We start from the raw sequence: 72,089 nt of genomic DNA on the forward strand, positions 1-72,089 counted from the left end.
GTTGTCGTCAGTGTTAATTGTAAATACACATAGAGGTCAGAATTGTAAATACACGTAGGGTTCGCATCAAGCGTTTGACCTTACTCTCAAAATTAGCAGAAGAACTGCAAGGATAGGCGACAGTAACTTTTTTTTTTAATATAGATTTGTCCTCAATAATTTTTGGCCAACTTAAATGGAATTCACATCAACTCATACATTCAAAGTGGGATCTGCACTGAATCCAGTGAAATTACTAGGTGTAATGTTACCTCAGAAATTATAATGGCTGCATTGTGAAAAGTCCAACACAAACTCGAAACGATGCACTGCTGAAATCACCATCAAAGGCTATCGTCAACCAGTACGTGGATGGAGAATGGCCTTGCACGTGGCTCGTCTCATATTATATCAGTCTCGTTATCAGCCTATGGTGTGTACGAAAGGTCTAAGCCCCGTCTGTACTGAGGGTGTACTGATCGAGGCAGTGTTAACATGATTGTGTTACACCTGTTATCAGTTCAGCAGTTTAAGCACGTGACTGGTTTCATACTACCTACTATTATTTTTCTTGTCATTGTGTTACACCTGTTATCAGTTCAGCAGTTTAAGCACGTGACTGGTTTATTATCTTATTATTATTTTTCGTGTCGGCCACGTTATCATATCTCAAATTATTAACACACACACACACACACACACACACACACACACACACACACACACACACACACACACAACACGCACGCACACGCACACACACACACACACACACACACACACACACACCGTGCACACAAACTGTCTGACTCATACACTGCCGTTGAGACACGTGTGTGTGTGTGTGTGTGTGTGTGTGTGTGTGTGTGTGTGTGTGTGTGTGTGTGTGTGTGTGTGTGTGTGTGTGTGTGTGTGTGTGTGTCACATGTGTGTGTGTGTGACGGTGCCTGTGTGTGTGCGTGTGTGTGTGTGCGTAGGGTAGTGGTGGTGGGGGACGTGCGTGTATGTGTGCCGTGTGCATGCTCCCGTTCAGATCTAAACTAGACTACAGATTTAAAGTATTGATACAACTGGAATTGACTAAGTTGCCAACAGCTGCAGACATGTAGGCCTGCTTGTTATGCGAGTCATCAGCACAGATACATCTTGTTGGCGGTGGTTGTGTTTTGGTACGAGGGTCACTCGATCAGCATCTGAATGCAGCTGTGTGGGATTCTTAAACATAAAATGACTATTCCAGCTTATTAGTATATCCTTCCTCAGCTTTCCTGCATTTTCCCATTCTTTTAAACTATGTGTTAACGAATGGGTATAGCAGGCCAAAATGATGCCTCGAAGAAAGCTCGAATCGTGACATTTTCAGCGCCATAGGTACACGTGGATTTGGAACTGCATTCCCAGTCAGCTGTTGTTTGTCCAAAGAGAACAGGAACTTGACCAACCACAAATGGACAAATCGGGGGAATAAGGGGGATATGTGTGACCAGCTGTGCACTATATTACGCCAGGAAGTCAAAAGTTGCTGCCGCAGTGACTGCAGCAGGAGACATTGCGTTCTGTGCGGGGACCGCCATACCTCAAATACTCAGTTATGTGGTCAGTGCATGTTTGGCATTCTAGTTTGAGGTCATTGTATTTCTGTCCTGAAGTGACCCATATGATTATACGGCCAGATAGTTTTGAAAAGAAACACACCACCATTTGTTTGCTTGCACGTCCGGATCTTTAATATTTAACACTATAAGGTAGAATTTCACCTAGTTGGGACACCCTTACTGCTGACATGCTTTGTTTCGGAATCACACAGAAATTCACATGTTTCGTCTCTAGTTGCAGAGTCCAAATCGCGATTTGATCTTTCTCCGTCAGTTAAAGTTTTGAACGATGCCACATGTGTGCTCAGTCAAATACTACTGAAACCTTTATGCCTTCTTTTGTTCACCAGTGACTCTGAGGGCGCCCGTTAAACTGACTCAATGTTCCCAACTGACGGCCAAGGTGATCAAGGAAAATGACACTGATATTTCCCGATGAAAAGTTCGTTGTGTTCTGGGTTTTATTATAGATAATTGTTGGATTCTCCTCAGTCAGTCAAGTACTGATCTTACATGGGTCAGTAAATTCGGCTCTGGAATAACCGGACACTGGACGACCACAACGGTCATCGTCTTCGAGCATCGTTGATCTACCTAAATGAAATTCTTTGAACCAGTTTAAAGCTGTCGGTTCTATATGGTTTCAGTTTCAGCTGCTTCTCAGTCAAGGAGGCGTCACAGCTACACCACACCTCAGTGCTAGGCAGATCAGTGCCTGACCAGCAGCATTACCCAACTCGTTTAGTCAGACCTTAAGTGAATGCTTATATATATTTGTGTGTGTGTGTGTGTGAGAGAGAGAGAGAGAGAGAGAGAGAGAGAGAGAGAGAGATGACACTCAGATGATAACGTGGCCGACACATTTTTGTTTCTTCTTGTGTAGTGACTAAACGGATCTGTGGCTTCTGTCACCGAATTTTGCCGGACAACACTCTCGTTGCCATGGGTTCTTTTTCAGTGCGCCAAGTGCGTGCTGCACACGGGTCCTCGGTTTACAGGACCCCGGCATCCGACTGACCCGGCAGACGCTCAGTGTGATTTTCCAGTCACTGAAACTTGGGAGAACTAAGGGGCGGAGAGCAGGATTCGAACCCACACCCTCACGGACCCTGTATTGGCCGCTGAGCGTCTTAACTATTCTGCCACCTTCCTCCGAATGTAGCTTGGTCAACATAGCAATGTGAACTGAAAGACTTAATTTTTTTTCAGTATCAAGTTGATTGCTTTCCCCGCCTTTCACTTTCACTGCGTTGACGGCCACAATCATCAATTTGATTTTTACGCCGTTTTTGTTGGGTTGCGATGAAAGAAAAACAAACTACAGAAAGCGACAGACCTATTAGTGAGGATGAAAACCTAGTCCTACTCTAAGTGGGTTCTCCGGCAGGCGACTATCACTTCACTTTTCGCCCTTCCGAGCTAGCCGGTCCCTTGCTGATCTAAGACAGCAGGGCCCCCCCAATTTTTTTTTTTTTTAACCCAAAAGTATTGGGGTAAGAGAGGGGGTGGGGAAGAGGAGGGGGGGTAGGGGACCTATTATCTAATTAACTACTGACTGGGGGGCACCCTAGACTTAAAGGTGTCCAAGGTGTCTGCTGCTATAGCTGTTTCAGGCAGGTTGTTCAAGTCACGTATCGTTCTGACAGAAGTTATAATGGATCATAGCACAAAAATCACCCCTGAAGGGATCACATTTCCTACAGGAGGGTCATTGCCGTTACTCTACATATTGCCTTCTGTTGTTGGACAGGTTTTCAGAGTTTGAATGTCAGTGCTTAGTGATTCTGTTTTTCCAGTATTTTTCTCCGGCTGTTCAGAAGCGCACGTAACAAGCGTTCCTCATAGTGGCGAACTATTTTTCTATGCACCTACATGAACTTTGATTTTAAATAATAACGTAAAGAAAACAAGCAACAGCACCATTTTTTTTTCTTCTATTGGTTCACCCTGTCAAATCAACTGTCAACCAAACCGAGTGTTTTGCTGGAATCATAGTTTTCGACATTTGTGCATTTCTTGCTTATGACCGCAAACAAGATCGCTGACCCTTTGGGAAAGGGAGACCGCAGATAACATATCGATGATTAAATTTTTGGGGGTGAAAATTTAACGAGAAAAAAAAACTTTAATCAAACAGAGTATCATACAAAAGTATTATTTCAGTTACATAAAGTTATAATACACTAAATTGCATCGCACTATTTTGTTAACGTTGTAAGCGATTCCAAGAAGGTGAAAGAAGAGATCGTTCTTTCGTCTGTTTTTCGTGGGTCCTTGTAACTGGACCTTCAGGTTAGTTATTGCGGATATTTCCGTTTTCATAAATAATGTTATATCGTAGTTATATGTCTACATGCTGTCGAGGATCATTAAAAAAAATATGTAATGCTGACTAGAGTTTAAACTCAAGTTTTCGTGTGTATTCATTGATTATAAATAGACATTGTTCAGTGTTTGGCCCTCTGCCTTAGGGGGACGTCTGTTGAATCACTTTTTCTCAGAGTTTCTGGTTGGTTTGGCCTTGTTTCGGTGACTTTTGTCTCTAGATTTATCTACTGGAACTGTCTTTAAATTTTGACTACTCGGGTGATAGGGATTACGTGCATACTATGACTACCTTTGTTTTTACCATATTTTCTTTCTATCCTGGACAATGTGAGTGATGGCAATGCCACATGTTCGTCTCTTCGGCAGTTCCAGATCACATTGTTTATTTTTCCTGTTGAAACCTGTCATACTAAAACTAAGGTTATTATATGCATTATAGTATATTCATATTTGCCATTATGACATATTTTTCTTAATAAAATAATTTCTTAAGTATTAAAATATATTTCAAGTGTGTGTGCACATTTAAGCCAGCAGCATTTTTCTCTGTATAGTGTTTCTTCTTCGTCTTCTTCAGTAATGTAACATCAGTCTTACAATGAAAAAATTTGAGCAGATAAGCCAATAACTTTTGTAGAAGATTAAGAGGTGGGAGGAAAAAAGGGAGAAAGAAAATGTGTTTGTGTGCTTGTACCATAAATTGAATAATTTGCATTGAACCTCCCGCAAAACAGTTTGGTCAATGTCTTTTCTAATTTATTAGTTCAAAATCATTGAAATTCACATCTTAACTATCAAGAAATAATAACAAATTGATATAATGATAAAAGAAAATGTGAATTCAGTATAGGGCCTAATATCTGAATGGGACGCGAGGTGCCTATCAAAAGCAAATTTATAGAAAAACACACAAGTATACACACAGATTGTTTTGTGGCTCAAGACTCCATAACAGAAAATCTGCTAAAGACATGCAGACATACAGTGAGTGATACACACAGTGAGTCTCACACACACACACACACACACACACACACACACACACACACACACACACACACACACACACACACACACACACACACACACACACAATATCAAGATATTTCAGTTTTTGTAAGAGTAGTTTCTAATATCTTGTATGATGTTTGTTGCTTTCTTTCTATGTTCTAGCATTCTCAATTGTGACACAAACAGATTGGTTTTGAAAGAAGGCTACCACACCATTTGGCATCCCAAATGTTGGCTTACCATACCAGAGCCGTTTGTAATCTTCAAATTATATTTCTTTGTGAATGAATGAAAATGTCTGAATTATGCAAAGGACTTTTATTAATAAATCCAGTTTTCAGTTATTTCTTTGATTAGTGAATATGTGGACCAATTTACATGCCTTATTTGTTATAAACCATGTGATATTATTACTGCAAAGATTTTGGCAACTTGTGTAGACATTCTGTTGGAGTCTGGCTCTAGTGCTTATCGTTTTGGTAGTTTCTCTTTTGTGATCAATGTTGCCTTTGTTATTAATGATTTGGTATATATACTTATATGTTACAGAGTATTTTTTGTTGGCTGTTTATTGTGAGGATGGACTGATTATGAGTGTTACTGTTAGTCATGAGTGTGTTCTAAAGTTTGTTGTAGCTGGTGTTCAGTTGGCTGGAACTACGGTTTCCATTAGCCTCCAAGACAGACTTACATTATTATGATTTAGAACTATCAGAAGGGATGGATAGGGAGGCTGATTTTACTTCACTTGAGTCACAAAATTTAGAGTAGATTTTGGAAGGGAAAACAAAAAATCTTTTTATAATTCTGTATTGTGTAAGTAGTGTTTTGACTTGTTAAATGGCCATTTTACATTAAAACATTATCTTTTAGCTTACTTGTATTTTTTTGTGCTTTTATTGCATTGTCTTTTCCTTATGTGTTTGTGTGTATGTGTGTGTGCATGTATACTCATTATATTTAGGCTTATCTTGTAAGCTGATTACAAAAAATACTCTTAAAAACAATGTCATACTTCTTACCAGCCATCATGGCAAAGTAATTAGCATCATGGATTGATGACTGCGGGGATGAAGGTTAAACCCCGTCAGAATGTTATTGAGGATTTTTTTGTTCTTTTGCTGACTGTGCTATTGGCGTAAGTGGGAAGACTTAGACCACACAACCTAGAGTCATCCACTTCATGGTTGTGTCTTTGGGAGTACTACTCGAATTCCTTCACCAGCACTGCAAGTGCCTGTATCTCTTGGTTGTGGATGATGCTGGGATACGATATATTAACATTAATCATTGAATGGAATTGTGAAGCAGGTCACAGACCATCTCAGTGGACCAGCAGCATGATAATCCTCATCCTCCCATCCATTGATCCAAATATCAGTGGAGACAGATTGTCCCAGATTTCTGTGACCCTTCATTCCTTGCTCTCATGGTGTCATCAGTTCTGACTTACCCACCACAAGCCTTTGGACTTACCCACCACAAGTCTTCAGAGTCAGCATATTTATGGAGGACTGTTTGAAGGATGATGATGGCAGTCTCCACTTCAGTGGAGCAATTGGTATCATCAGAGGGGGATTCAGTGGAAATGAACATTACTGAATTGAGTTGGTTTACAGTCTCCTGGTGATAGTTCCCTGTGGGTTGCTGGCTCTGAGACCTGTATCTATGGGTGAGCTGGGTTGAGGTGCGTTGAATAATGACACTGAAATGGCACTGAAACAGCACTGGCAGCGCACACACACACACACACACACACACACACACACACACACATTCACACACTGAAACAGCACTGGCAACACACACACACACACACACACACACACACACACACACACACACACACAAATAAATTGATTTTTTTCCCTTTGAATATGTATCAATAAATATCTGACTTTCTTTGCTTGACAGAACCATGATAACTCTCTCAAAGAAGTTGAAGCAGCAGGCAAGTGCCGGCCCTAAAAAGGAAGCTGAACCTGAGTCTCGCAGAATCTCCATCAGAGACAAACTGCTAGTCAAAGGTGAGGACAGACAGATGATGGACTGATAGACAGACAGACAGGGATATAAATGGATAGATGAGAAAAGAAAGGAGTATATTTTGTAAAGTGTTATAGTATCATTTCTCATATAAAAAGAATTAAAGTATGTGTTCAAATTGATTTTTTCAGATATCTCTCTCTCTCTCTCTGTGTCTCTGTACACACACACACACACACACACACACACACACACACACACACACACACACACACACACACACACACACACACACACAGAGAGAGAGAGAGAGAGCACACACACACGCACACACACACGCACACACACACACACACTATTCATATATATATATAAATTTGCAGAAATGAACGTAACACTGTGTTGTTAATATTGCTGAACTGCAGCTTGAAGATTGTCACAAACTGGTTGTTGAAATGTTTATTGTTTGCAAGATGCTATTCATTGTTAGTATTTGAGTGTTAACATGATAAAAAGACATTTTTGGGAAGCTCATTGTTACGAAATTAAAGTTTTTCAAGTATTGATATCTGGTGAGTGCAGAAACCTGTTTTGTGATTATTGTGCTTAATTTCTTTTTGTTTTTGCTTTGATTTTCACATCATAACTCGTTGTTTCTGCTTTCTGATTTTCAGAGGTGCAAGAAATGGAAGAAAACATGCCTCGCACTTCCAAAGTTCAGTTTGATGACCCTAGCGTATTACACCATTTCACACTGTACATTTGCCCAGATGAAGGTTTTTGGAACGGAGGCCGGTTCAAGTTTGATATATGTGTTCCTGAAGACTACAATATTGTGGTGAGTATTTTGTTCTTTCATTAAATTTTTATGCTAGCCTGCCCTGTCATCAGTGACATTTCTCTGGTGCTGCTCTTGTTTTGTTAATCCTGATATCCCCAAACACAGCTCTGCCATAGTCAGTTGTTCAAAGGGAGCATCAGTGTGAGGTCACCACAAAAAAACACATCAGAGGAGACCTTGCACTGCTATTGGGCGTCTCTTTGGTGTTCAGTAACACCTGTTTAGATTCAACATACACAGGACACTACCTGCTAAGCCCCCTTGGTGGTAAATATTCATTTGCTGTTTTTCAGTCGGTTGCAATGTTCTTGTTATCCATCCGCTGTAGAAACCTTTTGGGGGGTTTGTTTTTGTTTGCAATTTTTTATTGGTTACAATAAAGAAGCATACAGAATCACAATGAAAAGAAATTTCAATAATTCAAATTTCAAATGAACATCTGGAAGTCCATATTTCTCAGAATTGTTCTGTTAAAAAGCCACACCAGAACTTTAAACAGTAAACTGTACATCATTTGAATATATATATATATATCGGTAACACACTTGATAAAAAACATAAAATGAAAGGATGAATAGACTGCAGATATTTTCTAAATATAGAGGCATGCCACATTTGGGTACACAAGTAGAGAATTAGCTTTTCTGTGTGTTTTAAATATTTGAGATAGAAAGAAAGTGCAGCAGTGAGAGATGTAGGAGATGTTTTGACAGAAGTTACTTTATGTACTATTTTATAATTGCACATAGGGTGATATTCTTACACATATGATATGATACTCAAACAAAACATATCTATTCACATGACCATAGGACTTTTCTTTTTTTACTTGTCTATCAGCCTCTGCCTCTTTCCGGCTATCCTTTTCTCTTTTTTTTTATCAGTCTTAAACACACACACACACACACACACACACACACACACACACACACACACACACACACACTACACATAGAAATACAACATGGGTGCACATGTATCCTCAACACTCTTGCTGTATTTGCACATGCACACAGACACCATTTTGACCTCACATAATGCGCGCACACACACACACACTCATACATACACACGCACACACATGAGCTTACACACATACTTTCTCTTTGTTTCACTCTCACAGTACACATGCACCTTCAAAAATGTATGCAGGTACCCACACACATACAAATACAGTGTCTTGAATTTTTGTTGCAGCCTCCCAAAGTAGTATGTCAGACAAAGATCTGGCACCCCAACATCACAGAGAGTGGAGAGATTTGCTTGAGTCTGTTGCGACAAAACTCCTACGATGGTCTTGGCTGGGCACCCACTCGCAGGTTGAAAGATGTCGTCTGGGGACTGAATTCTTTATTTTCTGTAAGTGTATAATGATGTGGGTAGTTTGCCTTGCAATTTTTAAAAAATTTTATTATTATTTTTGGTTGTTGTTGTTAACATGAGATGATTGTTAGAAATGTTACTGTGGTTTTGATTTTTGTTGTTGTTGCTGTTGTTAACATGAGATGAATTTTACTGTGGCTTGCATCAGTCATTTTCCAGCTAATGCTGTTCTCTTAGCACGTGGTAATCAAACCTCAACCAGTTGAGAAAGTACTAAATGAAATCTGGATTTTGTTCTTCAACAACAAGAGTGACAAAAACAGAGAAGAAAAAAAGAAAGATGAGTGAATTACCTCGTAAATAATATCATGTACTGATGTAGAAAACCAGAGTTAGCAATAACAAATGTTTGCAATTAATGTGGATTCCAAATCATGTGTGTATGAATGCCGATTATGCCGTGGATTAATTTAATTTCACTTACTGCTGCTGTTTATCATTGCAGGATCTCTTGAATTTTGATGATCCTCTCAATGTTGAAGCTGCTGAGCACTTTGCAAGAGACAAGGTATAGTTTGTTTAACAAACACATTTAAATATGGTGACATATAAATAGTATTTATTGTGGGCATGCCTCTTTTTAGACTTGTGTGTCAACAAAGTGAATGTATGCAATCCTCTTGATTCAGCTGTTTATATGGGTGAGTGGTTGTGTAAGTGTGTAAGGGTGTGTTTGTGTGTTTGAACATTGACATTTTCTGGGCAGTAACAAATGGTTGAAAAATCAGACTTGGCAGGATGTTACTTTTCTTAGCCATTACATTTAGGAAGAAGTGTTTTTGTTTTCTTTTGTATTTAGATGAAAGTCATAAATCCTTGATGAACTAAATACTACAATCTTCTTTTCTTTTTCTTTTTTTTAATCTTTGAAAATTATCATTTTCTCAGAACCACTTATGATTTGTATATACTCACTGTACTGGTAAAAATAGTTAAGAGATCTTTCTTGTAGGTCAGTAGTATGAGATGAGATTAGAGAGGTGATATTCACTGCCAAATATACTGGAAATCATTTTCAGCAAACAAATGGATAATGGAATGAGAGAAAGATAATGTGATGTGGGTATGCATGTACACGCGTATGTGAATGTACATGCATGTCTGTGTGTGGAAACCTAAAACCTGACTTGATTTCCATTTTTCTGTTGTGTTTCTTGTTACAGGAGTCTTTCAAGATCAAAGTGAGGGACTACATTCTGGCCTATGCCAAGAGATAATTTTATTTTGTTATAGTCTTTATAGTGATGAGAGAGTGAATGAATGCGCGTGTGTGTGAGAGAGAGAACATGCATGCACCTATTTGTGCAAATCTATGTATTTCATATGTGCTGTCAACCTGTTAAATATTTCATTGTGTGCTCAAGTGCTATGAAACTATTTCCTGTTTAAAAAAAAAAAAGAAGTGAGTTTGTAATGGTGTTTTTTTTGGGGGGGTTGGTTGGGGTGGGGGGATGTTTTTTTTTATTTTTATTTTTTTATCCCATATTGTATTGGCATTACATGTTAGTTTTTCATCGCTGTTTTTTTGGTTGGGTAAGTTGTCAGTTTGCATGCCATAGACAAAGTAATTCCCATAGTGATTGATCATAAATCACACACTGTTTGAGGGGTTCTGTCACAGTGTTTTGATCCTGACTTGAGGCATTAACCACAATGAATGAACAGTAAGGATACTTCATCCAGAGGGCCATTTGCTATCATTTATGCTGTGAGTTGCAAGCACATTTCTAAGTTGCTGTGAATGACATTTTAGGCATCAGCAGTGGTCACACATTGCACAGCTCTGATTTTTTTTTGTTGCCTGACAATTGTGTCCTTGCTTGTCTAGGTTGCGCACATGGCACACATCATTTTGCTAACCATGTCCTTGTTGTTAGTGAAAGGTACAGCAATCCAGTTTTCAGACCTGCTGCTGACCAGTATTCCTGTGTTCACTGTCAGAATCTTGACTTGCTTATCCACTTGAAAACATAGCATCATATGTCCTGTCTGAACTGCATGAAAACCTACCCTGTCAGTTATGGCAAAGACTTCTCCTGAAAGATGTTTTACAGACAACTTTTACTCTGTGTGTGTGTGCGTGTGCGTGCGTGTGGTTAGTAGTTTTTCAGTTTTGTTTTTTAATTGCCTGTTTTGTCCATCATTTGAAATTGTTTTTAAAACCCTTGTGTTTATGTTAAATATAATGTTGTTTTGTTTGTTTCTGCTTAATTTGCTTTATTGTATAGTTTTCTTTTTGTTTTTTGATTTATATTTGAACTCTTATTGTGCATTTTTTTGAAAATTTATACAGTCTGTTTTTAGTTTAATTCAGTCTTAAAGTTATTTTAAAAGTGTTTATACTTAAGTGCCCATATTGGATACAGTAAAGCATTGAATAGGTTTAAATCTTTTTATTTTGCTTATTTTTTTAAAATAAGCCATGTGCTTGAAACACGCAGGAGGCTGAATTTAGCGAACGTTTTGGCAAAAAGATGATTGTGGAAAGGCTTTATTGCATAAGATTTGGGGGAGAGGGGTGGATGGGTAGTGGATGAGTGGTGTGCAAATGAAATTGGAGCTTTGGCCTTAAAATTGGATGATTACCTATCAGACTCACACCATTCTAAGTTACTACTTCCTGTGATCAGAAAACAGTTGTAACTAAGCTTTTTTCTTTTTTTTTTCTTTTTTTTATATGTTAACATAGCAAGTTTGTGTAATCATCCTTGTTGTGCTTGTTTGTCTGTCCATCTCTGTGTGTGCACGTACATACGCATGATAAACATTAACACTGGTATTGCATTATCTCAGGAATTATTACTTATAAGGATACCAAAATTGGCTTTACTATATGAACAGATGAGGTCATTCCAGACATCCCATTAGAATTGATACACACAACAGCACGCGCCACAATCTCCAATAAATGTTTCCATTAAAACTTTACTGTTTAATAATTAGAATTTTTGTATAAAACATGAACACCTGAAAGGTGCAGAATGAGAAAACAGCATTGAATGCATGAAAAAGGCTCATGCTCTTATGCACCCTTCTCTTTTCTATCTTCCTTATCACAAAACTTAACCAGAAAAATAAAGAAGTTTTTCATTAAGTGCAAAATTATGTTTTCGGGATAATTCTATCCAAATTTATCTGATACTAAACCTGCATTGTCTAGAAGTTAATGATGATAAAAAATAACAGATTGATTTGTCATCAATTTGGCAAATAACTGGTATCTAGTATCTAGTATGCATGATGTTATTCAGAATGGTGCAGTTGTTGTTGTTGTTTTTTTGTTTTGTTTTTGTAGTTGTTGTGGTTGTTGTTTTTTCAAGCATATTTTTATTTGTTGAAACACAAAAGTTGTCATGTTTGTTGGATCATTGGAAACTTGTTTTTGCGTAAGAACTTAATTATCAACTGCAGCAGTTTTCAGCAAAAGACATGTATATATGCAATGCCCTATTTTCTACCTGTGAAAACAGGAATGTAACATTTTTCTGTTGAAGTGAGTGGCAGAAAAGAAATCAGACCTGTGATTTCTTTTGCCTCACAGTTACGTCAGATTTAGATTTTAAATAGATCTGTGGCCTTCACAATCCTGCTTTAATCAGAGCTGAGAATGTATTGAATTGTGAGCATCAAAGATCATTAAATTTTGAAAGTAACAGCAGTGGTCATGATGGTCAAGTAAGAAGTGGGTCTAACAGCCGGATTGAAGCTTTGTCTGAAAAGCTGCCAAAGTTGGGAACAGTTAAGAATGAGGTGAACACCAATGTGGAAAATGGACCTCCTCATGCAATTTTTTTTATGAGTTTTCCAAAGAATATCAACATTTCATGTCGGTGTTTAAACAGAACCATAATAGAAATTTGAAAAATATAGTAATTTTTTTTTATTTTTTTATTTTAAGCTGTTTGTAAAATGTAGACCTAATTTGGACTTTATAGCTTTACATTTTGCTGTTCATTCATTCTAAACAGAAATGGGAGCATTGTGGATATTGTTTTCTTTCATTCTTTTTGCACATGAGCCATGAGAGCTTAATCCCTTTGGGTAAAATTTTCAAATAGGTAAAGACATTAAAAATTATATTTCAGTCTCTCCAGCAGAATTGTCACCCATACTTTTTTTTTCTCTCTGCAATGCATATATATGTTTTGTGTGTGCACATAGGCATGCATGCACATCTGCATTCACATTTTTTTTTTATCAATGAAGAATACAGATGATCAATATATATATATATATATATATATATATATATATATATATATATATATATATATATATTAGCATCAGCAAGATACAGATGCATGCTCGTACTCTTAAACACTGTGAATCACAGACTTGTGCCCACATACACGTCATGAGTTTTTTCATGCATTCTCACCCACATGCTTGTACATTCTTATTTCCAAACCAACACAAAATAGCCAGGATCCTTTACTTTTAAATGTTTTGCAGTTAGGTATACCCTCACTGTATATTTAATTGGCTGTTTTAAAATAGAGTCAAATATGAGTAAAGAGTACTTAGAAGGCATGATATTGGACATTTTTAAGTGCTGAATTATGAAAAAGACCTGAAATGAAGAAATACACTTAACACAGGAAAGTACCTTACATTCATGTACAGGGCTGCACACACACATACCTAATGTTTATGGTTTGCATTTACACATGTGCACATGACTGCAACCTGGTCCTATTTATTAATCTCTTCCTCATTTACCATTTGAAATTAGAGTTTGAAAGATAAAGCAGAATATTCAAACCGACCCACATCCAGTGTGAACCATTGTTATTGCCTTACAACTGAAACAAAACCACTTCTCTGTTGAATGGTTGTATGTTTTAAGGTGTATGTAATTTGATGTCATTACTTGGTGATTCATTGAACAGGATGTCAGTTTTGTTGAACCACATTTACATGTGTATGACTAATTATGTTTGAGTGTGTTTTTAAGAAATAGTGTATGAATGGTGAAACAAGTAAATAATTTATATCAGTTACCACTAAAAGGATGCTGAATTGAAAGAAAGTAGTTTGCAGATTGTCGGCTCCATACCAGTTTTAAGCCAGCTCAAATAGATTAAACATTTGATGGTTTCAGAAAAACGAAACACCCAAGGCATAATGTTAACAGTTAAAATGAGATTGTGATCGATGTATAGTATTAGTTGTTTGAATAATATTTTATTAGTTGTTTGAATAATATTTTTTCCATTTTATGTTAAGTGGGAGAGAGAAAATGTTTAAAGAGAGAGTTTGGGGAAGAAAGTAGTGATCACCAGCATTTATACATATTTCTCCACAGATATGGAGTCGTATTTTGAAAGACAGTCTCTGTGTATTCTGATGAGGAATGGATGACATTCACACATTTATAAAATGATACTGAAGTGTCTCACATTTTTCTCTTGTGACCTGTTTTAAACATGATTTTTGTTATACACCCCCCAAAAGTTCAGTCACAGAGCCCACTTGTGCCTTCTCTAGTTTGCATTATTTAGCCAGGATATTTGTAAAATTCTGTTAAAGGTGACTGGAAACCACACGCACACACGCAGATATAAGAAAAGCAAATTTTGTTTCAGAATTGATATTTTTATCCTGTGGGCTCATCTTTTAAACTGTGGATTGTGAAAAAGTGTTATTATTGTTACCCACAAGTTACTTTAAGTATTTCATAACTTTTCATAAAATCTTTTGTCCTGTGATTCTGTTTGCCTGTCCATTTACAAGGTTCCAAAAGTTACTAAAGTTTATTTTCCAAAGATTTGTTTAATGGTCATGAACTGTTAACTTTCGGCAAATAGGTGAATCTCTTTGACATCATTGGCATCCTCAGTAAACATAAGATAGTAACCTTTGTGCCAGTAGTCCCATCAATGGAAAGATGCATGCTGATTCTAGTGTTTCTTGAGTCTGTATTGGTCAGATTAGGTGTTGGGTTTTATTCTGAAAACTTTAGTGTTCAAATTGTGTGTGAGTGTGGGTATAAAATATGTGCATGTGTGTAAGTTTGTGTGTGTGTTGTGTGTGAGTGTGTATATTTGCCAATGTGTCAACATGGGTGTGTATGGAAGTGTGTGTGTGTGTGTGCACATGTGTGTTGTTTATGTGTGTCCTTGCTTGCTTTAATTGTGTGTATAAATTGTCACTCAATCCAAAACAAGATTGATTTGCTGACATACTTATTTTCAATAAATGCACATAAGAGAAGCTGTTTTGAGTGAGTGTTCTTCTGTATGGATACTGTGATAAGAATGAATACTGTGATGATTGATGTGTTCTCTACAGGTATGCATGTGTGTGGACAAATGTATATTTTTATCTCAAAGTATCTGTGGTATTTCATGAAAAATATAGCAGAAAGAACTGTTCAAATTGCAAAATTTTATTACACGAAATGAGACTGGTGTACATTTCAGGCGAAACTGCCCTTTTCAAGTGATCAGAGTATATTTAGGCAAAATTAAATTATGGACAGAATAATTACTTGTTTTTGAACTTTTCAGACATCCTGGTGTGCTTCTGATCTGTCCAGTCATAAAGGTAACAAAGTAACTGATGCAATGGTGTTAAAAGGTTTGGAATGAAAAATATAACAGGTTTAATGGGTATTAATATTGTTTTAAAGCTAACTACATTGGGATTTTGAAAACTGCATTAACAGTTCAACATAAAAAGCACAATGTCTTTTTAGAAAAAGTCCAAATTTCTTGATATTTAGAAAATATGTCATGGGTATTCAAACACTATTAATAGATCTATTTTAAGAAACATGCAGCTAGTGGATTCTTGATGGAAACCACACTGCTGCTGTCACAGTGTGTATCACTTTCAGTCATGACAGTTCAGTTGATATGTATATGTTATAGTTGTAGCTGAAGTTGTGGGAATTGGCTTTCATATCCTTGGCCTTGCAGCCCATCTGATGCCCCTTCAAATATATTGAGTTTTTACATTGGTTTGCACAGGACTGCCATTTACTGATCATCAAAATCAATAATAATGGATACTTGTATCGAAAACTATCAAGAAATCTGCTCTAGGTGCTTTGCAAAACACTTGTTTGCATAACACATTACATCAATGTTACGTACACACCAAAATGTGAAAAACAAACTACACATACACAGGCACAAACACACACACACACACAATGCATACATTTTAACATACATATTACATAGCAGCTGCCCTCCACACACACACACACAATTAACTCACTCAGTACGGCCAGTCCTCTCTTCTCCTCTACACAGACCCCTCGGATGTCCAGTGGGTGCCTCAATGACCCAACCTTTAGCTTCCATCGTCAGAACTGTGGTATTCTTTGTCAACATTCACCTCTTCAGTATAAGACCATTCCGCTAGCAATATTTTGATGATGGTAACTGGGATGAAACGCTGTTAACGTCGTCTCTTTCGCCGTTCGTATGGAGAGAGTTAAAGAACTGTTCCTGCAGTTTGGATTTGGTAACTGGGATGAAACGCTGTTAACGTCGTCTCTTTCGCCGTTCGTATGGAGAGAGTTAAAGAACTGTTCCTGCAGTTTGGATTTGGTAACTGGGATGAAACGCTGTTAACGTCGTCTCTTTCGCCGTTGGTATGGAGAGAGTTAAAGAACTGTTCCTGCAGTTTGGATCTTTGTCCAAGGGAATTTAAAATGTGTTTGTATTCAGTGCTCCTCTTCTTGTTTTCTTTCCTCAGTATCTCATTTAGTACATATTTCAAATGAACAGGAAGTTGATACCATAACTGCATAATACTTCTCTAATATGTTTGGCAAAAAACACATTTTAAACAGCAAAAGAAAATAACTTGTACAAAGCTGTTGAAAATATTCTTACATGGATTGCTTCCCTTACACTACAAGTGACAATGAGCTCATATCCATTACCTCTTTTGAGTCATAGAGAAATAAAGAAACATGACTATGACAGGAGAGGAAGAATGAAAATATTCATTTGGAAACAACAATAACAACAACAATAACAACAACAAATTGAAGGGAAAATAACAAATATGGGGACAAAATAACAAAGGTCAAAGGTTATCATCAGTCTGATATGCAATACAATAAGGATAGTAAATGCAATAGTCAAATGCACAGATCACAACCTAAAATTGCAAAAATTATGAATGAAGTGTTTGGCTCTGTATGTAACTGACTGGTTGAGCCTGAAGTAGGAACTGAGGGGTTGGTTGGAGAGGAGCAATAACAATGGCAAGGTATAACAACATATGGCGCACAGTAATTTCTTATTTTAGCACCCAGTTGAAAGTAATGCAGGGGGAAATGTGTGTGTGTGTGTGTGTGTGTGTGTGTGTGTGTGTGTGTGTGTGATCATGCATATACCGGTACTCATGGATAATTACAGGATGAAGTATTATGATTAACACACATCATTGCTGTGACTCCTGTTCAACAGCTAGGGAAAAAGCACAGGTTAAGTGAAAAAGAATCCAGACTGAGCCTGACTCCTTGCGAAACACATTAAATCCTTTAATAAACTTACACATTTTAGCAACCTTTTCTTCGTACTAATAGATATGATATTAATGTTGCATATTTGTGGAAGTTGGGTCATGTTCTGTAATTCTTAGGTAAATACTGACTGCAGAGATTCTGAATTGCAGGGCATTCCATGACAAACTGGTATTCGTCTCCCACTCGAATTGTGTATCAGTAGCTCAAGGAGGCGTCACTGTGTTCAGACAAATCCATATACGCTTCACCAATGACATCTGCCAAGCACAGATGCCTGACCAGCAGCGGCGTAACCCAACGCACTTAGTCAGGCCTTGGGGGGTGGGGGGGGGGGAAGAAAAGAATAAAGGATTAAACAAATGAAGAAGAAGTTAATGTGCACAGAGCTCTCCTGACACGTGTACACTTTATCTGGCACACTCGCATGCGCACTGACATACACACACACACTGACACACGCGCCGCGGCGCGTGCGCATGCACACACACACACACACACACACACACACAGAGGCTGCCACTGATTGGCCGCAAGAGGGGTGGGAAAAGATCTCTGATGCCAGGAACGTGTGGTCTTGCGTGTTGCTCAGTATTTGGACTGAAAAGCCCAGAGAGACTCTGTTCCGTTTTGATGAAATTTGCGCAACGTTGGCTTGGAAATGATGCCAATATTCGTTTGATTTGCAAAGCTTCGTGCTGTACCTCTCATGCTAGATTTACGGCCGCTCCTTCTCTCTAGCTTCCTTTCTTTAGTGTCTCAAAGGTGACAGAATCCTCCAACCGGCTATGAGTTCAAGCAGGGGAGTTAAGCTGTTTTATTGGGGCTGACTGGATCGAGTCTTTGAGTTATATCCCTTGTATTTTACTGTCGAACCTCATAAGACGAGATTAATATGTTTTATATTCCGTTCCACGGCAGAGGTTCCATGGATTCCGTGATCTGCTTTCTGTAATTAAAGTTTTTGTTTACGCCAGATCTCGAACCGAAGAATCACTTTTCCTTATTCTTTTTTTTTCCTTCTAAAAAAACACACAAAAAGAAAACAAACTTAATTACTGTGTTGTTTTCTTTTAAAATGCTGTATTTGTCTTTTTATGACATATTTTTTGTTGTTTGGTTCAGTCTGTGCAAAAAAAGTAATTTGATCACAAATTCACTAGATGTAGAAAAGAAACTTGTACAATGAAAAACAACTGGAAAAACACACACACACACACACACACACACACACACACACGCAGACATTCAAAACTAAAAACGGGCTTCACCACTGACATTGTTTTTATGCTCGTTCTTTTATGTTCTTATTTTAGTTTTTTCACTTTGTGTGTGTATGTGTGTGTGAGTGTGTGTGTGTGTCCGCGCATGTGTGTGTGTGTGTGTGTGTGTGTGCACGCGCGCGTGTTTGTGTGTTCATGTATGTTATGTTGGTTTTCAAGTTATTTTGCTTGGTGTTTAGTAATGCGCTGCAAGCAAAAGGTTTTTTGTTCTTAATGTCATTCTTGCAGCTGCTGCTGCTTTCACCAACATCATTATTTAGCCTTCCTTAGTTATATTTTTTCATCATCGAGTGGTTAAGAGTGTTGGACTTTAGATCTGAGGGTCCCTGGTTTGAATCTCAGTAACAGCACCTGGTGGGTAAAGGGTGGAGATTTTTCCACTCTCCCGGGTCAACATACGTGCAGACCTGCTTGTGCCTGAACCCCTTTCATGTGTATACGCATGCAGAAGATCAAACATGCATGTTAAAGATCCTGTAATCCATGTCAGTGTTTGGTGGGTTATGGAAACAAAAACATACCCTGCATGCACATCCCCGAAAACGGAGTATGGCTGCCTACATGGCAAAGTAAATAAACAAAACGGACATACATGTAAAATGTTACATGTCTGTCTGAGTGTGCATGTGTGCATGACTGAACCCTGATTGAATGAAACGGGAAACGAATGATGAGCGCCTAACGGCAGCTGTCAATTAGCTCTACCCAGGTAGACAGCCTGATTCACAAATGACCCTGTGTTTGTAAGGCACTTAGAGCTTGGTCACCGATCGAGGACAGGTGCTATATATAAGTATCCATATCATTTATCATTCATAACTTGTATGTTTAAAATATATTGTTGATAAGTAATATACCACTTTTTAGCATTGATGATATTTTTTGGTTGTTGTTCAGTTAAACCAGTTACCAACATCAAGTTTATAAGGAAGGATTCACTACCTATGCACAATCAAATCCTTACTTCTCAGTGGTTTCAAACTCCAAATTTCAGAATATGTTCATTTGCATAAGAAATGACCAGGGCTGGTAAAAAAAATTTCCCTTAGTGTAGTGTTTGCTACTGCTCCATTGTGTGACCTGTCTCCTTGTACCTATGTCCTGTTTCCACATATTTATCTGTAAATTTTGAGATTTCAACTTTCAAAAGTTGCCTTAACTCTCTTCATACGAACGGCGAAAGAGGACGACGTTAACAGCGTTTCACCCCAATTACCATCATCAAAATATTGCAAGCGGAAGGCTCTTATACTGAAGTGGTGAATGTTGACAAAGAATACTACAATTCTGACGACGGAAGCTAAAGGTTGGGTCATTCAGACACCCACTGGACATCCGAGGGGTCTGTGTGGAGGAGAAGAGAGGACTGGCCGCACTGAGTGAGTTAACCCACACACTAACCTCAACTTTTCATTCTTACTTCACATGTTGTTTCATGGTCTTTTTTTTCTCCCCAGAATGGAGGACCATGACTTGTGTTCCTTGGGTTGGCTATGGTTGAGGGTCTAGAATTTTGGGACTGGGCACTTCTTCTTCTTCTTCTGTTGTGTAGCCACAATCAACACGTTGATTATTTTGCCACATTTTTGGGGGGGTTTCCGCAGACTGGTTGCTTGACAAAAAAAAAAATAAAATAAAAAAAATTAAAAAATTTTTTTTTTTACTCCATTCACATTCACACTCTCCCTCCTGCCCACTAACTGGATCAGAGGGGCGAGAAGTGACAGGCAGGAATACTATTGATGGCCCCTGGCACCCCCCCGCCACAGCGCCCTCCTTCCAGCACTCCCCCTACCCACTACTTGCCTAAACATTCACTCTCACATTCATACCCGACAATTGCTGTAATTTATCCTGTGGTTTTGCCTACTCTTGGAGTTTCGCAGCAGCGAGACTGTCAAGAGTGGCGACCTTGAGGTGAGAGGTGACTCTGCTTTTGAAGCTGCTGGGGGAGTCTGCCTCAACAGTGTTTGCTGGGAGTTCATTCCACTCACGAATGGCACGTGGGAAGAGCATCTCCATCGAGAAGTGGCAAGGGTGCAATTCCCCAGGGACTTCAGCCTGCACATGTACACACTGGAGCAGTGCAAGGAGCACTTTCGGTTTGCACCTGAAGACCTCATTAGGCTGCGCAATTTACTGAGAATGCCAGAGAGGATGGTGACAGACCATCACATTAGCACCCCAGGAACTGAGAATGTGCTTTTGTCTCTATGTGTGTGTGTGTGTGCGTGTGTGTGTGTGTGTGTGTGTATGTGTGTGTGTGTGTGCGCGCGCGCGCGCGCGTGTGTGTGTGTGTGTCTGTCTGTCTGTCTCTCTGTGTATGTGTGTGTACTGAACCCACACGTCATTATCCTTTTCCTGCTAGTCTGTCTGAAATTGTATTGTTATTATGGAAAGGAAGCGAAATGAAATCGAATTAATTGGTAGAGACTCTTGATTTCAATAAACACTCAACTTTATTGTGTGGAAAATTCACTTGACGCTGTTCCGTGATTTCTGAGACAGGCGGAAATCCGTGTATTTTTCCTCGTGTCCGGGAACTTACTTCTGGTTTCGGTTTTCTCTGGGAATTCCCAGAAGCTTAAGTGGCTTTCCCGCTAACTGCTGACTTGCATTTTCTGTGGAATGCGGCAATCTGTGTGCGTGTGTGAACACTTTAGACACTGACACGATATCTTATTTGTTTATTCTCTCTCTCTCTCTCATTGAACTACTATATTTATATACATTTTTGTCATGAATGCCATTAAGTATTATGATTATGTTCCTCAGAGCGGGCGTGATGATGTCAGCAGTGTTCGGCCCGCAGGCGTTGTAGTATCTGGGGCTGTCCCATAGACATGTATTATACATAATATTATCTCAGTGTGCTGTCCTTGCACAGATAATTATAACCCAGTGATGACGTTGTACATAATTATATAAAGTTGTCTGTTGGTTTCAAAAATGATGAAGATGTGTCCCACTCTCTCAAAAATTGATGTAGGCCTAAAAGAAGGAGCTGTGATTTGTTTCTTAATCCTTTTTCATTTAATTGTTGTTCATTGCCCAACCATCTCACGAGGTCATAAGAGGGTTGAAAACATGTAACAGATAAATAAAGAAAGAAAGAAAGAAAGAAGGAAAGAAAGAAATAAACATAAAAACCCCTTAAAACTTAAAACCGTTGAATGGCTTTGAACTTGTTTTTATTCTTCTGTATACACGAATATGAAAAACCAGGGCACACCAGGATTTTTGCAAGTTTTGTTTTTTGTTGTTTTTCAGCTCAGTGTCTGACATCCCCACTGAGCTAGTGACGAAAAATGCTTTTTAAATTGAAGGACTCGGACCCGGATCAACAAACGGATCATATTCATATTTGTTAGTTAACACTCGTTGTCTGTCAGGGAAATTTATGGTCTTCCTTTTCCTGCACTGTGTGTGTGTGTGTGTGTGTGTGTAGGAGGGGAGTTAGAAGCGCAAAGGACACACGAGTGTGACCTGTCGTCTACTATCCGTATGTCTCGTTTGCCGCGCTGAGAGCTCTCGCGGAAACACTCCAATGAAAGAAACATGTCAGCTGAGTTGAATTATTACGTCTTCGCACAGGAAGAAACTGTGTTAAGCCTCCTGCTGTTCAACAAAGAACATGTCCGAGGGAAAAGAAACGACAAAAACTGGAAGCTTTAATCCATGGGGTTGCTGAGCACTTTTCGGGGGTGGATGATTAAAATGCGAGTAAAGACTTTTGTATCGACAGCGATGGGTGATAAACAAATAACCCACAGATAAAAGATTACTTCCACAGCACACAGCATCACATTCTGCATGATGTCGTGTCTGCAGTTTTCATTATTCAGAAGAAAAAAAAGAAGGAAAAACAAAACAAAAAAAACAACCCGAGCCTCATGCCTCTTCTTATCAACCCCCCCATCAGAATGTCCTGTTCGCATAATTGACCCATTTATCATGTCTGCTCCCCTTCCACACCTGTGGTAAGGTCAAAGTGTCGTGCATCAAGTTCTCAGTGTACGAGTTCATTGACACTGGTTTGAGGAATGCATGGTTTCCACTTCGCAAGGGGTGCTCACTCACTCTGATCCGATGACTATCACACTATCAGCAGTTGTTGCGGTCAGTCAACTAAAGGGAGGTTATCTGGTGGTGTTCTCAAAGCGTTCAACCAGAACCACCGTCACAGTGCACACAAATAAGGACTTCACTTAGCAGCATTGCAGGCCCGTCTCCTCTGCCGGGTTACCTAGCCTCTGGCACCCTGACAGTGCACCACTCTGTGGACTGCTGCACAGTGAGAGTGATCACATCCTGGCTGTGGTTGATCATTGCAGAGCTGCCACCAGTGGCGTGGGAATGCCACAGCCATCATTAAGCTGGGGAAACACAACTGACTTCATCATCACTGGAATAAAATGTACTTTCCTTACCATTGTGTGTTGTGTGTGGGTGGGTGGGTGGGTGTATACACATTTGTGTGCGCGAGTGTGTGTGTGTGCTTGAGTATGTGTCTATGTTTTAAATAAAATAATAAAACTGCAAGACCTGGTTCAAGTGGATGCTGTCTGTAGCAATAAAACCTAAAGACATGAATCACGCACAGTTATGATGCCAGACTACTATCAGGTCTGTCCAACGCCCTTATGACCTAGTGAACAACCAAATAAATCATTATTGACGCATTTTGCATAAATTAACAAACACTTAAGCATATACACAGTACCCCAATTTCCTTAACCCATTCAATCTGCTTCTCTGCATTTTTGATGCAGTAAAAGTTAGAAAATACACGAACATGTTTTTACTTCATATTGACTTGTTAAAACAAAGCCAAAATTACTGCAGAAGTTAGTTCCCTTTGCTTGCAATTTATGCATAATACAAGGAAGCCGCTTTAATTAAACAAATTTGACGTGTTAGCAATGCTTGGGCACTGGGTTGAATGAGAATGACTTGATCACTCTCTCCTTGTTTTGTGTCGAGTGTGGATAGATATAGAGGACTCCATCTCAACTCCTGATTCTGTTCAATCACCTGGACACACACATGTACACACACTGCTGATGGATTGTTCTCTGCATTGGTTTACAAAATAAAGAGTGCGGGAAAAGTGAGTTTAAAACCGACACCTCGGTGGCAGATCTGACCATGGCTGACATCCAAATTCTGATTAGAGTCAAGTTACCTGTGGTCTTCTCAAAGAAAAATAAAGTATGTAATGTCCACAAAGTATGTTCATTCTATCCCTTTCCCTTTATCCTTTGCATTTACACTGACTTGTCAGAACTGAAGTATGTCATGTTTCATGCTAGTCTCTATTTCCAGAAGCAACTAACAACTTGGAAACACTTCAAATGACCTTAAGAATTGTAAAAGTAACTGATTATTTCATTTGTACCATCCTTTGAAAACCATCATCTATGCTGAACACACCACACAAACAGTGGGATCTGTCGAAAAAATACCTTTATTCATTTCTGAGGCCACTACAAAACCTAGCAGCAAATAGAAGTACAACAGATGGGAAAGACAACCTGTAGTCCGAGTGGCTGGTATGACAATACAACCAAACTTTGTTTCTATTCAGCATCCAACCACACATGTTTTGATATTGTCACTATAAAATACTTTAGTCTATTTACAGTAGTCATCAGCAATGTCTAAGAAATACAGAAATTCTATTGTTAAAAAACAAAACAAAAATGTGTACTGACAGAGAACACACACATTCACTACACTATGAATTGAATAATGAGTAATGCCTTTGCAGATTATCATTAAACAACAGATGTAACAAATTGATTTCTTAAAAAAAAAAGGAAAAAAAGAAAAAAAGAAGACGAAGAAGAAGAAGAAAAGTAAGAAGTTAAAACATGGAAAAGAATGTCTCAACTGGAGATGTACGGCTGCCTGCAGCTGTTAAACTTTACCCTGCCCAGGCTCTGGCTGGAACCGATTCAAACCGCTCCACCCAGGAACACAGAGACCACAAATCACAGGGCCAACACTACACAACAGGGAACGTACCAAGAAAATGCAAAGAAAACTAGTTCATCATCATGACTCATAAAATGAACTCCATACTGACCAAATTCACAAAGAATTCAAGGGTCACTGTCACATGCAACCACAGTCCAATACTTCATGGAAGTGGAGATAAGGGAGGGTGGAGGGGAGGGGGATGGGGAAGGAAAGAAATAAAGTCTGTTGCCCACACTATAGCCCTTCGATGTGCAAGACGACAGATGATATTCGTGACCCAAATTGAATACCATGCTTCTCGTCTTGTCTGAACAAATCCATGCTTCACATTTTGTCTGAATATAACATATAAATGCACCAATGCTTATTCTTTTCCTTATGTGATTGCAGATAAAGCACATTCACCTCTTCATCCTTTATATGCCATTTGTTTGTTTATTTATGCCTTCTTTGTCTGTTTGCCTTCATTACCTAAAACAAATTATCTTCTGCTGAAAATAGAAGCTGACTTGGCAAACCTAATGGTCAATTACAGTAAGTCAATTTGAAATTAATAATTTGAAATGTTGGGAAAACAAGTTTTATTCAAGTAAAAACATGTCATGGTTGAACAGAAATGTTTTATATCCCAGTTCCAAAATAAATCAGATTTTAAGCTAAATAGAAACAGCCTCCTACAAGCTTTGAGACTGCATTTTATTCATAATTGAGAAATGTTTGGAAGCATTTTCATTTCCTCTTTTTACTAGCTCAACTGATCAACCAATTTTCTGTTCTAAAGTTTGATTAAAATAGTTCCCTTGGCATAAATATAGTAAGTTCACTATCATTTGTACCAGTTCCAATTTCAAACAGAAGTCACTGACTTAATTTCAACCTTTTACAGCAGACACAATGAAATGAAAAATAATTTACTGAACAGAACATATTATGACTGATATCAGTTTCCTGTCAACAAACATACCATTTTCAACATTCATCCAAACAACCAACAAACTTACCAGTGAGAAAATGTATCACTAAGTTGGAACAAAATGCCTCTCTGGAAAGCTCTGAGAAGTCACAGCACACAAAGTATAAAAAAAAAAAAGCAACAAAAAAAAAAAGCAAAAAAAAAGCAATGGATGGACATAAAAGGAAAAAAAAAATGTGTATATTATCAGCACAACCATAGAAATGCTAGTCACATATCTTGTGTCATATAAAAAAGCAAACAAAGGCTCACAGGACAGTGCAAACAATGATGACAACCACAAAAAGTCATATTTTAAAGATTGATTTAAGCCAATGATACTGCTGATGTTTGTTTTTTTGTTTTGTTTTTTGCTTTTTTATTTTAAATAATAATCCACATTTTTATAATCTGTTCACTTACATTGCTCTTTATTTCTCTTTGTTCGGCAAATAAATGCCACGTGACAAACATTTACCCAGGGGTAAGTCAAATGAAGAGAATATTGTAAATCTATTCATGCCTTTCAGACCTTTGACCCTGAACCCAGAGAGAGCAGAACTGACCAACATGTACATCTGACAAGACTGCTGAGAAACCAAAAGGGTAAAATAACAAATGGGACATGCACCTGGTTATTCACCACTTCATTCATTTTAGAGTTCTTTGTGATAACCCAGCAGTTATAAATTGCATTTGAATTAAAATCAAAGCACTTCTTTCATAAATTCATCCAGATACCATATTCAAATAAACAGGACTGGGCAGCATTAAAGAACACATAACAGTACACTGCATGGAATAAATTCATGGGTGGTAAAACTGAACAATATCATTTTAAATGCAGTATGAAATATGAGATTATTTTCATGTTGTTTTATTTTGTGTGGACAATAATTGTATGGTTTTGAAACAGAATTTGTCACTAAAACATTTTAATGTCCTAAATATGGCTAGTTTTTAGCTTCGCATCTTCACCATTCTGAGATTTATATTTCAAAGATCTTAACCAGTAGAGGGCCTATAAGACGTCAGCTGATGTCCTACAAAAAGTACTGCCATAGTGCCTATAAGACGTCCACTGACGTCCTGCATATGTTCCGATTTTTCCTTCATTGGAGTTTGGTTCAATTCACAGACTCTGAACAGTTAGTTTGATGCGTCTGGATTATAAAACTTTTTAAATGAACTTGGATCAGACAGAAGACTTCTTTCTACTCAATAATAATTTACCAACTGACCACGTGATACACACATGGAAAAGGGGGTTGCATCATGTGCAAACAAATGCACTGAAAACTGTCCAGTAAAGCAAATCGTCAGTCAGCAGATTTACACAATTCTGAAAGCTCTGCTTGTGATTATGGACAGCTTTTGCGATGGAGAAGGATCTCTCTTGTCTGATGATTGGTTTGAAAATGAAGGTGATTGACAACAACAGTTATGAAACTGACTGCCCATTTTATGGTAATTCAGTCCATCCATCCAATCAGACAGCGTTTTTGAACAACTGGCTATGATTGACAGAATACATGCAGCCAGTGTTGGAAGAAGGGGAAGGAGAGGGAGAGGGGTGATGTAAGACGATAGGTCGAATGCCAGCCAGAGGTCATCAAGGGGGCGTGGCTTTTGGGAAGAGTGTACTCACATTTCAAAGCAGACAGAAGGCAATCGACAACGGCCAATGCCCCACGATTTTCACGAAACGCAGTGCTGAACCTGCACTGGCCGTGAAACACGTGCTTTTTGTTTTTCACGCCTTTTTTTTTTTTTAACTGAATCAGAGGGATGACATGTCTGAAGAGGTGGCTAGCCGGATGCACAGCAGACACTTTAATCTGTCCACGTGCAACTTGAAAGGAGTGAACGCCATCAAAGAACTTCACCCTCTCACTCCCGAACGCTCTTTGCTGTCAAAAAGCTTGCCAGCTCAGTTTCTGGGACTGTGATTGACCTTTAACGTTGACTTTACTCACTTTTGTCATTATTGGGACAGTAATTTACTTACATGTCTGCAAGAGCTGTGATTTGTTTTCATAAACTTTTTGCCTGTTTTAATTTCTTCTACAGGTATAATCTGACAATAGGCTTGCTATTTCTAGCTGTATTTTGTTTCTTTTCTTTATGGATGTCATTATGTAGAGGTGGAAATATACTTTTTTGTTGCACAAAAATTATTATATTGACTTTACATTCCTGAACAATTTTTTTGTGATTTATTACACCGAATTCTCAAAATTCCCTGGCAAGGGGAGAGCCCCCACCCCCACCCCCCACAACCCCCTTCCCAAGGCCCTTTTTAAAAAAAAAATTTTTATAACAAAATTCTCTGGCACTGAACTGGTTAATAATCTAATAAATGTTTTGTATTTCAGCTTATTCATACTGTGCTTTTAACTTCTACCGTATTTATTTATCAGTCAGAAACAAGTGGACATCTGTGCGGAACAATTACACTAATTCATGTATTCATCCCTTGATAAATCAACCAGAATCATATCAACCTAGTACAATGTTAATAATAATTTCAAAATAATATTTAAAAAAATTAAAGAAAAAAAACCAAAAAAAAACCAAACCCAACAAATATTAAAACTGACTTGTCACACCATTGACATTATGAATGGTGCAATTTCTCTATACATGCCAATAATATTGGTGTTCCCAGCAAATGCTGACTTTTCCTGCAAGACCCACTGTGTAACATGTGTTACTCTTTCTGACAAAAGAATAAAACAGCCGTGAGCTGACTTATGAGCTGACAATGGCTGGACTTTTCCTAGATCAGCTGGGAATATATCAGTCCCCATCTCTCCCATGAAAGCTATTCCTAACAAGAAGAATTCTAGATTCTTGAAGATTCTAGAACCAATACCAGAAAGAAATAAAGGGAAAAAAGCAAACTGAACCAAAAAAAAAAAAGGGCTTTCTGCTCTTGTGTCAAAGAAATAAATTATGTCTATTATTGCTTTTTGAATATATACATACATCAGCTATTATTCATATGGACATGTTGTCTACAGTTAACACTACCTGCCCATAAATATGGACTGGTTACACATTACAATAACAATTTTCTTCATTTGTAAGACAAACATGTATTAAAATCGCCTATGTTTATACTGAGTCTTGTCACACACACACACACACACAAAAGAAACGCACACACATAATGAGAACAAGTACAAGTTTCACATTCAAAAAATGATATAAATAATGTCTGATACAAACAACAAACCCATGACTCCCTCTTCACTCAATCCACACTGCACAAGCTCTGGTAACACTCAAAGACATCCAGGTGTTTGAAGTATGAGCAGATGACGAAAACAACAACAAAATCTCATCAAATCATTTACACATACATACCACACCACTTGTTTCTTTTTCAAGATACTATGCAAAAAAGAGACTGGGAAGGGAGGGTGGGGACACAAGGCAATTACAACACCACACATACACCCTACACTGTCAGGCAATATAAACAGCATAATGAAAACATTAAAATCAAAATAAGTCAAAGATTGATGTGATGATATCATCTAAATTCATGGTTAATTACACACCGAAGTATTTCAGCAGTTTGAAACATATGTGGGCAGTTAAAAGATTATCAAAGTTCTTAATTAAGCATCAGAATTATATCCGGTTCTCCCACTGCAGCACTTATGTTCTTAGCACATCTCAGTTACAAAGAAAGTAAATATGTGTAAAGCTATGGCGATTCACAACAGTCACAATAACATTCTAAGTATTTGCAGCCCGTTAAGTTGTGATAGGTGGTGAAAAACACAGTCTTCAAGTCTCCTCATGTCCAGAAATCTGGAAAAGATCAGATAACTTATAAGTACATGCATGCATTTACTTTCACAAGTGTGGTGGGGGGGGGGAGGGGTGGGGGATCATAAAAAATCATTATAATCATTCCAAACCATTATCCACAAAATGACACTTGAGGGGAAAAAATCATGAAATGAGAAATTAGTGGAGTGAAGGCCTAGAGGTAACGCATCCGCCTAGGAAGCGAGAGAATCTGAGCGCGCTGGTTCGAATCACGGCTCAGCCACTGATATTTTCTCCCCCTCCACTAGACCTTGAGTGGTGGTCTGGACGCTAGTCATTCGGATGAGATGATAAACCGAGGTCCAGTGTGCAGCATGCACTTAGCGCACGTAAAAGAACCCATGGCAACAAAAGGGTTGTTCCTGGCAAAATTCTGTAGAAAAATCCACTTCGACAGGAAAAACAAATAAAAACTGCACGGAGAAAAAAAAAAGATAATTCCATGCAATAATGCATGTTCAAGCAAATGTGCAAATAAAGATTTTTTTTTCTCTATTTAATGAATCCTGTGTAATTAAACCCACTTTTTAGGCACGCTCAACGGAGTCCACAAAGCGAAACATTACTGAGAAGGAAAGGGTCCTCCACCTGATATATGCTCATTTAAATCATATATTCATAATCCAGACAAATTAAACAAACCCTTCAGAGTCTGTTTATGGTTACTGAACCAAACTCAAATGAAGGAAAAATCAGAATAGACGCAGGACGTCAGAGAACATCTTACAGGCACGATGGCAATATTTTGTGTATGATGTCAGCTGACGTCTTGTTGGCACTATTTATATTAACACACATAATATTCAATCCGATCTGGGGAGTGGGGAAAGGAATATGTCCATATAAGGATCAGGACAGTGAACCAGGGTGTAAGAGAGGGTGAACGGGGCAGGAAGCACCACAAAACCTGGGACTACTGAAATGGGTCTGCTGGTCCGCGTTTGACCCTAAAGTTTAAGTCAGCCCGGTTTGGGAGAAAGTTGCACAGCCAGGCAGGCAGAGGGCTGTCTGACACACACGTTTTTATCTCATTACACGTCCTCAATCTTGGCCTCCACTAGCACCCATCTGTCTTCACAGTGTTTTGGCAGTGAGCTAGCTGTTATAATCATTGATACTGTCTGTTGAGAACAGTCATGCAGAGGTGGAGATCCAACATTTGGATCTATCATGGGGATTACCAATTCATCCATCATTCCCCATTTTCTTTAGAAAAATAATAAATCAACAAATCTGCTTCTTTTTAAGGCAGATATCAATACCTGAAATCTGCCCCAAAGAGAAATTCCATGCCTATTTACATTTTGGCATTTCTTCAACAAATAAGCCAGTTAACACCTGACCACTCTCGAACAAATACTTGCAATCACTGATCATGTGAAGACTGAAGACCTGTTCAGCTTCACGTAAACAGATATAAACCCCATAAAACATTCTTACTGATGAACACAATTCTCTCTCACTTGAACACACATTTGTATGCAAATGGATACTTTTCACAATGACACTTCACAGCCAGTCTAAATCAGTGAACATACATACTGCAATCTGACTGACTTAAGGTTTAGCACATTCACTCATTAGTAATTCAAGAAACAAACCCAAAGTTTCTGTCAAGACTTGCTGGTGGATGCAGGAACGCTTTTCATTCTCTTGTCCTGTCAAAACACATAAAAACATTTTGGGTAATAGTATCTTTGAAACATGCATGAAGACACAAACAAACTGACAGATAATATACAGCAGCAGAGAGAGGCATGGGGGAGCATCCAGTCTAGCTATTCAGAGACCGCGCAGCAAATTTCAAACAGTTCACACTCATTACAACCATACAAACATACAAGTCCAAGCATTTAAAACAAGTTACAATGTATATATATGTATCACTTCAAATTATGACACTGGATCAAACTGGTTGGAGAGGATTTATTCTATTTTCAAAGATGTCTCAAAAAAACAGTTACACAGTGTTTAATTAATTTAAAAGCACACAGCAAATACTCAGGACTCCAATCCCGCTTTAACAACTTAAGTAATCCAACTTCAAAACAATCTTAGATGCAAAACAAAACAAAAAAACAAAGGCTTGGTCTCTCTCCACTAAACTCAACTATGACATGAATAGGTTTTTCTTTGCTGTCTCAAAATCAAATAATGATTTCCAACTGTACCGCGGAAAAAACATACAAGAAGCAAACAACTTTGTAAGTTTTTACAAAAATTATCACTCTCTCACTAAACTTCAGTCCCCATAGTACCAGCAGACAACAATTTACCTTGTGTTTGGGACACAACATGGAAAAGTTCTCCACATCCAAAAAACACACTGCAACAGAAAAGAGATATATATTAGAAAGGAATAATTATCTTGCTCACCAGAATGTGGAATGTTATCATCACTGTCAACACCAGTTTATTGTCCATTGTTCTGAAGATTCTTCTGTTTACTGTACTTAAGCTTCTTGTTTCAACACAATTTAATTACACCATTAGATTTTAAAGCTAGTTCAATTCTTATCATTTTTTAACCCATCTGATCACAAATGATTAAATGCTAAGGTTGTGAATGGCCAAACAAAATAATTCTAATGCAATGAGGTGACAGCAACATGCATATATCAGTCATGGCCTAATAAACTGATTAAAAGTTATATAATGCAAAGATTCTACATAGTATGTATGTTGTGTGTCCACACATCTAAATATACACAAAAAAAATGAACGAACTAAACTTTATTTTTTATTTCTTTCAAACTTACAAAGGCATGCACACATTTATCAAGAGTCTTAACTCTGAAGAGAGAAACTTGGGTGGGTGATGGGGGGTAAAGAGAGAGAGAAAGAGAGGGAGAGAGAGAGAGTGAATGCAGATACTGACTTTTATCCACAGCACAAATGTAGTGAAAGTTCTGGTTGCAGCCCTTATGAAGACATCCTATCAATGCTCCCTTCTCCTGACAGCAAGCACATACCTATGGGAAAAAAAGAAAAAACATAAAATAGATTAGCAACATTTTTTATTCATTCTCCCCTGATATTCAACGATAAACAAGTGAAACTTAGTACTTAGAATTTAAACAAACTACTGATACTAAAACAAAGGCAAACAACTTGTGGGCCACTGCTGCTTCCCATCAGTTTGCAGTTGTATACAGGGGAATTGACTCGACGACCCAGCGATTACAACAGTGACAGGCGCAATAGCTGAGTGTTTTAAGCGTTGGACTTTCAATCTGAGGGTCCCGGGTTCAAACCATGGTAACGGCACCTGGCGGGTAAAGGGTGGAGATTTTTCCTATCTCCCAGGTCAACATATGTGCAGACCTGCTAGTGCCTGAACCCCTTTTGTGTGTATACGCACGCAGAAGATCAAATATGCATGTTAAAGATCCTGTAACCCATGTCAGTGTTCGGTGGGTTATGGAGACACGAAAATACCCAGCATGCATGAACTTTGACAGAGTCATTGGCAAGTCTATGTTGGTCGTGTAACAGAAAGAAGAAGAACAATTAGTCTTTCAATCACAGGGTCTTGGGTTTGAAACCTAATCATGACAGTGGGCGAGTTCAGGGTGGAGATTTTTCATTTCCCATCTCCAGTGTCAGCAGATGTGCAGACCTGCTTGTGCCAGAACCCCCATGCAAGCTGAAAATCAAATATATGTACATTAGACTTAAAGATCCCGTAATCAATGTCAGCATTCAGTGGGTTATGAAAACAAGAAGTGATGAAATAGAGTATGGCTGCAACTTAACAGATAGCAAAACATCCAAGAAAATTAGAGTGACAAGTGTATAGTGCCAGTTAACTTGAAGTCATGAAGCATACAGTGCCATGGCTCATGCATGTAAAAGCCCACTTGTGCATACTAGTCAATGTGGAGCTGCAGCACATAAATGTCGAAGAAGAGGAAAGAATAATATATATACCCACATAAAAGTATATACCCACATAGAAGTACAATCAGTCCATGCCTATATATATATATATATAAGTATAACCCTCCTCCCCGACTCTTTCCCATCACCCAGTCCTCTTCCATATTCTGCAAAGGCAATATTGAATGTGTTTGGTGCACAATATTTATGATTATGAATGTACATGTCCACATTCTACTCTTTTTCATGTCGCATGTGTACATTTTCTGTACATGATTACATCATGATTTAGTCATTATACATCATTAGATACTGTATTTGTTTGTTATTATCTTTTAATCTAATTTTAAATGTGTTACTGTTAGTATTCAAATGTTTCACTTTCTTTTAGGTGCAAACATAAAGCAGCACCAGCATTCCTCACTATTTTGAGTCACTATCAAAAAAGATTATAAGCACTTAGCTGATTAGAATTAACTGTTTTGCCCTGGAATCAAATTAAAGAGACACCCTATGTGAAAATGAATCAATTAGTGATTACAAAAAAGAAAAGATAAAAAAGTATGAACAGGAAAAGGATTATAATCAAATAATGCCACCAAAGATTGATCTGTGCACATGAACCTTTTCAAGTCATTTAGTTTTACAAGAAAGATCCAGACTACAAACTTACAAAGATACCATACATGAAGCAACATACAGTATCATGCTATAAATGATACGGATGTATTCAAATTTCAATAGTTCTCATAATATTAAATAATTAATCCTGGGAAAGAGTTAACAAGTTTAATCCTGAAGAAAGTTATAACAAAAACAAACAAAAATAAATAAATCTAAAAATTAAAAAAAAAAAAAAAAAAAAGAAACTACCTAAAACTGGCTTCCTATCTGTCACATAACAAGATTGCATACAAACACTTAAAACAAAACTTTAAAAAAAAAAAAAAACCATAAAAAAAACCCCTTATTTCTGGCAACACTCGGGTCCAAAACCATTCAAACTATTCAATCTGAGTGATTCTCATGCACATATCCCGAGTAACCTAGATTTATGAAACAAAAACTGAAGCCCAGCAGTCAACAAGCCATGATTTAAAAAGCGGCATCAGAGGAAGCCACCACACACTGGTGCAAGCACCGTGTCAGTTTGCACTGCAGCTTCAGTCCCATTCAGTGTGACACCAGTGATCCAATCTCAGCTGACAACAACCACCACTTTGTTGTACTTGACATACAGCATCAACTGTCCCAGTTTCCTTTCAACACAAGCCATCAGGAATCTGCTTGACAATGATAAAGACCTAAACAACAGTCAGCACAAGTCTGCTGACACTGATGACCTGGCTCAATATCACTCATAATACACCAATTCAACTCAAATTCTCAATACTACTGTTTGTTTCTTGTTGTTTTTAGCTAATAATCATATCCCCAGTGTAATTCTGTGAGACAGACTGAGAGACACTGACACTGACACAGGTTAACTGTGAAATCCACATGCCCATACACAAAAACTGAAAAGGGGAGGGGATACACAGGGGCAATTCAATGTGCAGACATTTGAAATAATTTGCATAATTCACAAAGCTAAACAGAATAGTTTATATTGTGAGTGACAAACTAGAGAGTGTGTGTCTGTGAGGGGGGCAAGGGGGCAGGGGGGGAGGGGAAAAAAAGGGGGGGGGGAGGCTCTCCTCAGTACACAGCAGAATACTGAAGCAGTTGCATGACAAAGGAAAAGTTCAACAGAAGTGCTGCCTGCAGATTCCGACAATGAAAATATGATGATAAACAATGGAAAAGGCTAAACCATAAAATGGTTCCATTTGTGGTTTTCATTTTGGTCATCACAAACTTTGACAGCCAACATTCTGCTTAAGAGTTAAAGGTTTTTGTTAAAAAGAAAAGAAAAATCCAACTTTAAAGTCCAAATGTCTAGTCTTTTACATAATATCTATCACAGTCTCCAGCCACTTACCGTTGTCGAAGTGGCACTAAGAGCCTCTTCCAGCCCATACATGCGTGAACCCACAACATAGACGCCAGTGGACCACAAGACACAGTCTTCGTGGACCCACACTTCCTGTGGAGAAGGGGCTGCTTCTTCAGTGCTGGTGGTGCGGCTCTGGGAGAGAGATTTTCTGCGTGTGTTGTGTGGGTTCTGAGCCTCCGCTGGGCCAGCACAGTCCTGTCCTCTCTCCTTTTTACTGCCTTCACCCGCACCCTTTGTCAGAACTGAAAGATGCGACTCCAGAAAGTATGGGCCAAACAGGTCTCCAAGAAACCTGTAGCTGCTTCGCTTTCCACACAAAGCACACACCCACGGAGCTTCCGTTGTCTTTGTCCAAGGCAACATCACACTTTTGTCAGAGGAAAAGTTTGTGATCTGTACAGTGGTGGTTGTTGCTGCAGCACCTGCCCCTTTGGACTTGTTTGTGGATTTGGAATTCTTCCCCTCCACAGGTGGAGCATTGAATACAGAAACAGTAGAAGGTGCACTCTGTTTGCCTTGAACCCGGACAAAGGGGGAAAAGAGTCTGTTGGACAGTGACTTGTCTTTTTTGCTGTGATGTAAATGATCCAAGGTCTTACTGAACTTCATACTTTTGAAGGAATCGTCTACTGAATCTAATTCACAAAACTGGCTTTTATTTGGTTTTCCCTTGATTCGTTTCTTCGTCTTTTGTTTGGAGATTGCCCTGCTGATCTCATCCTTTCTTGGAGCACCTTTCCCATCTGGTAAACACGCTGGTCTGACCTCGTCTTTTCTTGAAGTCCCTTTGCCTTCTGGTAAACATGATGGTCTAATTTCATCTTTACTTGAAGCACACTTTTTATCAGGCAAACATCCATGAGGAGGTCTGATGTCATCCATTTTCAGAGCACCTTTTTTGTTGGGAAAATTCCCAAGAGGAAGAGTGACCTCACTGTTTTTCTGAGCACCCTTTCTGTCAGGTATAAACTCGCCGGAATGTCTGACCTCATCCTTCTTTGGAGCACCTGTTCTGTCAGCCACATTGTCATGGAGTGTTCTGACCTCATCTCTTTTCAGAGTGCCTTTCCTGTCAGGTAAACACTCAACAGGTGGTCTGACCACCTCCTTTTTCCAGGCACCTTTTTTGTCAGGCAGAAACTCCTGAGGCTGTCGAACCTCCCGTTTCAGGCCACCTTTTTTGTCCATAGGACACTCAAAAGGTGGTCTGTCTTCATCCCTTTTCGAGTTGCCTCTTCTGTCTAAGAAACCTTCCATACATGGACTGACATCATCCTTTTTCTGAGCACCTTTTCTGTCGGGTAACCACTCATGGGGTCTCTCGTCCTCATCTGCTTTGGAAGTCCCTTTTCTGTCAGGTACACACTGAGACTGTGGTCTGACTTCATCCATTTTCACAGGTCCATTTTTGTCTGGTGAACCCTCAGAGTGCCCTGCAGAGGTTTCTTTTAATGAATTGTGTCTGGGATGAGAACTCTGAGATGCTTTGCTGGGGAGAATAAGTTGAGAGGGTGCAAGTTTGTTCAAAGTGTCCACTCCACATGAAACATCTGTCATAAATTGCTGCTCAGATCTATTCCTACGACTTCTAGTTTCTTTAACGGAGACTGTGTGTTTGTCACCCTCTTTTTCTTTGGTATTTTGCTGTTCTATCAAGCTGAAGAACTGATCACTGGAGGCTTTCTCCACAGGTGAAGTTACTGAGCTGGTGCATATGCCAGCTTGCCGTCTCGATATAAACCGCCCCCCTGCTCCTCTAACAGAATAAAAGTTTGCAGTATGTTTATGAGCCTTTGGACTGGTTTTGGCATTTTGATTTTTTGCACTAGCTTGTTTGCCTTTTTTACTGGATGATTTACTGAGCATAACCTCTGGTGCCCTTTTCTTTTTGTCACTATTTACCTGTATGTAAACACTTGAATTACTTTTATCCTCTGTCTTACAAACATTTTGAGATTCATCACTACTGCTTATTACCTCCACATCTGACGAACTTTCTCTCATATCCATCTCATCACAATCCATGGAAAGTGACAACGAATTCTGCTGTTCTGCGACAACTGAGCTTTGCTTTATTCTTTTATAGCTGGTTATGAAGTCCATTTCATCTAATTTTCGTTTTGGAGGTGTTCTTCCTGTAATGCTGCGAGTTACTGAACGAGTCACAATCAAGGGTGCTGCTGTGGAAGGACTAGACTTTGTGAACCCTTGGGAAGACTGGTTTGTTTTCCTGACTGAATCATTATCACCACAATCCCCATTGCCATCAGCTTCATCCTCACCACTGGTAATGATGCATTTTTCCTGATCTGGTTTCCAGCTATCATCCTGCATTTCAAATGGAGGACTATCATAGCCAAAGTCCAAATCACTAGAAAGACTGTCATCCTCATCACCTGAAGCAGGATGGTGGTTGGCAATACTGACACAATCTGAGATGTTCACAGTAGATAATGAAGCAGTGTCTGACACACTGATGTTGCGCTGATGCTGCATGGCTGGATCATACTCATTGTCTGTAACATCAGCCTTGTTGCTTGAGGTGACAAGACCCCCATTGCCAATGTCAGCAGAGCTGGAAACATTTGCCTGCACGATGCCTTCTGCTTTCCCTTTTGTGACCACGCCAGCCTTCACTGGATTGTCTGAACACCGGTCTGTCTGCTGTGTCTGCTGTTTATGAATGTGATTCCTGGGCTCCACCTTGTCCCTACTGAGCAAATCAGCAGATCCTGTATGACCAGCATGTTCATCATCAAAGCCATTGACAAGTTTCTGTTTATCAGCACCATCTGGCCCATGCACTGACTCTTCTTCAGATAACACACCAGCACAGTCCTCTTTGTCTTTACTAAGAACTGTACTCTTTACCACACTAGAGTTCACTGAAGCAGACTTCAAACTAGAAGACTGAGAAAGCCTACTGCTGTTACGTTTCTTTGGTGGAGATGGCTTCACAGCACCTGAAGACTGCACACCTACATCTACATCAGCCTCACTGTCAAAATCCATGCGAGTTGTGCTGCCTTCAGCTAAAAATAAACTTGAGGTTTTGAATGACTTACTAGCCAATGAGAGTAGCCTCTGGCTGTGTCGTTTCTTGGGTTGGGGCGGCTTTATACTGGATTCTGTTGTGCTAGTTTTACCTTGTTTTGGAATGCTGCTATGAACTTTATTCACTGTTTCATCAACACAATTTGAAATCAACTCTGTGACAGTGATCTGGCTGTCTGATTTAACACTAGCACCAGAAACTTTGTTTTTATCTGTGACAACATTCTGGCTGTCAGATTTGATACCAGCACCAGGATTTTTGTTTTGATGTGAAAGCTGCTTTTCCTCAAGTTTGTCAGATGAACTTACTTGTGTCACAGGACCATTACAAACAGGTGACGATGCCACATTTGATTTCTTGGGAGAGTTTGCACTTGAACCGTCTTTCTGAGAACTGCTTTCAGACGGAGGGTTTTTAGACACAGTGGTTGAAACCGCTTCATTCTCACAAGACTCAGCATTTGTCACATCAGCACTGTCAACATCACTCGCTGTATCTGATTTACAAGAAATTTGTATCTGAGGAGAGGTAGAACAAATGGTTTGATCACTTGCACTTGATATACTTGATTGAACTTCCGATGGACTATGTGAAACAGGTTTTTCACACACTTTTTCGTTGATGGAGGTGGGTAAACTGTCAGTCTCTGGTGGAGCTTCTGCACCATCCCCACTGTTGGGGATGGTGCAGTCAGACTGGCTCACTGATGGCTGAGCTACAGGAACAGACTCAGCAGTTGTTTCCTGTGGAGCACTGTCAGAAGTGCAGTGAGCACCAGAGGTGGGAGGACTGCAAGTGTTGACGGAGACCCCGGCAGAGCAGTCCACAGCCTCCCGAGACTGCTCTGCTGGGCCTTCACAGTTTTTTGAACCGTCTTCACTGTTTTGCAGGCATCCGTCATTGACCACACTCTTGGGATCCACGACTTGTGTCTCAGGCAGCATGACCAGCTTCTGAAGAGACTGGATTGGGTCGGAACCCTGGCCATGCATGCCCTGGACCCTCTGTCCCCCAGGGCCTTGCCCCGAGTCCATCAACATGTTCATCTTACATGAGCTCTGGTTTGGAGCAGGGTAGCTCTGGGGCTGTTGTGGTGGACTGTTCACCAAATGAGCCATTCCTGCTGATGCATATGGTGAACTGGCATGACTGGCAGGGGAATGCATGGAAGTGGGTGAGCAGTGCTGTGCCCCTCCCGAAGAGTCTGATGCAGCAAAGGACCTCTGGGGTGGAGAACTGATAGGCTGACTGGGATAGCCCGAGGACAGGTGGGCAGGGGATCGCATGGGCATGGAGCTTGGAGAACGCATGTTGGCCAGGCCAGGGGAGGAGGGAACTGGGGAACACACAGCCACAGAGCTGGGACTGTTCAAAGCACCAGGACTGGACAGACTCTGGGACGGGTGAGCTGCAGAAGGGCTCTGCATCATGAGGGGGCTGGAGGGAGAGTTTTGTGGCATCTGACTGTGAGGTGACGAGCCTGCGTACATCATGGCCGAAGGCTGAGAGACAGAGGATTGAACCAGCTGACCCTGAGGTTGGGCTGATTTGTTCTGCAGCTGTCCAGCCCCTACAGCATGCTGTGCCATCATAGTCTGTGGAGTGTGCATCACCTGCTGGGGGCCCTGGCTTCCCATGCCCTGCTGCTGACCACCACATTTCTCTGGAAAGTAATTCTGTGGGGAGCGGGGAATCTGGTAGGGAGCATGCCTGTTCTTCAGGGGCACTTGCACCTGGAACACATCGTCAACATTTAATGAATGTAAGACAAGGCAAGGCAAGAAGTTTATTTCATGTGCCCCCTGGGGGCATTTAAGTACATCATTTCAAAACTTTCTGTTCTTCAAACTCACTTTCCACATATCTTTCTTGCTCCTGTGTGTGACTGTGTGAGCATGAGAATGCCAGACTTCCAGAAAATGGATGCAACACCTCATGACAAATCTGTACATCAGCAAAGAGCTATCGTAACAGATCAACGACACTGTCTATAAAGTTTACATATTCCCAATTATTCTTTCAAATGAATCTCCATTTACAATTTGATAACTACTTATGTTTGTTCATTTAATGACATATTTTCAGTTAAAACCTATGAATGAAATTGTTCTGAAACACAAACTGTTGTCTTAAAATAGTAAACAATGTGGAATGACTCGGAAGACAGCAGTGTGAACCCCAACACTGGCAAGAATTGTGGGATTCTCCTGTCCATGGAACACAGCCTTGTTATGTAATCCCACACAATCCCAAACATAGATGAACTTTCACAGCAGTGGCATTAACATCCTTTTTCATCATCCAGTATGAGAAAATTGTCCAAAAGTCTGTGGTTTTAGCATTAACATCCTTTTTCATCATCCAGTATGAGAAAATTGTCCAAAAGTCTGTGGCTTTTCACGCCCTGCTCTCATGACATGGTGACCTCAGTTTCAGTTTCATTCCACTTCCCAACTTATGGCGAGTTCCTGTCAAGGTCTTTGATGTCTGTAATGGGGACTGTGGTTGGAGGAATATGATGGTGGTCTCAATCACAGGGCGACATCAACTCAGTCAGGCTCCACAACTAAGCAATTACTGTCGTCAGTAGGTGGTGTAGTAAACAGTGTTCTGTGTATATTGACTCAGAACAGGCAGTACTGAACAGTGACGTAACTCAGCAGCAGAACTGTTGGCTTTATGGCAACCAAACATTGACAGCTCCCCAGGATGAGTGCCAGTGCTGCGTCAATAAAAGGGGAAGCAAAAAACAAAAACAAAAAGTAAAACAGAAAAAATAGAATAATAAAATAAAATAAAATAATAAAATTCTGAAACTTTTATACAAAACTGTCCTGAAACAAACACCTTTTTCCCTGTTTAACCCACAGGACATTACTTCAATGAACAGCAGAAAGTTATAAAAAAATCAAACAAAAACAGACTAACAGTGTGGTGGCTGGGGAAGGAGGAGGCCATCTGCAGAATGTTGTCAGCCACCTGCTGAGGATTCTGCTGGCCCGAGGTGTTGCGCAGGTGGTGGTGGGGAGGGGGCACCATCCTGGACCCAGCGCTCCCCTGACCTTGGCCACTGCCGGCATTGTAGTAGGGGCTGTTGCCCCCCATGGCTGACGGCAGGTTGCCCGCCCCTTGCACAGGGTAGGTCTGAGCCGCATACTGACCCCCAGAGCTCCCTCCACTGCCACTGCCACCGCTGCTACTGTAATACTGCTGCTGTTGTTGCTGTTGTTGTTGCTGTTGCTGCTGTTGTTGTTGCTGCTGCTGCTGTTGCTGGGCCATGTAGGCAGCCTGCTGCTGGCTGTGCTGCTGGTACATGGCTGGGTGAGCCGACATCTGTCCCTGGCTGGCCATCATCATGTGAGGCTGACTAGAGTCATAGCCAGCCAGCGGGTAACTTCCGGCCCCACCTCCACCCATGGGGTTCATCATGGCCTGCTGCACACAAGACACCACCATCACTTCCAACATCTACTGCATACCCATACAAAATACTACAAGTAAGATTGATTTCACCGACTGAAAGCAAAAGGTTTACTTCTGTGTTCACGAAAACACATCAGCCATATGGGTATTCTGCCAGAGGGGATGTGGGGGTATTAAGTGGGTCTGTGGGAGAGAGGGTGGTGAGGGATGGAGATTAACCCTTTGAGCCCTGACCACCGCTTTACCCGTGGTGGGGAGGGGTGGCATAATGCCTGGCCACCGGTTGAGCGATGCGTAAACACTCGTGTCGTGTTTTGCTATTAGTTGAATTATATTGAAGAGCCAATCAGAAAAACCGTAATATTCTGACGTCAGCAAACGTAGTACCAACATTGCCGCGCCTTTTCACTGTGTTTTGTGCATGTGCTTTGGATAAAAGAGATCGATTTCTACCATGAAGCGTGCAGTCTCAACCTGACACGCCTCCTATGATCAACTGATTCTGCATGCTCAGATTCATTTTCAACATCACTATCTGTAGCAAAATCATCCGATTCGAATTCCATCTCACTATCAGAGTGATCATTGTCATACTCTACTTCTGCTAAATCATCAAGCATATCAATTACTTGCTGCGTTGTGTACAGTTGTTTTCTTGCACGTTTTGTCCCCGATTTCTGCCCTGACGGGCCAGGTTGAGACTCTGCACACTTCAAGTGTTTACGCACCACTCAACCGGTGGCTGGGCATTATGTCATTTTTCTCTGCCACCGGTAAAGCGGTGGTCAGGGCTCAAAGCATTTAATAACAATTATTTACAAATTTTGGCTCAGGAGCTCAGGCAGAAGGGTTAAAATTGCTCAGGAACTCAGGGTTCAAAGGGTTAAGGGAACATAATCTGAGTAAAAAAGACAGAAACTGATATGCTGCCCAGTCTGTTCCAGTACTTCTCAACACCTATCAATTCAATCTCAGTTAAAGGCTAAGCATGCATGTAATCAGTTTGTTTCTTTTATGTTTGGAAATTATTATCAGGAACTGTAAAAAGGCATAATCCTGTATATTTATCTCTGATTAAACTGACAATATGAATATGATATCCTTGGGTGGCAGAGGGAGGGCAAGGGGGTCGGGGGAGGGGGTGTGTGGGGGGGGGGCTAATCAAAAATAGTAATTTGTAATTCTAAAATTCTTTTTCCTGTTCTTTCATCATCATAGCAGAAACACAGTTCTGGTGTGTCAGTCTAAACAAAACCGCAATGCCAAATTCATTTTCCACATACACCAAAGCAACCAAACCCTGATTCAGATCCCTGTCAGTTTACCGTCAGGTTCACGAAGTTGAATTAAAAAATTTGTACATGAATACTTTAGCTTACATAAGTTAAAAAGACTGGCTTAGATGCCACTCAATACAGAATCTTACCATGTTTGCATTTTCATAACTTCCTTGATGAAATCCCACAGCCTGCATGTTGTTTCCACTTGGACCATAGCTGCCGTACTCATCTGGGTATTGAGTCATACCTGAACAATATCAACAAATGTCACTGTTTGCAAAACTGAAGATGATGTTAAAACACTGCTAACAGATTGAATCAAGTTCCATTTCCATTGGCAATTTCTTACAAGGTAAGGCAAGGCAAGGCAAGAAGTTTATTCCATGTGCCCCCTGGGGGCACTCAAACAACACACACATACATCTTTTACAGACGCCACATAATGAAAAAAGTGATGTCAAAAACAAACAAATATGCATACTCTAGCAAACAAACAAATATAAATAACAAGTCAATTTTCCTTTTCAGTGAATAATGATGCAAACAAGCATACATACAAATCAACATTAGAACATGTAAATTTTCCTTAGTTCTTCACTATTTTTGCTATCAACAGACAGAGTTTCATCGAAAAGAAATCCAAATGGCTGAGTCAAAGGATTTCAAGTCCAACATACACATATATCCTATCTTTGAAAGGAGACTGAAGGTGTTTGATAAACCTGGTCTGCCTCAGTCAGTGTCTGTCAAATCCACATTTCTTGGTCAATCAAGCTCATAAATTTGGTACAGTTATTGCTTCTGAATTGTTTTTCAGAAACTGGAACTTGATATTTATCCACAGCTTAAGGTTGATGAGAGAGGAAAAAGGCTGTCTTCTCCTTCACACAAGTTAAAGCCAACAGATGAACTGTACTAGTGTGCTCTTCCTCGAGACAACAATCCCAGTGTCATATGGAAGAAATCTGACAAGATAACACTGTTATGCACTTTTCAGATTCATCCAAATTCAGTCACAGCACAAAAGAGACATGCAAGCTCTGAAACGCCCCCCTTAACTCCCTTTCTAAAACGCCCCCTTTAACTCCCCTCCTAACCCCTTAAAGTACGCCCTTCGCACACACACACACACACACAAACATACCCCGATAGTTAGCATTCATGGCCACAGTCTTCAGAGCACAAACAGCTGGATTCAGTGATGGATTGTACTTGTGGTGATACAGGTCACGATCAGACGGCTTTGGAATATGCCCTGAGGAAATAGCAGAAACGAGAATTTAAAAATAAGAAAATAAAAAGAGATTACAAGACTACTAGAAATAACATAAAATACTAGCAGTAACTGTGTAATATCTGGAATATTCATAGACCTTTATTACATATTACATAAGAAAGAAGATAATGATGCTGCATTCGGACATCATCGTTTCTCTATTATATTACAGATCTCTTATAAAAGTTAATGGGCTTTCATGGTCATCAAAAGCAAATTACTTTATATAAACTGCCATTTGAGACGAAAGCACACTGGCTGAGAATTTAATTCCTGTCAAATATCACACAGATGGGCATCACTGCTGCAGTTGCACATTTGCCACACTGAAAATTCACCTCATGAACTGGTGAAGATATGACGAAGGACACCAATCTAAATTATCTAATCTATACATCTGTCAAACTTTCGCATTTGACCATGCACAAAATCAACTTAAAACTATGTACAACTACTACAACAATCTGACAGAATGTGGTGATCAGTTCAGAGCCTTAAGACAGTTAATCAAATGCAGATCTTCCCTAACACTGACATAGTTTCCTACATTAGTACATAGTGGAATAGGATGGAAAAAACTCAATGGCATACACACAAATCAATGCTCTCAAGAGCCTGCAAACTATGCTGCATGATGCAGAAACCATCTCAATACAGCTTGACACTTAATATAAATGTATTTTAAAACTGTCTTCCTTTAGTACAATCTGCGTAAAGAAGTTACTTGGCATCTTTTGGCTAAGAACCAGGATCATGTATCATATACATTTGTCACATATAATATACACATAATTTTGTACAGTACAAGCTGTCTTCCACAGGCACTGGGGACTCTCTTGTGGCCCAAAATGCAGCTTGGGATACAGAGTACCATAGCACTTAGCAGTAAGCATGCAAGGAAGATTTTAATACTCTTGCAACACAGCAACCACGGGCATCATTATGCACAATAGAGGATCAGTCTCATTCAAAAATCCCCTCCATACAGGGTCTACCAACTTACAACTGCAAATCATTCTCTGTTTCATCAGTTTTGCATAATAAGAGAAATCTGAAGTCTTACTCCAGACAGATGATGATTATCTGGGGCAATAAAAGTCTTGCAAAATGTACCAATGAACAGTGAATCATGAATGTGACTAACAATGGATGCATTCATAATCATGTACTATAAATAATTTTAATGCAGTATCATTAGCTCAATTACATCATCAAAATCTACACCACTCTTTCTTTCCATGACTTTCTTCATTTGGAGTCAGTAACACAAAGTACAAATTGTCTGTTCTATGAAAATGATGCACTGTCTTTTGACATCATCTTTCACTCTTTATCCATCTTTCATTTTAATTTGTTTACTTTTTGTTATGCCAACTAAGGTTACTGAAGTTTAAAACAATTATGTGCACTTCACAGTTTCATAAGGAAACTTTTTTTTTAAACAAAACCCTTCATCATACTCAGATGTTCAACTGTTTGAACATTGTAATCCAAGCACGAATGCATCATACCAATACACAAACACATTTTTGTTATGTACACACACACACACACACACACACACACACACACACACACACACACACACACACACACCATTTGCACATGTATGCAAACTTTTTTCATAAACTTATTCTTTCTTTTCACAATCTATTATCTTTTTTAATAACATGTTTAAAATTGTCCGTTTTTTTTTATTCCCACTGTGGCTTTTGTAAATAAAGAAAAATATTGTTCACAAAAATATTATTCAGGAACAGTGAATGAAACCAGCATTTAGAATATTCAGAACTTCTTTTTTTTTGGTGTTTTTCATTTATTCCTCACCAAGTCATTCAAAAAGCAAGCAGAACTAGCACAACTCTCTCTCACTGACACAAGAAACATAAAATTGTATAGCAGAAATAAACAATAATATCAAAACAATAACAATAATAATAATGATGGTGATGATGATGATACCAACAGTAATACTAAATATGGAATCTTGTTGAGTGCAAAGTCCACTCCAGGAGCAGGTTCAACATGCTGTACACTTACATTACATTTATATAAAGACAGAGAGAGAAATAGGCACAGTGAGATAGAGGCGGAGAGTGAAATAATGTAGGAATAGAAAGAGTGACTTCCATCATAATTCTAATCATAATAATGTACAAAATATACATGTGTGTTATACAAGCAACTGCTTGAGGCCAAGTTGTGCAGCAAAAAGCTATAGCCACTCAAAACCTGCAGTCCAACCAGTCCTTCCAGCTTAATGTATTAATCAAAAAAGCATTAGGAAAAGCAAGGTAGCCAATGAATCAAGGAACTAATTTACTATGATGCTTTCTTCAGAAAACTGTTAACTCACACCAGGCAGAAACAACATAAACAAATATTAGCTCATTCTGCCAATACTGGTATAAATGAAAGTTGAAACTCAATAAAATCAGACAGCAATGCTATTTATCACTTTGAGAACAAAAAAAGAGGAATAATAAACAAATCATCTAATTCAATAAACTATAAACAAATAAATAAACACAGCCAAAATGTCACTGATGCAAACTGTCATGCATGGTAAAACCAAAAGTTTACACCACACATTACTTCAGCTTTACAAGCCTTTCTGAGAAACATTAAGATGCTGAAGCAGCAAATGTCAGGATGCGTGCAATAGGAGTGAAGGAATGAGCATTTTTGGTTGCACACACACACACACACACACACACACACACACAAACAGAACTGTGTGGAGCAGGAGGGAAGTTGAGAGGCTTGTCAGAAGAGAAGTAGCAAGGGTAGAGTGTATGGTGTTGCTTACTTTATACTTGTTTTTATGACTCACTTGTTTTCTTTTAATCAAAACAAATATTCTTTTAATTTTTCTCAAAATTATGTGTGCCTCAATGCCCTCAGTCTTTGTCAACCTTTTATCTGTTGTTAGTCATGACTGAAGACCCTGGCTTGTGATCCAGTCATATAAGCACAGCTCCCCACTTCCTTTTTTCCAGGTAGCTCAATGACCCATTGTGAATTACAGGAAGCAGTTCTCTACCCATACAAACACACACATGTGCACACATACCGGTAAATATAACATATTATCTTTCCATTCAGAAAACAGTTTCATTAACAATGTCAAAAAAATGCTGAGTCAACTTACATCCCTCACAAACAATGAATTGTTGACAACCCCACCCCCCAAGACTGGTAACAGCCATTGTGCATGACTTACCAGGGTGCCTGCCAAGATCAATTAAGTGGCTGAGTGCCCAGCTCACATTTTGAAGGTTGTGATTTCAAAATTACCAGGCCCCAAAAATAGAAACTTGCCTCCTGACTGCCAACCTTAATCTGGTATGTCTCTTTTCATGCCAGCAGAATCACCTGGAATGGTTAACCTAAGTAAGAGAATACACTTTCAGACCTGTGCCCCCATAAACTTCAAATGCGGTTTTTTACAGGATTATTGTTTGTTACACATGTTACATTGTTCGCCAGCAGTGTGTGTGTGTGTGTGTGTGTGTGTGTGTGTGTGTGTGTAGGGGAGGTGCATACCTGTGTGACAGTGCATGCACATCCATGACCCATATAAGTGTGTGCCCATGTACTGATGTAGTGTAGGCTATGATCATGATATATAGTCCACATATATACTTGATATAGTGCAGCGTGGTCGACTGTAATTCACAAAGCAGTATCATCTAATAAACAGTAATTAATCAATATCAATCAATGATTATTTATCACAATCACTGTGAATGTGATTATCAATTTCACATTAAATCATTTTCTTTGATTTAAGCTTGTTAAATTACAAACCAAGCACAGCTCAGTACAGCATTACATGAAGGAGGCTATCAAAATATCATGTGTTCTCTGTCTAGTTTCTATTGTTTGTGGCATCTGAGAAAATACCAACATAAATTCAAAATGCAATCCACCGAAAACATGACAAGAAACAAGTCAAATCAAAACACACACACACACACACGAACACACACACACACATTCAGTTTCATAATCATATACAGTCGCAGTGGCACACAGTATCTCACATGCAAAGTGACAAACATAAACCACAAACACAACACACACATATATATATATATAAACATATGTGGAAGACAATGATGTAGAATAAATCTGTACCTCTTAAAATGTGAACATATGTGAAGGGTGAAAAAAAGAAGGGATGGGTAAGAGGAATGTGGGTGACTCAGAGGAAAGCTTTTGTGAGTTCATCAAAATCAATAAACCCCTGCCAGAGTGTGTATACACTAGAGCCAAGCAAACCAGACACCATTTCAGAACTGAATCAGTGAATATGATGGAAACTGAAAGGCATGACATGCACATGTATATTTATACACCTACAGGTACAACATAAAAAAAAATCCACCTGCTTTTTTCACCATTATCAGTAATTAGCATCAAATGAATAAATTTGCTTAGTTAATGCAAGGATCTCTTTTCCAGTTCAAGGACACTTGTGTATACTGTATGTGTGTTAGTCACCTTGTGTCACTCTGTGTGTGTGTGTATGTGTGTGTGTGGTGGCATGTGTGGGAGTCTGGGGGATGGGGGTGGAGCAGCATTCATGGGGGTGGTGTGGTGTGGTGTGGTGTGGTGTGGTGTGGTGGTGGTGGTGGTGGTGGTGTGTGTGTGTGTGTGTGTGTGTGTGTGTGTGTTGTTGTTGTTGTTGTTGTTGTTGTTGTTACTTGGTGGGTGCATGGAAGTATGGGCAAAAGTGACTTTTTTTTCCAATTTGTGTATGAATAACTGTGTGTACAACATGTTCAACATGAGAGAGGGGTGGGGGGAGGGAGAGTGAGAGAGAGATCATTATAAACATCAATTTGCAAAGTATAGGTACTTTGCAAACTATGTATATTACATCGGACTATTATATGAAAATGATCCTAAAGTAAGTTTCAAAATCTGTTTAAGTTTAACCTTTCACAGCATCAAAGTTTGACAACAAGATCAAATCATAAAAGTAAATCTTCAAAAACAGAAAAGAAAAATAAGAGGAAAGAGATGATTTTCACTCTCCAGTACGTATGCACAGAAAACCACCAAACAATGAAGCAGCTCTAAAACTTGAAAACAGAGAGGGAGATGACTCACACAAACATCCACAGGCCAATGAGAGGGACAAGTTAGTGGATGAAGCGACGATGGAGACCTGAACTAGAAGAGAGAAATCCACAGGCAAGTGGGTGAGCAGGGGATTAGGAAATAGAAGGGGGCTAGAGCCCTAGAGCCAGCCACACTCTCCTCAAAGTATAACCAACCTGTTCCTCCTCAGACTCCCCCACTAACCCCTCTGCCCGGCTCACCATCTCCCTGTTCCTTATGGCCCCTCCAATCCCTGGTGCATTTTCCCAACCTTCCATTGAGCCCAACCCCACACTCCCGCACCCCCACACCCCTCAGCACCTGCGATGTCTTCCTCCTTTTCCACCCCCTGTCACTACTTTCTATGCTGAACATTTAGAATGCAAGTGTGACTCTCAGTCACAGGCTCTTTCTGTGGGATGTATATATGCATGTTAATGCATTATGTACAAATGCGTGCGCGCGCACACACGCACACACACACACACACATACACAGACTATGCATAAATACACAAACCCATTGCCTGGTATGACATACTCCTACAGTCCCAGTATAGTCAACTATGGTGCAAAGACGTTTTAAACACAAACACATACACAAGTGACAAAAGTGCACAGTGACACACACACACACACACAGACACACACACACGCACAAAGACTCTGCATAAACATGCATTCCCACTGCCTGGTATGGCTTATACTCCCAGTAGAGAAAACGACAGTGAAAAGACCTTTTAACACAAACACATACACAAGCACATGCACACACACACAGATTGACACACATGCACACAGTGACACACACACACTCACAGTGACACACACACACACACACACACACCTCTTGCACACACAGATGAACAGTCAGTATTCATTTCATGGAGGTTTTTCTTTGTATCAAACGATTCAAAGTTGTCATCCTCTATTTTGGTTATGAAGTTCCTACCAGACTATCAGTATTATCCACTTTAAAAAAAATAATAGTAATAAAACTAAAGAAAAAAAGGGGCAGTTTCACAAACAGTGGAAAGACAGAACTGCTTGAGTCTGATTCCTCTCAATGGCCCATTATTCATTTAAAATGAGCACAGGCCTAAACACAAGACAAACCAATAATTGCAGCAACTAGATAGCACCGCTGCCGTCATCATTTAAAAGAAGAAGAAAAAAAGCCTGTAAAGTTTAACAATGAATTTCTGTACCTGTTTACAAATACAAGTATAGTACCTGTGTATTGGTACAGGTTCATACAATTATATATTTGCAACAATTAATTTATTTTTGAGTTATCTTTGTCATTTCACTTGAAAAAGGCAAATTTTGCATAATGTTAACCCCGTCTTGTGTAATTTATCAAATTTGCATATAATTAGAATGCCAATAATCACACATTTACACAGTATTACTATTTTGATTTGAATCATATATATATATATATATATATATATATATATATATATATATATATATATTGTACACAACTGTGTTTCATAAATGTGAAAACACATGCAAAAAATGAAAATACCATGACATCAATTTTCCCATTACAGTACATTAGTTTGCTAATTCAGCTAGTCAAATCGTATCAAGTTCAAGTACAACGTACAAAGTTTTCAAATGCATGCCTGTGAAATTGAAAAGAATTACCTGTCAGAACCTCTATTCAGCAAAGTAAAGGAACAAGAAACATGTTTACTTTTCAAACTCAGAAATATGGAAAGGCTATTTTTGCTTGCTTTGGGAGATCACAGTTTTACCTGGTCTATCCTCATTCATTTTCAGGGCCTGTGCCCCAGCATCTGAGACTATAACAGTTATCTCAGCTATTTGTATTTTCAAGAACTTTCTTCTCAAGAGGTGCGCAATAAAATCCTTCCTCTCGCCTCCCTCTTCAACATGTTCCATACAATAAGTGCTTGCAGTTTTTATCAAGCGCCTTTAATGGGTGGCAATATTCCAGTTGTTGGTTGGTGACTGTTTTTTCAAACAACTCAAATTTACAAGTGTGAACAAGGGGAAATAAAATAGCAATGTCAGAAATAAAGGCTGAGCAAATGCAGAGGTAAAAGAAGACAGAAAACAAACAATACACAATACAATACACAAACAAATCTGACTCTTCTACTTCCATACAGGACAAAAAACAAAAAAAAAACCCAAAACAAATCAAAACCACTGTATCTATCTCTATCTGTATCTATTTCTACAGATTAAATGCAGATATGGCATAATATTCTTCTTTTTCCCCCCCTCAATCATGTATTCACTGAGTTTTGTAATTTAATTGCCCTGATAGTCATTCAAAAGTAATAGTACCCTATAGTCATTATATACCTGTTTCTCCTACATTCTCAATGTTGCAAAACATTAGCTACCACACAAACACACTGGATTTGAACAATCAAACTGTCCACACTTTTGCTTTCTCTTTTCCCAGGTTTTGTTGTTGTTGTTGCTGGGTTGTTGTTGTTTTGTGTGTGTGTGTGTGTGTGTTTTGTTTTTTGTTGTTGTTGTTGTTGTTTTTCCTGTTTATTGTGGCCAACGCTTGCAGATTTTGTTGGGCAAGAATACAAGTTCTAGGGAAAACAAAGACTATTGTGTTAGTATGTCAGATTGGTGTTGAGTTGTGCTTGCATCAGTGTCATAGTCAGAAGGTCAGAAATCAAGGACTTTTTTTTTTAATATTTATAAAACTGCACTCCACAGATCCCTACACTGGTCAAGATCACTCATCATATATCACCAATTCAAAATACTGAAACGTTTGTGAGCTGCACCTATGTATCCATGTTCTTCAATTTAACTCGAGCCAGTGAACAGTTTCTAGTTTGAAAGCACAATATTTCAGGCTTCTTTCTTCAGTCTGTGTAGCGTGTGTGTGTGTGTGTGTGTGTGTGTGTGTGTGTGTGTGTCTGTGTGTGTGTGTGTGTGTGTGTGTGTGTGACTCTGTGTGTGTATGTGTGTGTGTGTGTGTGTGTGTGTGAGTGAGTATAAATGTGAATGTGGATGTGTGTGTGCAGTGGGGTACATCAATACATGTGATAGTGATTGTCTCTCTCTCTCTCTTCCTCTGTGTCTCATATTCAGTCTCTATCTTAAAAAAGGAAAAGAAAAAAAAAAAAGAAGAAGAAGAAAAAAAGTCCACCACAAAACTGATTTCCACCCAAGTGACTAATTCACAAACTAAATCAATGAATGAAAAATATTATGTCACCTACCAAACTGTACATTGTTCACATACCTATCAATTGTATAGACTTTTATTTATAAATCTTTTTCTTTATCAGTTAACAAATGAAGAATTGTTTTCCTTTAACACCAAATTATGACAAATCTCTGTCTCTTGTCTTACACTACAGTTACAATGTGACACAGTCATAGTGATAGAACTCTTATTTTTCCTAACACCAAATTATGGCAAATATCTGTCTCTTACACTGTGACATAGTCATAGTGATAGAACTCCCTCTGTGGTGTATTTCAATACATTCTCTCTCCTCTCTCTATAATACAAACACAGAGTGACATATACACACACAGACACACACACATGCGCACTTGCACACACACACACACACACATGTGCACACGAACACACTCACATGTTTATAAATAGTCATAAACACACAGTGAAACAACCACATGTATACGCAAACTGACAAAGTGACAATCACAATGAGTGAATCACTGAGTTGATCAAAAATTCTCATTCAATGTCTGACACATGCTAAATGACTCACAGAAACCCTATGTGCTAACATTCTGATTCTAGACTTATTTATTTATTGAGACATCTTGCTATAGTGCACATTCTTGAAGCAATATGTGCTTTCTGTTTCCAACAGAGGTTAACAAATAAAGTCATTGAAATGCATAGATCACTATCCCTCTCTCTCTCTATTTCTCTTAGTAGAGTTCCTCATTCTCACAATCTCAGTTCAGTCTCACTTCCTACAGTCATTAGTCTCAGTGAAACACACTTGCATTATCTGACACCAACGGAAAATGATAGCAGTGCTGTGTGTGTGACAGTCATAATCATGTCAAGTATATCTTTGCTGCAAATAAGTTTCATAACATCAAGAAGCTGCTCAAACGAAATAAACACGTGCATCATCGTCATGGTTGTGACAAGTGTGGTCTGTAAACTGGTATGTTCAATGCTTTTTCTGAAGTGGATGAAATGCGTAGAAAGTTCGGAAAGCTGCTCTAATGAGCGGGGCAAACTAAATTAAGCAATCGCGTACACTCGCGTTAAATAAAAAAGGGATAAAGCATAGCTCATCAAAGATGCATGCACTACTCCTTTCATTTTCTCACCAAACATCGCCTGTCTCAAGTTGTGCAAATTGTCTAAAATCTTTTCACAGTGATCTCTCGGAACACCCATTGCCAACAAATGTGGCAGTTGAAGGCTGCATACCTAAAAGAAATTCACAAATGTTGTTTGAGAACACCGCGCATGATTGCAAAACGAAGACAATACAAAAGAAACCAAAACTTCCAAAAACCACAACGCTCTTTTAACTGAATGTGGTAGCCATATTGAAAATTACACCACAAATACTCACCGAATGCAACGATTTATACCCGTAAGCCTCAAATATATGAGCGTACTGAGAGCATAAAATTGACTGAAGCCATCGTTCTACACTAGACATTATACAAACAGCCCTACGATCGCATGATCTCATTAGATCTCAAAATAAATGAACACATCATGCTGCCGATTTAGCATAATGGCCGCTGGTCACGTGATTGGGTATGGCTAGGTCACTGCCTCGACTCGCCATTGTTTACACATTTCAAGACCTGACTGTAGTGACCTTTGTTCATATGAGTTCAAACTACACAGGAAATAAAAAAACAAAAACAAAATAGTTTAATCACAATGTTGTGTCTGAGCAACAGCAAACATTAGCGGAGGGAAGATCTCTACATATATGTGCAAAGGTACAGGCTTTACGCAACTGGGTAAAACGCAATAAAATAACTGTCGGCCTCCGCTTACTTCCCTTTCCCCTCAAAAACAGAACTATGTGTTCACCTTCCTTGCCGTGTCGGCTGTGTACCAACCACACCTGCCGTGTGTGTGTCTTGTCTGTCTGCCTGTGTCTGTGTGTCGACAGCATGCAGAACGAAACCGGTGCTTTTCTTCACCTTCCAATGAATGAGTAGTGGAAAACCACGCGTACACACGGCGTAAGGACAATGGCGATGTCCGAGTCTCAAAAATGTTTGTTGTTGTTGTTTTGTTGTTGTTGTTGTTTTTGTTGTTGTTGTTGTTAGGACTTTGATGGGTTTTTTAATGCTGAATGAGAGAGAATAAAACGATTTGTATGTGAATTTGATATTTTATACGATATTCCACATGTCATTAGTGTTAGTGTGACGGCCGAATAACCCAGTCCGCCAGGCCTGCAAGTTGATTGCATGCCAGCGAACAGTGCACACGGCAGGAGAACTCGGTAATGCGAATTTGAGCACCGAGTTGACATGAAACTTGCGGATAAAATCAGAAACTGCTCGTTCGTTTAAATAGTCTGTCCATCTAAGATGATATATATATATGATATTAGACTGAATTCAGAAACTGCAACGTGGTAACATGTATGAAAAGATGAAAGCAAGCAAAAAACACACCGTGGCTGAGGAATCAAACACTGATTTATTTTTCACTGAATAACTTGCAATGCAAGAGATAAAACGGATCGTTTTCAAATTTAAAAAAAAAAAAGAAGCTCATTATTTCAAGTTTACCATCGCCGGCGGCATGCAAGTGGCCGCGGCCGGCTAATTTGAGCACCTGACTCGGTGACTGGAATATGCGGCGCGGCCGGTGCCGGGTTGTTTTACTGAACTCCATCACTGACTGATGACTCCGATCACCGTCTGTGTACCCAAATTACTGACATTGCAAAACAACCAGTTAACTGCCGGGTAACGGCAAGTGAATAAAACTGTGACGCTCAGTGTGACTACGACCATGTAACACAATTTTTCTGTGCAGACACATAGATGCGCCGAGGCATGAGTGGTTATATACATAGATAAACGAAAAATAATAAGATGATAACTTAATAATCATAATCATAAAATTAAAATAAAAACGTCGCGAAGAATAAAATAGTCTCACTCATGCCATATCAGGGAGACAAACCGCCGGCACAACTGTACTCATCAGTCTTGTTAACTGAATACCACCTAGCTGTTGTCACGTCGTGTCAGTAATATCTCACTAGTTGTGGACACAACATGACAGACACTCGGCAACTGAGACAAACACTGTACTGTGACGCCGTTCTCGTACGGCGTTATACTGAGCACTGACCGGCCGTGCCATCTGCAAGTCATGCATGCAGTTACAGAACAATAATGTGCAGATGCCGGTGCCCAACAGAGTTAATTAGCATCACTCTTCTTATTCTGTGCCCGGTTTCGTCAATATGAAAACGACAAGTGCGTTTGGCCGGCGTCACACAATGAATGATAACTGCCGGGCTTCTTGAGTTTCAGTTTCAGTAGCTCAAGGAGCCGGGCGTCACTGCGTTCGGACAAATCCATATACGCTACACCACATCTGCCAAGCAGATGCCTGACCAGCAGCGTAACCCAACGCGCTTAGTCAGGCCTTGAGGAAAAAAAAAAAAAAAGGAGGTGAATAAATGATATATAAGCAAATAGATGTAAAACATGAAGACACATTCACATATACACCCACACATGCATAACAGATATGCACCGAACATGCAGTTTCACAGATATGAAAGCACAGTCAAATACATATAAACGTACATGAGCTCCAACACACACACACACATTACCCTACACCTCCTCTCGGGCTTCTTGAGTCAATGAAAGGCTGCCGCTTCGGCAGTTGTTTTTCATCAATTTCAGTTAGCCTGAATGCAGTAAAGAATTCAACTATTCTGGAAACAGGTTTTACAAAAGAGAACAAGGTTAAATTCGTGAAAAATGGGTTTAAAAGAATCGACCGGAAATTTCTGATATGGAACAAACACATGACTGAATGCTTAAATGCGGTGGGCCGGAACTAGTAGCCAGCCCATAGGACGTTGAACAACAATAAATCATTCAGATCCCAACAGATGATGACGGCCTAGTTAACAAAATGTTCGAGTTCCCGTATGAAAGAATCCGACCAGAAAAATAAGGAACATGTATGGGCCTACCTACGGTTTACTGACATTGTCGTATTCAAGAAAAGAAAGAAATTCAGTGTTAATTTGTCGCCAGGGGAAAAAAAGCCTACTGGAAATCAATGAGTTCTTTCTTTTCCCATTGTTGGAAAGAGTCTGGAAACATCTACTCAACATTTCTGATCATACTTCTTGAACATGTCAGAAATTCGAGAATTACTCATTGTTTTTTAAAGTTCTCTTTGATGAATGCTACGAGGGATGTTTATTAAAGATTTCCATTGACTCACTTCTCATCAAGTGACTGAGAGGCACAGTTTATTATAGTCTTTTTCCATACAAGTATACCGACCACCAAAGGTGACACTTCTCCCATCGCCTTATGCTGCTATGAAGACCTGATATATATATATATATTGTCTGTAGAAGTCTGCAGGTTGAGCCAGACGCCACGACTTGACCTCAGACTGAAATAAACGTTTCATCATCTGGGAAAGTGTTTGCACTTCAAAAATGACTTCATGGTTGGAAAGAGGTGGAAGTCAGGTGGTGGGAGGTCAAAAGAGAAAGGGGGTGAGGACCGAAGGATCATCAATAGCCGCAGGACCGTGCTTCCGTCAGGGCAACATGCGAGTTGTGAATCGGGGCGTTGTCTTGCCTGTGGAGGCGGACACCTTTGGTCAGCATGCCACGCCTCTCGGTTTTGATGACCTCCCGCAATTTCTGCAGCAATGAAACATAGTATGTCCCGGTAATAGTGGTACCCTTTGCCAGGAAATCCATCATTACAGCTCCGTGCTGGTCTCCGGGCAAAAGACCGTTGCGGTGAGCATGACCTTGCCCGCCGAGGGTTGGTCTTCTTCGGAGGTGGTGTGTCAAAATGCTTCCATTGCTTCGACGGGGCTTTAGTCTGTGGATTATAGTGATGCACCCATGTTTCGTCCTGCGTGATATGCCTGTCAAAGAAGTCCGCCTGTTTTGTTAAAAAAAAAAATTTAAATATTTTTTTTACAGTTATTTTTTTTTTTAACACATGGCCAAAAGAGCCTTGGAGCACGTAAATCGTTCCTGCTTCTGGAAAGGTTTTGACGATCGGGGAATCCGTCGTGCAGACAACTTTCGCATGGACATTGGTCATGGATGATTTTTCCCACAGACCCCACACTGATCTTGACACTGATCTTGGAGTAGTTGCCCGGCGAACGGTCATGCAGTGATTCTCCAAAATGGCGGCCTCCACTTGCCGGATGGTGTCACCATACATGGCGGAGTGTGGTCGCTCTGGAATGGGAACCGTTTCCAACGATGTCCGATCACACGTGACCTGACGATGCCAGTGCTTGACTACGTCATACGATGGGGCATCCTCTCCAGTCTCTTTTATCTCATGGAACTTCACCCTTGGTGTGCGGCCTTTCAAATACAGAAACTTGATAATCGTTCTGCATTCAGCTTGCTCCATCATCACACCCAACTCCACCATATAGCACCTGTAAAAGAGAAACTTTTAGGAGTTGAGACGCAAATTACCATGTGACTGAGATATGTGTTTTTATACATGTGCAATTTCAGCCACTTACAATATCCGGAAGTAAGTCAGGGGAAATCATCAATGGACATCACTCGTAGATTCAGCATTTCATAATGGTTTATGTTTTTTGTTTTACTTCGTTTTTCAGTTGTTTAATTCCCTTTCCATTTGAAGCTTGTACTGATTTTTATGGGGGATTTGTTTATTCATAAGTGACAGGCCATTCACCAGTCACAGTCTTTGAGAGCAGCCTTTCGGTTTTTGGAGTCCTCTGCAGTTAGCAAACAAGGCTAGTTAACTCTGATAACAGGGCTATTTTCAGGACGAAATAGTCCAGCTCAGCACCATCATTGTGGAGGATCAAGGCAGAAGCAGAACCACCAACATTCAATACAGGGGGTGCATACAGATCAGTCAGATCTGATCAGATTTGGTCTGGTTGAACTGGATAATAATGAACGCCATTTCTTTAACCTATCACAGTGACCAGTTTCAATGTCTTCTCAGTTTTGGCATGGATCTGTTGCTTAGTTAAGGAGTTACAGCTGACTGAAAGTTCGAAAGAATAACACTGAGGAAGATATCATTGCTGTATTGGTAAAAAGGTCATTCACAGAGTTGAAGAATTAAAATTACAGATTGTGGAATGGAGTCTGAAGGATGGCATTTGGTTTTAATTCAGGATCAATTTCTGAGAAAGTGAGCGCCACTGAGTAACGAAAGTAGCTTGAAGACCAAGTGTGACTGGCTTTGACATATAGCTAATGCCATGACTTGTCTGAATTAGGTTTAGATAATGCTGAATTTTCAATGTGTTAATCTGTTGTTTGTCAACACTTTGGGTGGCAGAGGGAGATGAAGTAATGGCGTTGTGTGTGTGTGTGTGTTTGTGTTTGTGTGCGCATGTGTGAAAAGAGGGAGGAAAGACATGACCATGACAGATGCACATATAGAAAACAAAAAAAACAACCAGTCATGCTCGTTGGCAACAATGTTAACAGGCATCACATGGTTCTATATGTATAAATCTGTGAATTACGTCAATCAGCCTGTCCCTTCACTGTTGTGGTGGTGGTGTGCCAGTGTACGTGCATGCATAAATATGTGTGTGCCAGCATGGGTGTGACAAAGTATGCAGGATTTTTATTCTTGTAAGGAAAATGAAGGGTTATCTTCTCAGCATATGTTTCTGTGTGTTTATGCGCATGTGCATATGCGCAGCAAAGAAAGGCATAGAAGAGGGAGGAGGATGGTAATGGGCGAGACAAGGTGTGGTGCTTGAGCACAAGTATGCATGCTTTTGGAACAGTTTGTTTATTATGGTGTTGAGAATCTCAGGTACAGTATATATACCTTAGTGTTGTACTTGCAATCTGTGATGCGTAATGTCTATTAACTCTTTCATCCCTGCAGCACGGTTTTCTGGTTTACAGGAATTTGACCCCTTCATTCCTGGAGGCCGGAAAACCATGCAGTAGAGAATTCCCCCTTTCCTTCCTGCAGCCCGGAAAATCGGTTTTCGCGGTAAGCGCTTTGAACTTCCCGCAAGTCGCGTCATCAGCGCACGTCATCTGTCCTTGACTGGATCACTTGCGGGGCAGTGTTTATGAAAAGAATGGATGCCAGACACCCCCTTCCCCTCCCTAGGCCGTGGGAAAGGGGGCACCGCTACACTCTTGCCGATGTGCTGTGTAGACACACAGACACAGAAAAATGGAATGTGTAGTAAGTTCGGATTCTGACCAGTTTTCTGATAATGAATTTTACAATGCTCTATCAGTTGATAATTTCTATCTGTTTCAACTGAATGACGAGTAGAGAATGCAGTTAACTGTTGCTACAGAAGCACAGATAGTGGGTGATGAAAAGTTCAAAAAGTAACAAGTGTGAAAATTGTGATGTATATTTGTGCAGTTACTGGCATGACTGCTTCAAGGTATATCACATACGTGTCACCTTTGTTGGCATATTATGTGATGACTGTGACATGGACATGCGTATTTAAAGAAAGTATTGTTTCTTAAAAGTTTTTGTTCAAGAATTGTGTAGATAATGATCTTATTCTGGCTCAGTGACTGCTAGTGTAGTGAAAGGCATATATTCTCTTTGAGACAAAATTAAAATCACTCATGTGATAAGGACAATAGCAGTGACAACTGTGACAGTTTTCATGGATATGACAGTGTGGCACTGCTCGGTGAGTACCTGCATGATGTGCATACTCTGCAAGCAAAACACTGTCCTGCATGTGGTACGTACTTGCCTGCATTGTGTTTGACCCCAAAGTCACCTGTTTTACACCTGAGTGTCACCAGAGATGTCACCCTATAGTGTCAACAGGCTCACAGACAACTTCTCACATCAATTATGTACACAAAAGTATACGACAATCTTATTGTACTGTAATGAGCTGCGTTGCCGTAAGCCTCCGAAATAAGTACCCGGCTTCATACTTTCTTTCTCTTCACTAAATCCAGGAATGAAGGGAATATGCACATGGTAGGAATCTCAGAACAAGGGGGAGTAATGGTTCATAGAAAAATAGGAACAAAAGAGTTAATAGAACATGCTTGTTAAACGTGCAGTATCTTCCAAGGAGAGGTCACTGACAGCAACTCAACTAGGTCCAGTGCAGAACCCAATAAAGCTCTTTTTTTGTGCACATCTCCATCCATGCTATTTATCACAGTAAATCACATGGTCAACCAGACTGTTATCATGGACATTTATTTGCTGGACAGACCATACACATTCCATGATCAAAAGTGAACTCATGCAAAAAAGGATTGTTTTTTTTTTCTGTCCTCAGCAACTCTGTCTCATGAGTCTCACAGAGAGCAATGTTTCTTTGAAAACAACTGCTACAATAACTGATTTTCATTATCATAATCACTATTCTTTTTATTTTATTTAAAGTATTTTAAATGACACCTGTCCAATGTTTCCTGCATGAAACTGTGTTTTATAAAATGCAGAATTTCTTGCAGATAGAATTATTTATCAATATTGCTTATAGCCTCACCAAATGAGCCGGGCTATATTAGGGTTAAAAACACTGTCAATACTGATCAATCCTGTAGAATCTGAAAAAAAAGAAAAGAAACGAAAATTAGGCTTATGTATAGTCATATCCATGTACATAAAGCCAGGACATGCCTCTGACACTGACCATTCCATCCAATTTATCACCAGAGGTTAAAAAAAAACTGACCTCAGCTCAAACATCATTACACATAGTACACAAAATCATATACAGTAACAGGTATACAAAACCAAAAATCGCGAAGAGGCACCTCATATACAACGCAGCTAGATTTGCAGATAAATGACTGCAACAACAGCAACATTTAACACACATAAACATACAACACAAAAACAGACTCCAGCAACAGCCCATGACTTTCAAACATAATGTATACATCAATTAAACAGCCTTTCCACAAAATTTCAAAAGCGAATTCACTCAAAATGTATTCATGTAACACAATGATATATACATGGATGGATCTTTATAAGACAAAAAATGTACACATTCAATTTCAAAACCTTTTATGCATGGTTCAGTCTTTCCACTACCGAGGGTCGCAATAATGAGCACATCCAGGCCACTCAAATCTTATTGTGTTTTGCATGCAAATCATAAAGGTGGGGGTGTGCAAAAACTATCTGAATTTAATTGCACTGAATGATAAAAAGAGAAAAGAAAAAAACACATTTACTGCAATTAGATGATGCGTAAACAGTGTTAGTTGACCTCTACTATATTCACTGCTCACTTACAAAAAATGATTTTTTGTAGAACTAAAAGTAAACAGTGTGCTGAATATTAATGCACAGTGGATCAGCATTTTACAAATATCCAAACAATGAATAGTTATTCATTTGTATCTCCTTGTCTTTCCCATGACTATTTCAGCTCAGAACTTCACAACAAACGTCACCATTGCATGCTGAATGATTCACATAGAAATAGACACTGTGGCAAGATGGTTGATGAAAAAAGTTGTATTATGTGTTGCTGACTTGATTGTAGTTCCATTCCAGAAAACTCAATACCATCTTTGAAATACTGGCAGGCAATAACCAAGCTGATGGTGTCGTTAGTTTCATTCTGTGTGGCCAGTGCAGAAAGGAAATTTTCTATCTAAAATTACGTTTAAATAACATACTTACTGTGACCAAACTAGTGCAGACTCCGGCAGGGGTCTGACATTCCTGCCTGTGCAAACTACTATCCGCCTATGCGGAGAAAATAAAACTACGGCCGATAACCTCCTGGAAGTAGGTAACCTCCCCTTTGTCCTGCTGGCTAGCGCCCTCTTTTGACGGCAGCCATTATGACTCCTGTCCTGTGCTCTCCATACGGCTAAGTTTTTTTTCGTATTTTCTGTCTGTCTGTCGATTCTGTGGCGTTCTTGTTTTTTGTCAAATTTTGTCTTGAACCAGGTCACATAATTATATGGTTTGCTTGGGATATTGGGTTTCTTTTCTTTTAACTGAAGACAAGAAATACAATGCCAGGCTGTCTTAAAATTGCAACTGAACTAAACACTATTCTCACTCATCTGGCAATGAACCGGGAACGACCCAAGAAAATCATGCTGTTCTGGAGGCTTGACTTTAAAACATTCAGAACCCAGATATACAGTTTAATTCAGAAGACTTTCAACCCAAAAATATGAATATGTGGAAAGAATTAGTTGTTGTTTCTTTCTATTTTCAAGCCTAATTAGTGTTGACAGACCAAATATTTCCAGAGAAAATGAATACTTTTTTTACACTCAGTAAAACTTTGAGATGTCACAATCCCATCATCAATAACTTATCTGTATGCTTAAAATTATTCAAAGAAACTACAAACTTGTTCTGAAACAATACAAATTTTGTTCCTTTGAGCACATTATATTTTCATTTCAGTCAAACCCAGCTGTACAACATTCTGGTTTGAGTCATTTGCATACAGAGTTAATACAGTCTTATATCTTGTTTGTTCACAAGTCATCCAATTTCCATCTATTTATTTTTCCTTTTTTTTTTTTCTTTTTTTTTTAATTCAAAGAAACAGTCATCAATACGATCCCTTGTGACGCTGATCCATGAAAGTTTAAGAGCGTATAAAAAATAAAAATAAAAAAAGAAAGAAAGGAAGGGTGGTGTGGGATGGATAATGACACAATTTTCCTGCATTCAAAGTATACATACACAGGCAAAAAAAAAAAAAAAAAAAAAAAAACCGAAAGAAAAAAAAAAGATAAGCACAGGTAAAAAGTCTTTGAAAAACTGCTGGGTTCTCTCATCCTGTGTCTACTTTTTAACAATTTGTATCACATCTTCATCACACATTGGGTGGTGAAATCCAACTCTCTGGGGACTGTACTTTGTGCTGCGGCCCTGCAACATCATCATTCCACATGTTGGAGAAAACACATACACATGCACACAAATACCACACACATGCACACAAATATCACACACACACACACACACAAACATGTACCCATGTGTAAATTCATAAACGCATGTAAATACACATACACTGTATGTATATGGGGTAGAAGTTTGATCCATGTACAGTTTAAATATGATTATTATTTATTATCTGGTAGTACCATGGCAAACTAACACGCACACACACACACACACAATCACACATGCTCACACAGAGAATCTTCACTATCCAAACAATAAGATAACAAACATCTTCAGGTATTTCATAAACTGAATCTTGAGGCTTGCCATTTATTATCATTTTGTGCAGAAAAAAAAAGATAACAGAAAGGAAGTTTATTAGCTATAACTGTATAAGTTGAGCATTGCATGTGATTAAATCATGTGCCTTTGGTGGACACTGTGACAGATGGATACAGTTCTGTATTTCAATATTCATTCAATATTTCTTCATTTTTGCAGGTTGAAATAACGACGGAAATTGACTTACCCAAACCAAAGCGTATTTGAAAGTTGCGGCGATAGTTCTGTGAATGGCGTGACACTGAAACAGAGAGCAGTTCTGTGTTTACATGGGTTCCATTTAAGTTCTTCTAACCTGACTTGAACCAAGCAAGTAGTATGGCTATAACTGTTCTTTCAAGTTCAATTTCATAGAATAGAATAGAATAGAATAGAATAGAATATGTCTTTATTACCAAGTGTACCAGGGTCACAAGGAATATTGGGGGTGAGGGGGGGTGGGGTGGGGGGGAAAGCACACAACAAGGTACGAACATAAATCGAAAATCATACACAAACACAGATACAGTAGAAATTAGGATACATACAAGTGCATATCAATATAAAAACTTGTGCAAACTCTATTACTCACACAGGCACGCACTGCACACACATGCATGCACGCACACACACACACACTCTCTCTCTCTCACACACACACGCACACACACATTTGAACAGAAACCACATATTACATGTGGATGGGGCTGATGACTAGATCTTCAGGTAGATGGTTGTTGATTGCACTATTCTATTTATCATACTGGATTTGTTCGCTATATCTAAAATTTATTGGAGACTGGCTCACTCTCCATAACAATTCAGGCAATAATCAACAAAACCACACAAAAAAAACCCTCCTTTATCCCTCACAGACGAACAAGCATTGACATACAAACTGCAAACAGAAACACTCTAATAAAGCAGAGACAGACAAACTGATAACAAAACATTCTCACTCTGGCAGTATTATAGAAAGAGCACTACTTAAGACATTTTTTTAAGACTTTCTGCTACACGCTGTCTTTATTCCCCCTGTTTTACACCAGGAAACACATCTCCTTACTTTCCCCAAACCAGTGGACAAAGAGCTAGAAACAGACAAAAATCAGTTTTAAAATATTTTCTTAGGAGACACAATTACACACACACAAACATGTACCCATCCATCCATTTACCCATCCATCCATCCATCCATATATATATATATATATATATATATATATATATATATATATGCACACTTACAACATGTTCTGCAGTAGCTCCTTTTCTCAAGATCAGCCCACCTTCAAAATCTGGTCTTTCTGCAAAATTCAGAAAAACGCTGCACGTTACAACACCACACTGGCAACACATGCACAAATAACTTTTCAGAAAGCCAATGCTCATCAAAGTACAACAAAAAATCATATTTTCATCCAAATATAACAACAACCACAACAAATAATACATTTAATAAAAACCAGTCTACTAATCACAGTGGAGATACTTGTAATCTGAAGAAGAATCATCACTAAGAAAACCCAGACCTTTGAGCATAGAAAATGTTCTTGTCTGCAAGTGCATTCATGCAGTAAGAAGTTAAAATACAGAAACTAAATCCAGTAAACCAACTGGCACATTTGTAAGTTTCTGTTCTAGTCTCTGTTCAAGCAGTAACAGAACACATACAAAAAAGAAACTATACACCAACTTTCCAATACTTTAAACAGGATATTTATAGGTTTATGTTGCTGACTGCGTTCACACAGTCCCAGTTCCAAGCAGGTGTCACAGCAAGGCCATGCAGATTGGCATGTATATCATGCTGCACCATATCTCACACACACACACACACAAAAACAGCAAAAAACAAACAAACAAAAAAACAAAAACTAAACAAAACAAAAACTCTGCTACACCCCACCCTACCAAAACAAAAACACAACAAATCCAAAACCATACAAGGCTGATGTAAGACCTATATGATGTATGACCAATTTTTTTCCCCAAACTCTCAGGTCAACATATGTGCAGAACTGCTAGTGCCTGAACCCCCCTTTTTATGTACATGCACGCAGAAGATCAAATATGCAAATTAAAGATTTTAAAGATTCTGTTATCACTGCCAGTGTTCGGCGGGTTATGGAAATAGGAACCCAGTATGCACACCCCCGAAAACAGAGTGTCGCTGCCTACACAGCGGGGTAAATAAGCAAAAGGATCATACATGTAAAATGTTACATGTCTGTATGAGTGTGTGTGTGTGTGTGTGTGTGCATGTGTGTGTGTGTGTCACTGAAACCTGATTGAATAAGCAGCTGCTGTGGCGAAGTGGTTAGCATTGTGGAGTGACGGCTGGGACGATGCGGGTTCAAATCCCAGCGGAGGTGGGTTTTTCGGCCCATGGCCGGCTCCTACCCAGAGCTGAGTGTGCTGTGGGCTTAAATGGGGAGACTGGGACCACACACAGTCGAATGTCATCCACTTCAAGGATGCGTCTTTGGGTGTGTTGCTCTAATTACCTGACCAACACTGCAAGTGTCTGTATCTCTCAGGCTGGTTAAAGCCAGGATATCATTATGACAGGAAGCGTAGAGTACAGCCTTGTCACGCAGTCCCAAACCAAAATGGACCTCCATAGCAACATCGTCATCCTCCTCCTCCATCATCATCAATATAAAACAAAACAGTCTCAAAGTATGTGGCCTTTCATGCCCTGCTCTCATGGTGACCTCACTTTAAATACCTCTCCACTTTTGTGCTTGGGGTGAGTCCTGACAATGTCTTCAGTGTCGGCAGATTCATGGGGGGGCTGTTATTTGAGGGACGTGGTGGTGGTCTGCACTCTGGGAGGGACGCTCACTCAGTCTGGCTCCGCGACTAAGCCATTATTGTCATTAGTATGGGGCTTAGTATGTGGCGTCTTAAGTACGTTAAATCAGAACAGGCACCACTGAACACCACTGAAGTAACTAAGCAGCAATGCAGGGTCTCCTTTGGTGTGTGGCCTCCTGGCAACCTAACACTGATGGTTCCCTGCAGACTGCCGACGCTGGAACTGTGACGGATGAGCCCGGGTGTGGCTGTGTATAGGGGAATCTAAACGAGCGGAATGAATGCCAATTGCTCACTGGCAATAGCCAGTCACCTCTACCCAGGTAGGCAACCTGTTGTGTAAATGACTCCGTGTTTTTAAAGTGCTTAGAACTTGGTCTCTGACAGAGGACTGGCGCTATATAAGTATCTGTATCATCATCATCACCTACTTGTATAACCAAGCTTACAGAGGTGTGCATGCTCATCCAGTGAGTCTCACTTGTAATGTATAAACAGACATGAATGAATGCACTGTGAACTGCATGTATACATCATCATCATTTTCTCGAGTCAAACGTGATGCCAGCACTGACCTCCCCTTTTCTTGGTGTAGACGCGGAGGAGAGCAAGGTGCTCCCACACCATCTCCAGCAGGTAGTCCAAGTTCAGCTTCATATTACAGCTGCAAGCAACAAGTTACAAAGGTATTTAATACCACAAGCTGTACCACACCCATATCTTTGTGACCTACTTTCTAGCAATACTCCTTCTAGATCTATAAGCTAGGCTGCTGATTCTGGAATGTTAACAATCCCTTTTGACAAAAAAAAAAAAAAAAAAGAAAAAAAAAAGAGTCAAAGTCAAGGAGATTTAATTGCTTTTATGTTTAAAAAAAACAAAACAACACAGTTAATTGTTGTGGTGGTGTTCATTCACACATCCTTGCACACTGATGCACATTACCCAAGACTGAAACACATTCAATGAATACACCATTCTTGCAAAAGGGTTAAAAAAAAAACAACAAAAAAACAACCCATGTTCACACACCTGACGACCACAGTGTGAGGCTGCCTGGCAAGCCTGTCCACTTCTTCTATAGAAATCTGATCAATCTTGTTGTATACCTGCAAAGAGACCAAACAAACAGATGCAGTCATAATGAAGAACACATTTCCTCTGCTAAGGGTCCCATAGCCCTCCACAGCAGCTATTCACATCCACTGTATCCAGGGCTCCGCTTAGGAGGGTGGGGCCCAATCCTCTCCTTTTTAACCTTCTCCTAGACGGGTGCAATAGCCGAGTGGCTAAAGCATTGGACTTTCAATCTGAGGGTCCTGGGTTCAAATCACGGTGACGGCGCCTGGTGGGTAAAGGGTGGAGATTTTTACGATCTCCCAGGTCAAAACATGTGCAGACCTGCTAGTGCCTGAACCCCCTTCGTGTGTATATGCAAGCAGAAGATCAAATACACACGTTAAAGATCCTGTAATCCATGTCAATGTTCAGTGGGTTATGGAAACAAGAACATACCCAGCATGCACGCCCCCGAAAGCGGAGTATGGCTGCCTACATGGCAGGGTAAAAACGGTCATACACGTAAAATCCCACTCGTGTGCATACGAGTGAACGTGGGAGTTTCAGCCCACGAACGAAGAAGAAGAAGAAGAACCTTCTTCAACCGAAGACAGGTACCCATTCACACCTGGACAGAGTGAGGCAAATCGGAGCAAAGTGCCTTTCCCAAGGACACAACACCATGCCGAAATGAGGCCTTGAACTACGATGACTGGTGAATACTGGCTCAGAAGTCCAATGCACAATCAATTCTGCCATGGTCCCTCCTTTGGTATACTGGGGTAAGAAAAATAAAATTTAAAAAAAAGAAGAAAAACAAGCCAGTGATTCATTAGTCATACATGTAAGGGCATGCAGTGTGCACAAACACACCGAAACCTATACATATAGCATGCTGGCCGAGGAAGTGACTGACACTGACAGCAGGAGACGATTCTGAGCTGTGAGTAGCAGAGCACCAATAATTCTTCACACAGCTTCAGTTTATAGGTGTTAGAGCGTGAGGACAGATCCATATACGCTGCTGTAAAAAACAACAACTACAACACCAACAAAAAATAAAACCAGATGCCTGACCTTTGCAAAAACCCAACACGCTACTCAGGCCTCCACACAACTACACAGATGGATGTACAATGTCCCCAAAGATTTTTTTTCTTAAATATCTTAAACACACTTCAAACACTTCATATTTGAAAGGAATCTGTTAATGTGGTTATGAAATATGGTAAGTGGAGAATGCCTTTAGAGTACAATCTCATCTTTAATCTGTACAAGTGACAATTGAATATGTAAGTGGAGACTGCCTCCTGTGTTCAATCTCATCTTTAATCTGTACAACTCAAGTGATTTGTGAGTATGGTAAGTGGAGACTACCTTTTGTGTGTATAATCTTTGATTGGTTTGTGAATATGTAAGTGGAGACTGCCTCCTGTGTTCAATCTCATCTTTAATCTGTACAACTCAAGTGATTTGTGAGTATGGTAAGTGGAGACTACCTTTTGTGTGTATAATCTTTGATTGGTTTGTTCAATAGATGTGTAGTTACCTTTGATTGGAAAAAAAAAATCCAATCTATACTCACGTAAAGACATGGCATGTAAACACGGTTGCCCAGAATAACATCCACAAACTCATCAGAGGTACAGTCTCCTCTAAACAACACCTCAGCATTGAAAATTTCTGATCACAGTTAAGGAAATCAGTAGTAAGAGATACAAATTGAAATTTCATATCGATTTTCTTATCTCCATATTTTACTCTGTCAGTCTGAGGCAATGTCTAGCAAGAAACAAACAGCACTAAACAAGCACTGAACATAATTCTGTTTAGCTATACTGTTTTATGAAAATAATCTATAGATTAAAACAACACCTATATTTTGCATAATATTGTATACATTTCTCTCTCTCTCTCTCTCTGTATGTGTGTGTGTTTGCATGCATGTGCACAAGTTTTTAAACAAACTCCATTTCTACAGTCTCAAAAAAAACAAAACAACAACAACAACAACAAAAACCTGATGAAATCATGCTCAGGAAAAATTAAAAAATACACAAAATATGTACATTGGTGTATAAATCACCATCTTCCCGTTATAAAAAGACAAAGGATATGGGCTTTACAGATGTGACATCACAGACAAATACACAATTCTTTGGCAAATTCAAAGGCAACATTTGTGAACTGACACCAACTTCATGCTCAAGTTCTTGTTCACAACACATCTTTCAGACAGAAGGATACTGTATTCATGCAGAATCATCTGCACCAACTTTTCGTTGCACTTGGTCAGTGGCACTGTTGAATTGAAAGAAATTCCACCTCCTTTCTTTTGCTGGAAAAATAAACAAACAATTCATTTATTTCATCTTTGGTGCAGTGAATACTGATCCCTTATAACCCAAAGAGAAAATCCTGGAAAATTAGGCATCAGTACTGAAGTAGTCATATTCTCAAAAATAAACCTGGGCCATGCCTCCACTACTTTTTCGACAGAAAATTTTATAAAAATCTGAAGATAAATATAATTCATACAATGTACACAAAACTATACACAAACTAACAAGCATACAAAACCTTCTTCTTTTTTTTTTTAACAACCAGCATGTTCTAGGTACAAAAAAAGAATACAACACAGCAAGAATATCCAAATTATCGAGTTTCGAGAAAGACTAAAAAAATATCAAGACTTTCTGGATAAAGTATGGGTGAATGGACAATGAGGGAAGAAAACAAGAAAGGAAGAGACGACAGAAGAAAGAGAAAGAAAAGGAAAAGGCCAAACACAAAGAGAGCGATAGAAAAAGAGTGAATTTCTAGCACAGAATTTCCAGAAGGTTTGGACACTATTCATACTGAGAGAGTCCCTGGCATGCCCATAGGTGGAAGAAAGAAAGGAAGAAATGAAATGAAAGGCAGGACAAATGGATGAGAAGGGTGGAGAGAATCAGGACAGGGAAAAAGAGATGGTCAGAGGAAAGAAACGAAGGGAGTAAAGGAAAGAGTGGGAGAGGAATGGAAAAAGAGGCTGAATAAAGGAAATATGTTAATAATTTATTTTTCTACTGCTCCTTTTCATTCAAATACACTGATGCTTGAGGCAAATCGCATGAGAAAAATATAACAAAGAGAAACATTTCACATAAATTAAAAAAAAATCACAAATAAAAAAAATCTGTAACAACTATCACACACATACTACATACAGTCACTTCAATCACATAATGAACATCCATACATCATAACACTAAGCACCCACAGGAGAGAAAAAACAGAAAGAAAAAGTTAAAAGTGCTCAATGAAAACCTTGAAGTAGATGTTGGGTTTCTCCCTGTTCAGCCTGATGCCCACCGCTTCCAACTCTCTCTCCAGCAACTCCCTGTGACAGAAAGACGTCTCCCTTCTGTTGTGTCAGTATTGCTTGTTATATCATAAACACAAACATAACTCCTCCTTTTAGAGTGTTTTTGCCTCTTTTTGAAGGATCAACTCTTGTTTCCAAAAATCCCCTGGAAAGCGGGGTATGGCTGCCTACATGGCAGGATAAAAACAGTCACGGTCATACATGTAAAAGCCCACTTGTATACATACGAGTGAACGTCTGCCTTCTGATACTTCCTCATGCAGACGTAACAACAAAATACGCACAGATCTTAGTTTTAATGACAGGTATATTTTGTCATGTACTGCCTTATGCAGACATAACAACAAAATATACACATACCTTAGTTTTAATGACATATTTGTCTGCCGCTCTAAGTCTGTAACAAATCTGACAATAATGTATAATAATAGCATTTTTTTTAACCAAAAGTTGATCCTTCAAAAAGAGGCCAAAACACACTCTGAAAGGAGTTCTGTTAATGTTCTCTTATGACATAACAAAATCTAGAGTTTTACTTTTAGTAAGACTGACACAACAGATAACACTTAATAATTTGTACTGAACCAGTCAAAGTGTGTGCAAATACGAGAACATCAGCAACATGTCCATCTGACAATGCTTTTCTAACACTCACAGGGTTATGTCACAAATTCAGGTTCCAAGTTAATGGTCATGAACTCTGCCATGACTTCAACTACAGTTTATCAATA

General features: G+C 39.4%; 4 protein-coding genes across 10 annotated transcripts in view; 1 reads left to right on the forward strand and 3 right to left on the reverse strand.

Annotated features, from left to right (window-relative positions):
• LOC143301327 (uncharacterized) overlaps positions 1-398 on the reverse strand; it is a 12,533-nt gene extending 12,135 nt beyond the window's left edge. The window contains exon 1 of one of the 2 annotated variants that reach the window (XM_076615666.1): positions 252-398. The gene's annotated coding sequence lies outside the window, so the exon portion shown is untranslated. The remainder of the gene's footprint in view (positions 1-251) is intronic. The other variant, XM_076615581.1, reaches the window with a different exon arrangement.
• Positions 399-3,673: 3,275 nt separating this feature from the next.
• On the forward strand, positions 3,674-15,336 carry LOC143301617 (NEDD8-conjugating enzyme UBE2F-like). 4 transcript variants are annotated; one of them, XM_076616168.1, is made up of 7 exons: positions 3,807-3,866; positions 5,076-5,169; positions 6,828-6,940; positions 7,574-7,737; positions 8,938-9,099; positions 9,569-9,631; positions 10,287-15,336. In XM_076616168.1, exons 3-7 carry the CDS (start codon positions 6,832-6,834, stop codon positions 10,338-10,340), a joined length of 552 nt encoding a protein of 183 aa, XP_076472283.1. In that variant the 5' UTR covers positions 3,807-3,866; positions 5,076-5,169; positions 6,828-6,831; the 3' UTR covers positions 10,341-15,336. The 4 variants fall into 4 exon arrangements, with proteins under 4 accessions (XP_076472216.1, XP_076472283.1, XP_076472178.1 ...); XM_076616101.1 differs by lacking the exon at positions 5,076-5,169 and having other exon boundaries at positions 3,674-3,866; XM_076616063.1 differs by lacking the exons at positions 3,807-3,866; positions 5,076-5,169 and adding an exon at positions 3,960-4,322.
• Positions 15,337-24,340: 9,004 nt separating this feature from the next.
• Positions 24,341-54,649, reverse strand: LOC143301891 (uncharacterized). Of its 3 annotated transcripts, none has more exons than XM_076616443.1 (10): positions 54,263-54,649; positions 54,012-54,114; positions 44,446-44,556; positions 43,448-43,548; positions 41,527-42,030; positions 35,529-40,331; positions 32,547-32,640; positions 31,945-31,994; positions 31,270-31,326; positions 24,341-29,647 (listed from the first exon to the last, which is right to left on the reverse strand). In XM_076616443.1, the coding sequence occupies exons 1-9, from the start codon at positions 54,383-54,385 to the stop codon at positions 31,282-31,284; spliced, it is 5,934 nt and encodes a 1,977-aa protein (XP_076472558.1). In that variant the 5' UTR covers positions 54,386-54,649; the 3' UTR covers positions 24,341-29,647; positions 31,270-31,281. The 3 variants fall into 3 exon arrangements, with proteins under 3 accessions (XP_076472558.1, XP_076472474.1, XP_076472629.1); XM_076616359.1 differs by having other exon boundaries at positions 41,527-42,033; XM_076616514.1 differs by lacking the exon at positions 54,012-54,114 and having other exon boundaries at positions 41,527-42,033.
• Positions 54,650-62,863: 8,214 nt separating this feature from the next.
• Positions 62,864-72,089, reverse strand: part of LOC143302078 (developmentally-regulated GTP-binding protein 2-like) — a 14,503-nt gene continuing 5,277 nt past the window's right edge. Inside the window, exons 7-14 of the mRNA XM_076616632.1 lie at positions 71,301-71,373; positions 70,239-70,329; positions 69,577-69,674; positions 67,965-68,041; positions 67,508-67,596; positions 65,361-65,419; positions 64,321-64,374; positions 62,864-63,773 (exon numbers count right to left, since the gene is read on the reverse strand). Coding sequence (XP_076472747.1) covers positions 63,687-63,773; positions 64,321-64,374; positions 65,361-65,419; positions 67,508-67,596; positions 67,965-68,041; positions 69,577-69,674; positions 70,239-70,329; positions 71,301-71,373 — 628 coding nt within the window. The 3' untranslated portion in view covers positions 62,864-63,686. The remainder of the gene's footprint in view (positions 63,774-64,320; positions 64,375-65,360; positions 65,420-67,507; positions 67,597-67,964; positions 68,042-69,576; positions 69,675-70,238; positions 70,330-71,300; positions 71,374-72,089) is intronic.

The sequence above is a fragment of the Babylonia areolata genome, chromosome 1 (assembly GCF_041734735.1).
Source record: "Babylonia areolata isolate BAREFJ2019XMU chromosome 1, ASM4173473v1, whole genome shotgun sequence".
Classification (NCBI taxonomy): domain Eukaryota; kingdom Metazoa; phylum Mollusca; class Gastropoda; order Neogastropoda; family Buccinidae; genus Babylonia; species Babylonia areolata.

Coding starts and splice junctions, on each gene's coding strand:
- LOC143301617 (XM_076616063.1), top strand. CDS start 4,237: ATGGCAATGCCACATGTTCGTCTCTTCGGCAGTTCCAGATCACATTGT. Junction 4,323..6,827: donor CCTGTCATACTAAAACTAAG/GTTATTATATGC, acceptor TTTGCTTGACAG/AACCATGATAACTCTCTCAA. Junction 9,100..9,568: donor GACTGAATTCTTTATTTTCT/GTAAGTGTATAA, acceptor TTATCATTGCAG/GATCTCTTGAATTTTGATGA.
- LOC143301891 (XM_076616359.1), bottom strand. CDS start 54,385: ATGAGATCATGCGATCGTAGGGCTGTTTGTATAATGTCTAGTGTAGAA. Junction 32,641..35,528: donor TTAGTGCCACTTCGACAACG/GTAAGTGGCTGG, acceptor TTTTTCCCATAG/GTATGTGCTTGCTGTCAGGA. Junction 31,327..31,944: donor TGTTGTGTCCCAAACACAAG/GTAAATTGTTGT, acceptor GTGTTTTGACAG/GACAAGAGAATGAAAAGCGT.